This window comes from Lactuca serriola, chromosome 2 (genome assembly GCF_051521515.1).
Source record: "Lactuca serriola cultivar US96UC23 chromosome 2, Lser_US96UC23_V15, whole genome shotgun sequence".
NCBI classification, from domain to species: Eukaryota; Viridiplantae; Streptophyta; class Magnoliopsida; order Asterales; family Asteraceae; genus Lactuca; species Lactuca serriola.
Window position 1 is genome coordinate 5,658,753 of NC_136409.1, and position 72,089 is coordinate 5,730,841.

Below are 72,089 nucleotides of genomic sequence, written 5' to 3' on the forward strand. Positions count from 1 at the left end.
GATGAGAGAGAAAGGACAGGTTTTTGTAAAATTAAATATAAATTTCATTTGATATGTCGATTTCATCAATGATGATCTAAAACGCATCCTATATGGGCAGTTTTTTAACTATAAATTATATGACACGTGACACGTCGGTAGTTGTGTAACATGTGGCACATCATCGTAATTGTAATCTGATTGCTGTGATGGGTATGTAAAGTGAAATTCTCTGATGAGGAATAATCAGTGTTGTAATGAGAAAAAATTGGAAAGTGTATTGTTATGTCTTGTATATCTTAAATAACTGTAGGGATCAAATTTTTTTTTTAATCTTTATTTAATTTTCGTTTAGGGAGCACCGGGTGGAAAGCACCCGAACGACTACGGAATGAAAGACAAAGGCGTTCTGGGGATTTATTCAGTCTTGGGTGTCTGTTTTCCTTCTGTATCACTGGTGGTAAACACCCGTATGGTGATGCAATTGAGCGTGATATAAATATTTTGAACGGAAAGAGATATCTATCATCCGTAGAAAAGATTCCGGAAGCCTTTGATCTTATCTCTCGTCTCCTAGATCCTGATGCAGAATCCAGGTATGATTTTGTATTGAATTCTTTCCAACAAACATGATAAAGTATGGTGAACGTGGTTTAAATATCAAAAATACCATTTATTTTAATGATTGCATTAAAATAAACATGTTGACTGATTGCATGTTTTAATGATTTGAAATTGCATTTATTTTATTATTGGCAAAATACAGAAAAGTCATTTAAACTTTTTTATAACTATTTATTGTTGATAAACATGTTGACTGATTGCATGTTTTCTTTATCCTCGGTACTCTATTTTGATGTGGCAAAGCGCAAAATACTAAAACGTCACAACGTACTTTCATCATCTTATTGATTTAATCACTCAACTGAGTAAACTATTATATTATTTGAACGTTATAAAAACCATTTTTTTCTTGTTACTCTGTTTTTGATATGGCAAAGGCCAAAATTTGAAAAAACACCATGCAGGTTAACCATTTTTAGCTACTGATCTATTATTATAGTTATCGTAAAGAATAAACAGTTCAGCAGCTAAACTTAAAAAATGGTAAAAGTACTTTTTGTGTTTCTGTATTTTGCCTCTTTTGAAAACCGCTGACTGGGAAAAATGATTAAAAAGGTATAATTAATGGCTTATTTACTACAAAAAATTGTACGGCAGCTAAATCGATAAAATGGTGGCAGTACATTCGTTTTTTCTTCCTTTTGCCTTTTTACAATACCAGTAATCAAGAGAAATGTTTTTTTTAAATGGTCAAACTGTATAGTTTTTTAATTACCACAGAAACTAGTTAATTCACCAAATCGATTCAGCTTTTTCTGTATTTTCGCTTTTTCTAAAACCCGGTAAACACAAAAAATGAACTTTATGAAAGGTCAAAAAATGTACAGCGATTTGATTACTACATATGATTTATTAAAGGACCAAATCAATTAAATGGTGAAAATATGTTATGGTTTTCCTATATTTTGCCTTTCTTCAAGACCAGGTACCCTGAAAATGTGCTTTTTTGAATAGTCAGATGAAGTATAATGGTTTAATCACTAGAGAAACCTGTTAAGTAACTAAATTGATGAAATCGCTGAAGTCCATTGTGCTTTTCTGTATTTTACTCTTTCGTTTTCAAGAGATTACACATGTGCATTTTTTCTTATTCAGGCCAAAAGCCACAGAAGTATACAACCACCCTCTATTCTGGGACCCTGAAAAACGTATCTCCTTCCTTCGTGACTCAAGTGACCACGTAGAACCAAAAGACACTGATTCTAATCTCCGAAAATCACTCGAAGACATCAAGCATTACAAGGACTGGAACCAAAAATTAGACAAAACACTCATCACAGACATCGAGAGTTGGAGAGCGTACAACTATAACAGCGTGCGTTGTTTATTACGAGCCATAAGAAACATATATGGTCACTATGGTAAACTCTCAAAAGCGTCGCAAATGTTGTTTAAGAATGACCCCACAGAAGTCGAAGGATATTTTAGCCACCGGTTTTCAAAACTTCTTATGGATGTCTATGAAGTTTTGAAAAAGAATTGTGTGAAAGGTCAGATTCATGATAAGTATTATAAACAATATCAGTTTTAAGTTTTATATTTATGGAAAATGTCAATGTACTTTATTTCCTGCCCTTAGGCTAAATGTTGTAGATAGCAATGTATTTTTATTAATTTGTGTATTGTAACATTGTTTATGTTATTTTCATTTTTTTAGTAAGGCTTTGTTTTTGCCATAAAAGTCCTTAAGTTTGTTAGTTTTATGCGGTTTTTCCCAGTAAAGATTTTGTGTGGTACTGCCTAACATTTGGGTCGTTTCTCTCACGTTAGCCATTTAGCGGATCAAGGAACGGTCATTTGGCAACACTCCCTCTCATTAGAAATGAGACTATAAAAAGGGTCCCTTGTTGGGTTTTATTCAAAATTACTCTAATTATAGTGATATAATTAACAGCAAAAGCATTTTTATTTAAATAAATTAAAACCATTTTAACTTACCAATGATCTTTTGCAAGATTTAGAAAGATAAAGACAAAAAAAGAAAGAAAAGTGTTACAACCTTTGAAGACTTTGATTCTCATGGGAGATTGGAGTTGATGAAGTGTGGCATGAAACTTCAAGGTAAAGTTATCCATAAATATCCACCAACAATAAATCAACTTAATAAGATGCTAGTCTTCGTCTTGTAATAAAAGAATTTCTTAAGTTCTTAAGACAAAGAAACTATTTTTCCTTAAAAGAGAGTTTTCAAGTATCGTTTGTATCTTTATGTTTTTGACACTTTAAGAGACAAAAACTAGAGAGAATATAAAGATGGAAAGCACCAAATTTCATGGGTTTTAGCTAGTAAAAGAAGAGATACATGCATGCATTTTAATCATCTTAATCCAAGTCCTTACTCATTGAGTATTGATGCTTTAATACACCATACATCTAACAAGAAAAGGCTACAAGTGTAATGTTGTGATATTTCTTCGAGCTTCATGTTGTTTGTGGGTTGCGTCATCTGGTTAAACCTGAGAATCACAACAAAGAAAGAGCTGACGTTAGTCGTTGTCCGGGAGGGGGTCTCGTAACAAGACTCTGACGGTCTAGTTAGTAAGTGTATGGGGGAATTAGGGTTTTGTATTAGTTAGAGAGAGAGAGAGAGAGAGAGAGAGAGATCCCTTCTTCTGGAGAAGAAGGGTCCTTTATAACTATCGTCCAGGGAGCATGTCCTTGACAACACCTTTTGTCTTGTTTGGATTGTTAGGACGTGGAGGCGTCCTATTGGTGGGTCGTGCACCAGTAGTGGTTATCTACCATTAGTAGCAGAGTTATTGAGAAGCGGCACTTTGAGCGCTACTATAACGCTTTGTATCAAATAAATTCCTAATTCGAGGCTGTTTCCCGAGGATCAGTTATCCTAACGCTTAGGTCCTTTGCAAAAGGTGAGATCTAGACTCACTTGGGTGCGAGTAATGTAATTGAGGTGATCTGGGTGTTTGGTTTTTGTTTTGCAGCCTGGTGGTATTTCGGTAAAGTGTCAGTTCGGGCTTTTATGGAAATTGGATTTTTGTTCGGAAGGTCTTTAGGCCGGTATGAGTTGATAGAAGTGTAGAGCTTCTCGTTACCTTTTCGTAGATATAAGGATCGCCAGAACGGACCTATAATGAAGAAGTTATAGCATTCAGAAGATTGGTGAAATTAGGGTTTCACCAGGTACGCGGGGCGTACACAAGTGTACGTATATCATACTAGTGTTGAGGCTAGTACGCGTGGCGTACAATGATGTACGTTGGGCGTACTAAGCAATTTGATCTCGAGTGCTCTAAGGAGTACGTTGGGTGTAACGCCCGAGAGTTAGGATAAACGTTAAGGGGATAATAATAATAAATATTTATTTTATCAAATAATTAAAATCCTCAAATATGATAAATTTTTTTCGTATGCGTATGCGTTACAGGTTATATAAATACTTATTTATTATATACATGTTATGTGAACAAATATTAATTTATGGGTATATAATATTTGTATAAATCTTGTTATAAACTTATCGAAAAGTGGTAAAATAACGTTTTTAAATAGAAGATTATTTAGGATAAAAAATCTTAACGAAAATTATAACGATTGTAAAATCTCAAACTATATAAGACGTATTTGGTTTAAATACATTTAAGGGTGAACCCAAGTAGTGAAACGATAATTTTTCCGTTATACTTGTTTTTCGATAATAATTGACCGAGTACTTTTTACGACGTTAGTTATTGATTATAAATTTGGATAAGATTTTATTATAAAGGGTGTAATGATTTTATTAATAAATAGTTAAGGGATTATAGTGTAATTTGAATGATATATTGTGTTAATACAATAATAACTAAGGGGTCATAAATGTAACTATAATTGATTTGTGAATTGCAAACCAAAATACGATGTAAGAAATATAAGAAAGGTCGTACATGTTTTATTAATTAAAAATAACATGTGTTGTTTAAATATATGATCGTACAACTTATTTAATAAAAAGGTATATGTGTTTTGTTTTTCTATTGACTCTTGTAACCAGAGTTATACGTGTCAATAATTTTAAATGAGTAAGCATTTTAAACCGTACGAAAGACAAGAGATAGGCGGTTTGAATTCTAGTATAAATAGCAACATCTAGAATTGATTTCATATATCAACGAAAGTCTTTCAAGAAATTATTTTTGAATATCACTTCACATATTAGATATTTTAGGCAATATAATAAGTTGACAAGCAGTGTTGTGCTTGGACCCATAATAGGAGTTAGTTTTTACTAACTAGTTAGGTGAGTGCATAGTTACTTTCATCTTACACATAGATATGGAGTATTTAATATAAATTATGTGCTATGTGTGCATATTATCTGTGTTATTGATATCTATGTTGGATGAACAAAATATACATGTTTTATTCGATTTAAAATATATACATATTTTATACCTATAATTATGATGAGTAAAGATGGGTAGATTAGAGCTGAGATGAGAAATGAAATATGAGATGAATGATGACAGATGAGAGATGAAAGATGATATAGATCATGAGAGGTAAAAGATGATGAGAAGCGATGACCCAAGCTGTAACACTCTAAATTTTCAGACAATATTTTTCATTTTAAAAGTTTCACACAAAACATAGTTTAAAATTTCTCATGCCAAAACTGAATTTTCCCAAACACAAAACATCTGAAATTGTTTTTCAAAAATCCCAGAATCCACATAAACACAAATCATCAAGTTGGTGTGTACAATCATGCCGACGCCTTCCCGCGATCCTGAGATGTACCTAAAACACATTTTACACAAAAACTGTAAGCATGAAGCTTAGTGAGTTCCCCAAAATACCACATATACAAATAATTAGCCTCTCGTGGCTATGTATCGATAAGGACACTCTGGTCATAAGTCTCAAAGAGGACCCTCTGGTCTCATGTCTCGGTATGGACCCTTCGGTCATATGTCTCTGTGAAGACCCTCCGGTCTTAGGGCTCGGTATGGACCCTCCGGTCATGTGTGTCAGTGAAGACCCTACGGTCTCACGACTCGGTATGGACCCTCTGTTCATAACTCAATATATGTATATGATAATGTAATAGCACAAATCACAAGTACAGAAAGCACAATAACACATATCTCAGTATAAGCAAATAGGACCCTCGGGTTAATAACATGAATAAGAGCCTCCGGTTACACATAGATTACCACACATGTAAGTATAGTGAGAGGACTCACCTTGCAAGTAAATCAAGTAATCCTTATCCCGAACTGCCAGTCTAGTCTCCGCCTAACATATGTCACATATAACTCTAATTAATAAATGACATGAACAACCCTTAAAATGTTAGACCAAGTTTCTCTACTAAACCTCAGGAGGGTAACAAACCATTTATCCCCTCAAAAGTCCACATCTTGACCAAAACCCTAAAAGTCAAACAAAGTCAACATCCAGCGCGTATGTTGGGCATACATCCCTCTACGTTGGGCGTACAACTAGCCATGCATGCATCGGGGTGGCTTAGTGCTACATGGTGCATAGCTGAGAGTACGCACGACATACTCCCTAGACTTCCTCTTTTCATTCTGTTGATTTTTATCCGTTAAGATAGTTGCTACCACTACATATATGGGCTGAATAAGGTCCATTACTCCATAAAGTTGGTGACTTTAAGCCTTAGCAAGGCTGGACAAGTCAAAAAATTATAAACTCTAATCCTCTAATCACAAAGGTCCACATATCTCATGCATAGAGAGATCTTGATGACCAAGATCTCATTTTTATGAACCTAAACGTCTAAAAACACCTACAAGGACAGGAGCTATGCTCTGTAGTTCATCAAACTCATAAAGCTTCAGGCTTGGGACATAATGAAGGGTTTTGAGCATTCTAAAACTCCTAAGGTGTACATGCAACCCTAAATACCTTGGATCTATGTTTTCTCTATTATACATGCAAACTTTCATTTTCCAAGGTATTACCCTAGCGAGCATACAAAACTTTGATACTTGGGTAATAAAGCAAGTTAGATAACATACCTTTTGTTGTAGTTTGTTGCTTGGAGCTTTAAGAGCCTAGCACCAATAATGTGAATGCCTCAAGTGGAATCACAAATCACCACTAACACTTGGAAACTTGGAAGAGGACTCTCTAGCTCATAAAAGTCGGCCACACTCTTGTATATACTCTAAGTGGCAATTTCTTGAACCAAAGGGCTTCTTATATAGCGTGGTTACATTAGGGTTACACCATGTAAACCCTAATGTGCATGACTTTCGACATTCCTCATGATCCTTGGGTTTTAACCTTCATGGAGTATCCATGGGTCACCACATGGGTTAAGCCCAATATAAGGAATCATGGATCATTAGCCCACATTATAAGAATGAATGATTTACACAATCAATCCCAATATATTTAATTAGTTTTTTTTATCACAAAATTAATTCCAAATTAATTCTTGATCAATACTAATTAAATAATATGATTTCATATTAATATATTATAACTTATAATATATTAATAGATCATAAATATCCTCTTCACAAAAATCCAAATTGTTCTGGTGAAGTGCAACCCAAATGGACCATGCTAACCAGGTCAAGTACATACCAAATATAGTTATGGACTTAGACACCTTATACAACAATCTCCCACTTGGATAAGTCTAATAACTATAGTTGCAAGTATAACTTCAAGAACCGACCAGTAATCGTAGCTCTTAAAACCTTGTTGAACTAAGATGCGTCATTTTAGACAAGTGATCAAATAATCCTCTGTTCTCAAGATATCAACAAGACAAATACATGGAACAACGTCATGCTTATTATCCCACAGTTTGTTTCCCGATTTCCGATTTGTTTGACATAGAACTTAATCGAACACATCACTTGAGTTTTGAATGGTCCGGACACATAAGTGAAAACAAAATCATCGAGGGGCCCAAGATATCGATTTTAATCTTCTAAGGACTAAATGTAATACATAAACTTCGACTCATATGCCTGTACTAACTATTCGTTAAATCATACACAACAGCACGTTTTATAACATCAAGTTACTGATGCGTGTTCGTATTATCAATGCAAAACCAACTCATAGTCAAAAACTCATATCTCTTGGTTTGAAGACTTACATGATATTATCGTCTCACGATCACTCGAGATAAATTCCATGAAGTGATACAAGTGAGCATGAGTCTAATCCAATACTCATAACTTATGAGCACTCATGAATGTCATAGAAATGTTTAAACATTTCAGACAATCTACAAGCCAAATTCATGAAAATCTTAATTCAATACCTACTTCCAAAGTATGATCGACTGTAGACAATTCGAATAATCTTATTATTTTGGAAGTCAAAATATGCCAAAATTGAAACGATAGTAAATAAGTGGCACAAGATAGTAGCTTTACTCATAAATAAACGATTTTTATTTATTCATCAAATGTCAATTACATTTTATCTATTACAAGTTTCAGAAATAACTATCTAATCATTAAAACTAATATCCTCTTTCAACCTGATGTGCCTCGCATGCTGCAAATGCTTAACCCTATTCAGTCCCTTCGTGGGGGGATCTGTTGGGTTCTCTTCTGATGATACACTCTTTTCCACAAGGAGTCCTTCTATATCGTGACTTATGAAGTGATATTTTCTGTCAATGTGTCTGGATCTGCCATGATGTGAAAACCCGAAGTTTGCTCCATCGCCGTAACCCGTTTCCGTCCATAATATTCATCTTTTTCGAATTGTTTCCGTTTAAGTTTTAAATTAAGTCATTATTGCTGAGACTTCTATTATGACTTAATGGGTGCCAAAATACGTTAGAAACTCAAGAAAACACCCAAATTTTGTAATTGGAAAATTTTAGTTTTGACCATATCGGGTTACAACAACTTTTATCGGGTGCGACCAAAAGCCCCGTTTAACATCAGTATCGGGTAAAATTCTACCCTGTATCAAACTTTAACCATATATAAAGTTGAGAGAGCCTCATTTGAAGCCTTTTCCACTCTCTTTCTACTCTCTCTCCTCAATCCAAGTTATAGGTCCAAAAATCATCAAATTCAAGCTCCAAATCTTCAAGGTAACTATCCTAGTTCATAGTATAACATCTTTAGCCTTAAAATCATGGAATAGGACAATAAACATGTGTTTATGACCCTGGAATAGCCTTAGGCCGTGAACACATGCAAATGGGGTTTTTGAGCCTTAAAACCCTTCCAAACCACCTTTAGAGCTTAGATATGACTTAGGGGCTTACCATATTGGACTTAGAACACCTTGAACTCATCATTTAGGGAGTAAACACGAGCTTACGGTCCAAGCACATGCTTGGACCGTAAACACCATTTCTTGGGCAGTAAACTCCTTTTTAGGTGTTAAGATGCCACTTAAACACCTCCTAAGCCTTGGAATAAAGTCTAGAAGCAACCACAAACGAGTTAGAGGCCTTAAACTTGATGAAAACCACCCTCATAGGAGCTTACGGCCGTAAACCCCCCAAGGATGGGTTCCTGGGCCGTAAACTCCTATAACTTAGTCAAATGATGCCCTAAATTCATCCCAAGGCTTGTATATTGGGCTAGAAACTCTTGTGATTGACCTAGGACCACCAAAACACATTAAGTCATGGAACATAAGAGTTTACGGCCGTAAACTCCTAGTTTACTACCGTAAACTCCTCAAATGGTCCTTAGGATGTTCAAAACCCATTCCAATGCCTTAAAAGCAAGCCTAGCATTAACCCTCAAATGTTATAAGGCCATTTAGCACCCTAGAGCACCCCACCATGATTTTACGACCATAAACTCATGGGGAGTGGGTCATTAGGGCCGTAAAATGTCTTATGAGTTTACTATTGAAGAGTAAACTCCATATCCAAGTCACATACGTCCATAGATGTCACCCGGGTCACTCCAAACACTTGAAATGAAGTGTTTTCGCAACTAGAAGTGTATATCCTCAACTAATTAGTAGTTCAAAGCCTAATTAGATACAAATGTGTATCTTTTCATATTACATAGGAACCTCGCACGTGTTCATGCCCCGAACTGACGTTTAGCATCCAAACCGACACATTCCGCGACTGGTGAGTTCATACCCCTACTCTTTTTCCGTGTTTTTCAAATGTTTTCAGGGGGGGGGGGGGAATACAAGCAAAAGTACAAGGAAATCTTGTACTTCAACTTATTATTATAAGTTCAAATGTTTCATATTTTGTATGTTTTTAATATCGAAAACCGTATTAACCAATAGTTCGAATTGCAGAGTTAACTTTATGACTAAATGTAGATTCCTTTATAAAGTGTTATAATTTATGTTACATTTTATAGTTTGCAAAAGGAATCATACTAATCATAAACTAGGACTAATACTAATAGGATACGCCCTCGGATAGTAACAGAACGAATACGAAAGTACAGTTAAGAACAGAGTGAATACGAAAGTACAGTTAGGAATGGAAAGAATACGAATACGAAAGAACGTCTTTGGATGGCACTAAGACTTTGGAAATACAGTTAGTGTACGCCTTGAGTGTCACCATAGTTTCGGAAATAATTCGAAAGTACGCCTCTGGACATCGGTTGAGTTTCGAACATACGCCTTTGGATGTCGACAGAGCTTCGGAAATACGTCTAAAGTACGCTTTTGGAAGTCACCAGAGCATCAAATATATAGTCAATGTACGTTTCTGAGTGTATCTAAATATTCGAAAATACGGCTAAGTATGATAGATATTTGACATTCGTGTATAGGATAACTAAGATATCAGAATACCTAACTAATACTACAAGTATGGTAAATATTAGTACATTGTGTAATGAATGGATAACTAAACTATTAGGAAAATAAGGGAATTTCCTAGGATAACATACCGGCATCGTAATCGAATTATGTAACGAATAGATAACTAAACTATTAGGAAAATAAGGGATTTTCCTGGGATAACATAACTACTCATAATCAAATTGTGTAACGAATGATAACTAAAGGGTTTTTATAAGAAAATATGGGATTTTCTTGGATAACAACTTTTTCAGAAAACCAAAGGAAACTCATTCTTTTTCAAAAATGAACCGCTTATGAACTCACCAACTTTATGCTGATTTTCAAACTGCTTGTATTCTCAGGTCCACATTAGACAGGTACCTAGCGATCCTTTTGGCGAAGACGGAGTACGTAGAAGACTCGTCTTATCTTTTGTTCATATATACATATGTATAACACTTGTAATACTTTACTTTCAAACAAATGTAATAAACCTATGTAATGTAATGTTTTGTGTTTACTTCGCTTACTATGTACATTGGTTGCGATACTTAACATGAAGTCACCTCCGCCCCGAAACATTTCCGCCTTCGGTTTCGGGGTGTGACAGATTGGTATCAGAGCCCTTGTTTATAGTGAACTAAGTATACCAAACCTTACATGATATAAGACTATAAACACTAAGGGGCCTAAGTGTGCTGAACCAAAAGTATACTTCAAAATATAAGTATTTTAAAAAACATACAAGTATACCTAACCGTTGAAATCCCTAACTACAAGTAGAACAAAACATAAGTAAATGGGTGTTGGACGCTACGGTTAAACCTGGGCAGTTATGTAGTCGTGTCTACGGTTAATATAGCTTGATCAACTATATTCATTCGAGACACGGCTAACATGTGCTTGGGAGTGATTGTGATGTTCAGCATGCCTAAAACTTACCCAATACCCAAACAACGAACCATCATCGTAACAAAGTGTGAAATACTATGGGAGTGTTTCTAGATCCAACTTTGTTATAGAAATCCTCATTCCAACATTGCTCCTCGATCATTCCTTTAGCGATAGTTTATTTGCTTTGATAACTCTTTCCTACTTATCACTTAATAGAACTTTATATTTGTCATAAAAAGATATCTCTCGTTCCATATCTCTTGATTCAAATTAGAGGACTTATGATCCTCTCTTTCATGGCTATTATAGATCAAGATGCCTCCAAGAAAGAGACCCAACTCAAAGAACAACAATCCTCCTCTGTCGCCACCTCCTCCTCAATTTGATCCCATCATGTTTCAAGCAGCTATCAATGTTGTTGTGGCTGCTACCCTATCGCATATGAACCTTGTTGGTTCAGGTGGGCGAGGAGGTGGTACTCAACCCCAAAACCAGGAAGGTGGCCAGTGACACCGGAAGGAGTGTTCCTACAAGGACTTTATGAATGCGAAACCCACATTCTTCGATGGCACAGGAGGTGTCATTGCCCTAACTAGGTGGTTAGAGAAAATTGAATCTATCTTCGATATCTGTGCCTGTTCGGAATCCGACAAGGTAAAATTCGTTGGCTGCACGTTCACCGATAAAGCTCTGACTTGGTGGAACTGCCAAGTCAAATCCTTAACCCTACCTGTGGCCAATGCTATGGGTTGGGAAGTCATGAAGGAACTTCTGCGCACAGAGTACTTCCCTCAGGGAGAAATACAGAAGCTGGAGCATGAACTCTGGAACCTGAAGATGAAAGGTTCTGATATCGCCGCTTACACATCAAGGTTTGACGACTTGTCGCTTCTTTGTCAGGGGATGGTTACCCCGGAAAGCAAAAAGGTTGAGAGGTTCATTTGGGGGTTGACCCAGCCAACCAAAGGGAACGTTTTAGCTGCGAAGCCAGATACATACGATAACGCCAAATGCCTAGCGCAAATCCTGATCGACCATAGTGAGGACATAGAGGAAGCAGCCACCACTCCTGAGCCGATAGAGAAAAGTTGTGAGAAAAGAAAGTTTTGGAAGACGAAGAAGAAAAGTCAGCCTTCACAGGAGTCCTCGAAGAAACAACAGATAATGGCAGCCCACACTGCCACTACCTTGTTGGAATAGTATCTAAGGCTGTAACTATATTTGGTAAGTACTTGACCCGATTGAGCATGGTCCTTTTGGGTTGCCTTCACCATAGCAACTTGACAGGATATGAGAGAAGAAATATTATTAATATATTATGAGGATAATATAAGGAATAATAATATTGTTATTTGATTAATATAAATCATAAATTAATTAGGAATTAATTTGGTGACTTAAAGAGATTAATTGAATAAAGGGGCATAAACTGTCAATTGTATGATAGTTGTACTTTGGGCTATAATCCCTTATGGATAAGGGGTGGACGATTTTAGGGTTAGGATAGACCTAGAAATCGTCCAAGGCTTATCATTAGGGATATTGGATTGCTTAGGGCCTAAGTTATCCAATTAGGGTTTAAGGGTGAAACCCTAGGAGGCTCACTAGTAAAAATAGACCATGGGGTCAAGGAAATCGTGACTCTTGCCTTTGAGGAAACCCTATCCGATTTCTTGCTCTCCTCTCTCTCTCTCTCTAATCATCCTCTTGCTAAGTTGGTGTTTGTAAGCCATTAGAGGAGTGACATTTGTGACTCTAAGCTCCAAGGACAAGAAGATTCAAGCAAGCAATTCAAGGTAATCTTTTGGATCTGATTTCATGTGCTATTATATGAATGTTTTCATTAGATCTATCAATCAAAGACTTGGATACATTGCATGTTCAATTAGAGAAACCTATATCCAAGCATTAGGGTTTGTATGTGCACATAGGAATGTTCTTATGGCTCAAACCCATTAGTGGTATCAGAGCCTTGATTGGTTTCTATTGAATTGATGCATTGGTTGTTTGTTTGATAATTGCAAAATTCAATTTTTGTCCATCTGCATGATGAACTCGGCGAGTAGGCCTCAACTCGGCGAGTCCATTGTGGTACTCGGCGAGTTCGAGCATCAGGAAGAGCTAATTTCGGGATTTCTTGTTGTTTATCTTATGGAAACTTGCCATTATCTTAATGGGTCAATATAAATCCGATTTTATCATATATATGAGTATATCCTTGACCTAATTCAAGATAATTACCAATTAATTGAATAATAATTTCCTTATGTGATAATTGATTAATTATTTTAATTAAATTGGTAAGTTGTTTTGCAAGAAACATCAAATATGGATAATTATGAAATTAAATGGTTAATTTAAATTATTTGTTATTTGATCCCTTATGTTTTAAAAGATTTAAAACTAATCCTCAAGTTTTGAAATTTAGTTTTGTGATTAAAAGTTTAATTTGGACAATTTAAATTTCAAATCCTAGAATTTTACAAGTTTAAAATTCTACCCTATACTCTATATGATTACAAGATTAATATATATATATATATATATATATATATATATATATATATATATGTATGTATAATTAAAATGCTAGTATTACCGTTAGTAGGCCTCATTCACGAAGTCAGCCTATAAGGTGAGTATAAGGTTGCTGCCTATAAAATGACGCTTAATGGGTGTACACTCACACCCACCGCTTGCTTGATCGGTGGAGGGTCGTTAGCCGAACGGGTAGGATAGAGCAACTCTATCTCCTCATTAATAAGTATAATGAACCTATAAAGTAACTACATGTTTTTCAAATTCCCAATCCTAGTTACCTTAGGAAAAGTGAATTGATGCAATCCCATGAAATTACACTTTGCACCCTTGCTAAGAAGTTAGTGGAGCATGTGTGGTTTACCAGCACACTAATTGGTTCTAAGAAAAGGTGGAAAATGGTGATTCATTGTTTATCATAGTTCGGTGGAGCGTGTGTGGTTTACCGGCACATCGAATAGGTGATCGTTACAATGAAGGCACCGTGTAGATTTGCATGGTTATTCACACCCACTTTGTGATCCTCGGCATCCCAGTCACAAACGAGAGGGGCATATCGAGATTTAAACATGTCATTGAAAAGTTCAATGAATCTCATCGAAATCTAGGACTTCTCAATGCGTTTAAAACTTATAGGTAATGTTATCATGGTGGAGAATTAGTGAATCGTCATTCACTTACTTTCAAATTGTTTGCATGTTGGATTACGACATCCCTTTTCTAATATGTAAATAATGTTGTTGGATCCTAGCCCTAATTTTTCTTATTGGGTGATAATTAGGGATTCAAAGCAACTCGAGAGAGAAGAACTTGGGAGGTGTAGGAAGAGAATGAGCCATTGGAGACTATTTATAGGCGATTTTTGGGGTGCTCTTGGGGTGCACATTATGCATTTTAAGGCGACGTCTCCCCAGCCGCTTTGTATCACGTGTCGGCCTCTCTGTGGTCTGCGTTTTCACTTTCAAGAGACGTACATCGTGCACCCAGCGTGCACCGCGCGCAACACAAAATGCATAATTTGTAAATTCCATAAATTCTTCATACAAACTCCGTTTTTGATGTTCTTTATATCCTCAGAAAGCTCTCAACGAGATCTACAACTTTCCTTTAGATTCCATTGGCTAATCTGACTTTATTTTTGTCCCTATTTGTATATGATTAAATGATTTTGCTAAAATCATAATATTTGCGTATGGACTCCGTTTTTGGCATTCTTTTTTCTCAAAATTCCTATCTTAAAGAGTACTACGATTTTCCTTTTGGTGACTTTAGCTAAAAGTCAACCATTTTTTTTAGCTTTTTATGTCACATATTCCTTATGCACGACTGACTTTTATATCTTATAAAAATCATATCTAATTCATACAGAGTCAGATTTCTATGAGATTTATATTTTCGAAATCGGAACGACGTGTACTTTCTAAATATATATAAGGGAAAAGTGAATATACCTAACAACCTTATATAAGCTTAGGTACCTAACCACATTATACTACATTGTTTTGCATTGTATTTCCATTGCAATCGTCTAAGGTTCTTAAACTTCAAAACTCTTAACTTGATTTACTTCCAAGATTTTCAGACATTCACCATTATATTCTTCCTATACCATTTGATTTCTAACGCAGTATATGAAGCCCACCAGGGGGTCTCCGATAAAAAGACGTCATTTGAAGGAAGATAATGGTGAAAGTCCAAAGATTTTGGAAGCAATCAAGTTATGAGGTTAAATTTTAAGAACTTTGGGTGGTTACAATGCAAATATGATACAAAATTATGTAGTATGATGTGGTTAGGTACCTAAGCTTATATAAAGTTGTTAGGTATATTCACTTTACCCTATATATATATATATATATATATATATATATATATATATATGTTTTGGTGCACTTATTTTTTACGATTTACAGACGATTCAACTTATTTTTTCATAATTTTCTTAATATGAAACTTATATTATATAGTGTATAGCGCGCACGACTACAGATTATCCTATTCAAGGATTTAGTTTTAATAATTATTACTTATTATGTGTAACCCGAATTTGTGGTTATTACAATAGTCTCACAAAGATGCAAATGTGCATAAACCAAATCAATAAACTAGTGATAATTTTCATGAGTCATCACAAGAATTATCAAGTCCATTCATAAACTTTTAAAGTTACTTTAAAAAACACGTATGGGCATTTTCTTACCAAAACAAAAGGCATCAATGTTTTTCAAAAACCAATATTATCTAAATAATATAATAATTAAAACATGCAAGCAAAATGGCTCTAATACCATTTGTTGGGTTTTATTTAAAATTTTAGTTCTAAAAAACGAAAAAATTAGCAATGAAAGCATTATAAAAATTAAATAACATACAACTATTTTATAATCACCAAATATCATTCTGAATTAACATGAAATACCAATCATACCCATAGGAGGTTCAAGAATAACAATATTTGAAGACTTTAAATCCTATTAGGAGGAGGTTCCAAGTTGATGGAGATGGTAATAATACAAATATTAAGAGCTCATCTAGAGGTATTGACCAACAAGTAATTAAGACATTGTATGTTCGTTTATAACTTGCAATATGAAAACTCTTAATCTTTTAAGCACAAAACCAATTTTGTCTTAAAAGAGAGTGTATGTATCAAACTTATTCTTTATGTTATACCACTTTAGAGAGTAAAAGAGAAGAAAAGAGAGGTTGGAGGTTTCACTAGTAAAGAAAAGCCGCACGAAAGCCTTTATTAATCGACTATTGTCCTTTGTGTCTTAACACTTTAAGACATACTGTACCTTCAATTCCACATGCTTAATGATTATAATAAAGCATGTATTGCTTAATAAAATAAGAAAAGGTGATAAAAGTGTGTCCTCTTAGAAGGATATTGGTTTTGGCAAGTAAAAGGGGAGGGAAAGATACTAATTTTTTTTAGTATGTTATGTATATTTTTAATACCACGACCATTTAAGTTAAAAAATATATACATGACATCATAAATCACACGTTATGATATTATTTTGATACTAACATTCAAAATTATTTTTTTCCATAAAATATTAATTTCTAATCAAATTTACTCTTGTTAATGTTTATCAAAAATCAAATTCTTATAAATATTTAATTTATGTCTACTTGTTATTGGTAACTATATAAAATCATATGTTATTGAAAATATTATTTGAAAATGATTCTTAAGCATTTAATTCCTTCAAATAATCTGACTAAAATCCAAGCCTTATTTTTTTCAGGTTCTGTGTGGCCGCCTACCCTATAACGGTAAAAGTTTATTGTGAGAATGAATCAACTATAAATGTTGCTTTAAATTTTGCTTTCCATGATAAAAAAACCATTTTGAATTTGATGTACATTTTATATTGAAAATGTTTCAAAAGAGATTTTAAAAATAGTTAAAATTGTTTCATAAAACAAATTTTTTACAAAGTTGTTGACCTCTAATCAAAATAATTTTTTAAGTACTAAACTGGGTCTTATATATCTATTTAAAAAAAGTTATTTCAAAACGGTCTCTTTTCTTGATGTTGATCATGAGATGGGTTTTGAGAATAATGACTTAATCACAAGAGTAACATTTAGCTTAATGGAATATTAACTTAAAAAGTTTTATGCTGGTTATTGAAGATAAGGGTATAATATGTAAAAACTGTGAAAATATGAAGAATGAAAGAGTTTCAGCTTAGAGGAAGTAAAGTGTAGATTTGCAGAAGACGAGGGACTGCGGCTCGTTTCTCTTGAGGTTGGAAAACACGCGGACCCAACTCGGGTCGAACCTCACCGGGTTTTAACTGTACTTGAACGGCTTCATGACCCGGAGCTTAAATACAGAGACATACAGAGGATTCGTCATCTGTTCTTTTGTTTATGTTTAGGGTTTTGTTCTAGGGTTTGTTACTGTTATTTACGGACTTCTGTAATTGTTGAGTGTAATCTGTACTGAGCTTTGGTTGAGGAGAAGTAGGCATGCGATTTTTGTTGATGATTTTATTATATTTCTCTGACCACTGATTCACTTGTGACTATTTCATTGTAAAAACAGAGCCCGGACATAATCTGCTGGCCTTCCGTTTTGGTTTGAAACCCTAAATTTCTTCTTGATCTTTGTCTGATAATGAATAATTCAGCAGCTCCCGTGCCTGTAACTATGGAGCCTGTTGATCCGGTTCATTGGTATGGTTGTGGGCATGGACGTCCTAAGGCAGGGCACACAATTGATGTCAAGAGAAATACCGTGAAGATCAAGTGCGACCCAATAGACAAGGAGAAACACTTTTTGACGTTCACTTATGATGCCCAGGTTGCTGGCTGGTAAAAGTTTATATTTTTGCGTATATAATTATTTATAACCATTTTGTCAACATCGTTCCATTCAAGCATCTTGTAGATATATATATCAAGTTATGATAATCGGTTATATATTCTTCTCCTGGCAGTATAACCGTTCTTATCTATCAATCGGTGGGTCAAGAAAAAAAAGAGGTGTTTAAAATCTCCAAGGATGTCGAAAAGGGGACAGGCCAGATATTCGTACATGAAGGAGATGGAGTCAAATTTCCCTTACTTAAGAAAGGTTTAAAAGAGGCATATAAATTAGAAATACTGGCACAGGTAACTGAAGATGGAAGTAAGAATTGTATTTTGGAAAAAACTGAAGCAGTGATTCAGAGCAAGTGTGGTATAACCAAGGTTAAGGTTAAAAACCAGATTTTATTGGCGAATGGATGGAGCTCTGTGTTTGTTGAATTGAATGGACGTAGTTATTCCACGCGAACGGATGCAGATGATCCTTATCATGGTTGTTGCATCTGTTTTAATAAAGAGAATCCTGGTATAGTTTTTCCAATTGGGGGGTTACAACTTATTGAGAAACCAATTGTAGAGGAGAGTAATGGGAATCGTGTATACAAGGGAACTTATGATAAATCATCGGTTACTGTGGAAAGGATTCCCAAGGTGCATGGTCATGTTACAAACCAAGTGATTCAAATTCTCAAGGAATCTGTACAGCATCCTAATATTGTAGGGTTTGTTGCTAAGGTGGAGACTGAAAATTTTGTTTTTTATGTTTATGAGAGGTGTGAATGCAGCTTACATGATTTGATATCATCAGTTTTTCATGATAAAAAATCGAATGAATACAAAGTGGGAATTCCAAGTTTCATGCATCTGAAACTGTGGAAGCCCGATAATAATTCTCCTTCAGAGTGCTTGTTGAAACTTTTGAGGTTAGACCATGTTATTATTATTATTATTATTATCATCTTTTTTCTTCGTTAAGTGTCATGTGGATAGAAGGCAATTAAATGATATTTGAGAAAATATTGACAAAAGTGGTAAAATTGGAAATGCACCTTTATGTATTTGTTTATTTTGTTCTAAAATTAGTAATCCAGTTTTCTTCATTTTTTTGGGTGAGACTAAAATCTAAAAATATAGTCCAATTTGATCAAGTCTTTGTCCCGTCTTGTTCAGTTCTGTTTTGTTCCCATGTATTATCACCTTATTTCTATCTCGAGTTCTTCTTCATATGTTTTTTTTTTCATAACTTTATTTTTTGAAACTCATAATATCTATTGGCAAATATAAATCACAGGGGCATAGTTGAAGGAATTGTCCATTTCGACAAACATGGAATTATTCCGAACTTAAACCCTCGAAGGATCTTTATATGCAAAGCTCCTTCCGGTATCACTGCAAAAGTCTTGGGAATGGGCATTAGTGCAACAGGCAAATCTTCTTTTATAATTTCATGTAACATATGATAGATTACTTCACTCATATTTGAATGGGCAAAATGCAGGAAAAAGAAAAATAGTTTCTAATTGTTCCTTATTATAGCATTGTACTTTTTTTTTTCCTAAACAAAGCATTGTTCTTCAGAAAGCTTACCCACCTTAGCAACGAGATTGAAATTATGACGGAATGACACAAGTTAACATGTTTTTATCCAATGTCATCGTCCATACACATGTGATGTTATGCTGACGTGGCTTAAAAGTTTTAATCTTATTGCTATAATTGATGATGCTGTGATGAGGAGTAATCTAAGACTAGTTTAATGCTTTAATATGGAAAGGAAAAGGAAAATGTACTATGCTGTAATAAGGAAAAAATTAGAAACTACTTAATATCCTGTATGTTTTTAGTTTTTAATTTTCATGGCATCTGTGTAGGACAAACGACTGTTGGGGATTCATTCAATTTAGGGCATCTGTTTTGTTTTTGTATCACTGCTGGTTACCTCCCGTTTGATGACGAGACAGTGCAAGAACAATTAAAATGGATCCCTGAAGCCTCTCATCTTATCTCTCGCCTCCAGAATACCAATCCGGATTCCAGGTATAATTCTATAAACTTATCTGAAATTCTTTCCATTATGATAAATTGTGGTGAAATCAACTAGTTAAAACTACCATGGGGCTGTATAAATTACACTTGCTTGAGTTGATAAGCATATTGATTGATTTCATGTTTTAATAATTTGAATCTGCATTTATTTTTCTACGGGAAAACATACAGGACAACATTTGTATCTTTACCATTTCATCTATATTGCCCACTTAATTATCTCCTATATCAACTAAAACATTATACCGTTATTATTATTATTATTATTATTATTATTATTTTCTTCTAAATGCCAGTATCTGCAGTTACTCTATCATGATATGGCAAAGGGGAAAATACAAAAAAGCTTTCATCTTTTTATCCACTCAACTATTTCCTATAGTTGTGAATAAACCATTCTATTTTTAGACCGTTATATATGAAAACCATTTTTCCTTGTTACCCAGTTTTTCTTTCATATGACAAAGGGCAAGTTTTGACGAAAGCAAAATGTTGTTTAATCCTTTTTTTTAGGTATTGAATTACTATCATGGTTATCATAAAGAAATAATAGTTCAGTGGCTAAATCTACAAAATGGTAAACATACTTTTTGTTTTTTTTATACTTAGCTTTTTCAAGACCCATAACTGGGAGAAATGGTTTTTTATGAATGATTGAAAAAAGTATAATGTCATAATATGTATTTTTATGACCAGCCTGCCATGGGATTTCAACTTGGAGTGTTTTATAGCAAGTGATTAATTACCACAGAAAATAGTTCTGTGGCTAAATCTGTAAAATGGTGATAGTACATTCTGCTTTTCTGTCTTTTGCCTATTTACAAAACCGGTAATTGAGATAAATGTTTTCTTTAATGTTCAAAAACTGTATAATTTTTTAACTAGTACAGAAAATTGTTAATCCACCAAATTGGCTCAGCTTTACTTTGTTTCCCCCTTTCCTATAACCAGGTAAACATGAAATCTGGACTTTTTAAACAGTCAAAAAAAAAAAAAAAAAGTACTGTATAATGATTTGATTAGTGTATGATTTATTAAATGGCCAAATCAGTTAGATGGTGAAAGTATGTTATGCTTTTCTGTATTTAAAGTCCACATACCCACAAAAACTACTCTTTTGAATTGTTAGATGAAGTATTAATGGTTTAATTATTACAGAAAACAACCTAACCAATAAAATAGCGGAACTCCATATTGTGTATTTTTTTGTATATTATAACCTATACATTTGATACGTCTACATTTGTTCTTGTCCAGACCAACAGCCAAAGAAGTATGCGACGACATTTTTTTCTGGGACGCCAAGAAACATCTTTCCTTCATCAAAGATGTGAGTGACTGTGTGGATCCAGACGTCATCAATGCCAAAACCAACATCCGAAACTTACTCAATAACAGGAACCAAAAAGCCTTCGGTGGAGAATGGGTCAAATATCGAAAGTTACACAATGTAACCAATTCCAAAATCCTAAAATCACTCGAACGCCTCAAGGGTTATAGAAATTGGTACCAAAAAGTAGACATCAAACTCAGAGACGACTTAGAGCAATACAGATATTACGATTACGACAGCGTATGTGATTTATTACGTTTCATAAGAAACTGTTCAAATCACTATAAAACACTCTGGGACGATTCAAAACATTTGTTGGGGGGAGTGGAGGGACTCTCGACATATTTTAGCAGCAAGTTTCCTAAACTGGTAATGGACGTATATGAAGCTTTGGAAAATCATTTTGTGAATGAAGAGCTTCTTAATAAGTATTGTTAGAATGAGCAGTTTTAAGTTATCAAGTCTTTTCGACACTTCCCATTTTCTTATAGATTTTGGGGACTTGTCTCGAGCATGCCTAGTTTTGCAGTCTACTCTAGCAAAAAATGGCATTCTTTCACTGTGTGCAAGAAACGGGGATGATGAGGTTGGCTTTGCAGCGTTTTGTCAGAAATTACAGATGAAGAGGCACATAAAGACAAACAAATCTCAGTTGGATGTTGCGACTCCTGGTTAATGGGGAAAGGGCTATGGGCTATCTTCTCTGCAGGACTCACTCTCTCATAATCATGATCAGAAGGTTCCGATTAGTTGCTACATATTTAGTATGGCCTGGTATCATTCTGAAAGTAAGATTGTCATTCTGGTCTATTTGTTTTTTGCAAGGCTTTAGTTCCCAGGTGACCCTTAATTTCAAGTGCTTGAGCTTTCGTGGGAAACAGACCCATTATTACTCTTCTCACTTGGACTTGGTTGGTGCTGCTCGTTGGTTGTCCCTTTCAATAGCTGCTGCTGCTGCTGTACTATGCTTCTTCAAGTGTTGGTGTGGTGTCATCTCCCATTTTGGTTGTGTTTAGTTTGTACTTCAGTATTTTCTTTTTTCCTTGTGCTGTATTCTGTATTTTCCAGCTTCTTGCTGGTTTTCACATATTTATATTATTTTAGCGGTTGAAAAAGAGTCTTTTTATTCAGTTTTGATGATTTTTTTTTTTTTTTTTTGGGAAATGTGACATGCTGTATGTAGTTTGTGGGATGGAAGAAAAGTTGAATAGATGATATTCAACTACTAAAAAGATAGTAGTTTGTGCATTTTACCCAAAACATACGATGAAAATGGTTTTGTACTTTATTTCCTACCATTAAGCAAAATGCAGTTATGAGGCTAGTCCATAAAATTTTGAAAGTACGCTTTTGGTTTTCTATATTTTGCGTCTTTCGAGTACCCTTGAAACAAAAATGGTTTTTAGTTTAATTACTAAAATATAGTTAATTCATTTAATCGGTTAAATGTTAAAAGTATGTTCTTTTTGTATTCTCTCTTTTTAAAAGTAGGTAACTATTGACCATTTAAAGACATTATTTTAATTCATACAGAAATCTATATATGAAATGTTCTAATTAGGGATGTTATTCGGTCCGGACCGATCCGAACCCGAATAAACCGAAAATCGAATAAGGATATTTGTATGAACCAAAAACCGAACCAAATAAGCAATACGGGTTCGGTTCGGTTTCGGCCCGAATAACCCAAATAACATATACAATATGATTAAAGAGCCGAATAACCCAAATAATATTTGCAATGTGAGTATAAATATTATATTTTATATGACTTTTTTAGCTTATGATAAACACGAATAACACGGACAACATGGATTAACTGTTCTTGATATATAAAATGTAAAATCTAACCACCACAATCTTAAGATATAGTTATTAAGCAACATATTAAACACTAAACATTAAACATCCAAAACACCAAAAAATCTATCTATAAGGATATAAGTTAAACATTAAACATTACATATGTATTTTGGGTAATGATTGATAGAACACAAGACTGAATAAGCAATCGTGCAAGGAGAAAAAAATGTGACTTTTCATATTTGGTTTGGTCATTTTGGACTTAATAAGCCCTTATTCGAATAACCCGGACCGAATAAGCCTTATATAGATACTCGAAACCAAATCAAATTGCTTATTCGGATCTAATTCGGTTCGGTTTGAGTTTTCGGACCAAATTCTCATCCATAATTCTAATGCCATAAAATTATATTTTATAAACATCTTTGTGAAAAAGCACAATTTCTTAGACATCTTGTTAAAAAAAAACTTTATATTTTTCATGTTTGGTCCTATCTTTTGTATTGTATTCGGACCCATCTTAACTTTTGACTATAATGCCCTTATTATTTTTCATGTTTGTTACGTTGCAAGTCCATGTCTAATAAAAAATTGACTATAATGCCCTTATTATTTTCTTTTTCATTTTCTTATTATTTTTAAAAAAAATAATGAATTAATTGATTTGTTAACAATTGGAACCCACTCCCACCTCCGGTCACCTGCCACCCTCAGCCACCGGTTACTACCACCACACACACGCAACCACCAACAACCACTACCGGTCATGATAACCACCGCTAAACACCGAAACCCACCACCAGACACTACCTTTCCTACCCTCTCTGCATATATTTCGCTCTGAAGCATCCTCTTATACTCTGATCTGAAATAAATGTTGGTGAGAACTTAACTCTCTCCCTGAAGACGAGATCTAGGTTACCAGAGATAATGATAGTAGTTTCAACGATGACGGCTTTCGGCGAGACCTGCAGCTAGAACCAAGTTTCAGCTTGAATCTTGGTTTTGGTTTTAGTGGGGATTTAGCATGGATTAATGTTGAAATGTACAAAAAATAAATAATTTCCTGGAATTAAAGTTCAAAATCAGCCAATTTAACATCCAGATCAGACAACAAGCATAGGCACACAAATTGATTGAGATGTCCGTCATGGAATTGAAGTTAAAAAAAAAAAAACTTCCTGGAACTTTGCTTTGAATCACCAAGCCTGCTTTCTGCACTCCCAATCGAATAAATCCTATGAATTTCTAGGTTAAACCCGATGTAAAAAATCATATGCTTTCTCTCAAAGCCCACTACCACCGACTACAAACATAAATGAAACCCAGATGCACAAAGCGTAAACTACCCAAGTCAAATGAACCCAGATGCAAAAAGCGAGCCTCTTTAGGGGTCGACTTCTAAGGTTGATGCAATCCCATTCAAACCTATGGCTGAGTTGCAGCGACATTTAGGTCACAAATGGGCAAGTCTGAGTCGGGGTTTCATCAGCGATGATGCAAGTGGGTGGTGGAGAGGGAAACAAAAAGAGATGCGGGTCAATGGTGAATAAGGAGGGATGAGATGCAATTGTCGGTCAAGAGGGAGTATGGAAGAGATGCCGTCGAAATCGTGACTTTGAACGAGAGGATATAACGGGATTGAGAAAGGAACATGAGGTAGCGGGTTTGGGCCTTTGGTTGATATATTTTTTTTATTAACTTTTTTTAATAAGATAATAATAGAAAAATGTAAAAAGAGTATAAATGTCATTTCAAGACTGATAGAGACTATACATGAAACAAAACAAAAGATAGAGACTAAACATAAAATTTTGGTAAAACATAGGACTGACGATTTCAGTAATTTCATAATTTGTTCTAATATATAAGTTAAAAAGAGATTTTATATAAAATTAAATCTAAACTGAAAAAGGAAAAATGAAAGTTTACACCCATTTGTGGTCATGCATCTACTTTATTCCACCAGCCAATCAAAAGCCCACCTAATCTTCCATCAAGATATCCACTCTACAACACATTTACTAGCCTTGGGAGCAGTGTACACGTTGTGATGTATGCCACTTAGGCTTCGACTCCTAAGAACATCCCCATACCCCTTAATCATATGTACATCCAACACATAAACACATTTCTTACAACTACCACAAAAAAATAAAAAACCTAGCAACACATCTTCAAAATGTTATACTTTTACCCCCTTGTTTATAAACCAAGACATATATATACTACCACATAACTTCGATATAACTTTCAATATTGACTTTAAAAATATATATATACAACTTATACTCATTAGCAATTTAGCATTCTAAATTTCAATTAATTTCATAAAATTTATTTACACGTTCAAAAAATACCCATAAATCGCGTATTTGAATCAGTTTATCTTCGTTCCGAATCCTGCCCAATCTCACAATCTCTACTCTCATTCGATATCGACCTCTCAACTTTCTGCCTCTTCTTATCTCTCGGATCTTTCTTTTCATCAATAAGCGATAACAATGTCTGAAGCCGCCTCGACCCAGCCCCACCGGAATCCGGTGCCGCCCGGGCAATGTTACGAAACCGCCGGAAAACTTGACAAAAGTAAATAAAAAGGGCAACGAAACACGCGATACCACAGATAAGAAAGAGACCCCAGAAACTTTTAAGGTGTAATCTGTCTGATTCAAGCTCTGAATTATCGGTGCTACATCCGCTTCTTATTAGCCATTTGTCATGGATCCGTTGAAGGTCTCCGTTTTCTGATAGCGTGAGGATTGCGGTTGATAAGTCGACTGCTAATGGAGAGTCACGGGGGAATGCCTGTAATGTGATTTGACCGTATTAGCCTCGGTTATTATTCTCAATTTGTAAACTAATTCGAGTTTTGTGGTTAAATGAAATGCAAAGATATAACGTGTTTTATTGGTTTGTTAATCAAAGCATCCTACTTTTGTTTTCTCGCGTTACATAGATTGTACTTTGAAAAATCTACACTTGAAAGTATAATCTTGTAATAAGAAGAAATGAAAGCATAAATATAGGATAAGCTAATAAATGAATGCATATTGATATTTTATGCATTTAGCCTTTTGATGAAGTCAAATTCAAGAGATAGGTTAAATACAAGAACTAGCAATGTATTTTCACTGATTTGTTTATTTTAAAACATCTTACTTTCATTTCTGCATGTTACAACAATGTACTTTGAAAAACCTACCCAATTATAGCAATATCATCGAAATACAAAGCTAATTGGATAGATTTTTTAAGGTATAATCACCTAATAAGAAAAACAATAAAATTACGACACTAAAATTGGGTTGATGTTTCGACTTACACAACCTTAAAAGACATGAAAGTATAATGTTTAATCAAAAGAAATGAAAGCAGGATGCTATTATAAACAAATATGTGAACATACAATGTTGTTTCTTGCATTCAGCCCTAGAAATAAATAATGTCCTATTATTTCTTGAATCTGGATTCACCACGGGTTAAATGCATAAAATACCAACACACTTTTATTTATTTGTTTATTATAGCATGTATTTCCATTTTTTATTACAGCATTGTATTCTTTTAAAGGCACTGGACTTTAAATAATGAACCTAATTACAGCATTGTACTTTCAACATTTTTAATAGAAAAGTATACTCCAAAAAATCTATCCAATTATAGGTTAATATAATGAGGTAGATTATGAAAAGTAGAATGATGTAATAGGAAGAATTGAAAGTATGAACCTATAAAAACATATCACTGAATATACTTTGCCATTTCTTGCAGTTAATACGTCTATGATTTAAAGTTTTAAACATATGTTTTATATTTAGAAGTACTTCTATGAGATAACAAAGTACCCACATATCAATCAATTAGAAATTTCAAATCTTGAAAATAAACACGAAAAACAAAGAAATTAAATAAGGAACTTACAAATCCCCATCCGCTCTTGGTGAACTCGCGCCCAACAACCCTAAATTTGCACTGATTCGATAAGAAAAGCTCAACGTATGGTCGTTCATCAACAATGGCCGCCACCCCACCCTTGTCGGAGCCTTTTAGGAGTGCATCAGCGTAAGCATCAGGCGTTCCAAGAGGAACAAGTCTGGATTCAGAAATTCCGATCTCATCAACCAAATATCGTTCTGCAAAAGACCCCACTTGGTATCCAATTCGATCGTTAGTTTTTTTCAAGGTATCGATGCCTTTGATTGGAGAAGATAACTGTTGGACTGTGAGAATCGAAGTCAAACTTGCGGTGTAACTCGAATTGATTATTAGAACTACGAACAGCCATATGAGTAAAACTATACGTCCGAGAGTACTTGCGGTGTTCTCCCCTGCATAAAAGAAAACGCATCACTCAATTGGAAAGAATTGCAATTCGATAGAGAGAGACTAGAGCCGTTTGTGAAATTCTAGGGTTAAAAAGGGTATTTTAGTACTTTTTTGGGAATTCCAAGTTTCAAATTCATTTGCAACCAAAGGCTTGACTGGATCACTGGAATGGAATCGAATTCCAATTCCAGCCAACCATTGCACTTTGACTTTTAAAGTCAAACGTTTCTCTCAAACTTCAATATGGGTATTGTAACTGATTTGGTACCAAATTTATGAAATTTCTCAAAAATTAATACGAATTTCAAAATTCAAGCATTGTTCAGTTTGACTTCAAAAATCAAAAAGAGAGGGGTATCAAGCACCACTCACTACAGTTTGACTTTTGAGGTCAAACATGTTGCTGTTGAAAAATAAGCAATCTCACTTACTATGTGCAAAAAAGAGAGTAGAAAGGCTAAACCTGCAAGGAAAGAAACCAAGACTTAAATAAGAAACAAGATTGTAGCAAGAAAACAAGATATCATATCATTAAGCTATGCCAAACTACGCTTAGGTGGTGTTTCTTTTTGACATTAACTGAATTAAAAGATAACAAGACTTAAAACCCAAATATGCATATGTGTACATGAAAGAAGAAGAAAACTAACCATAGAATTGTTATGATCTGTCTTTTAGGAGTCCCTCTAAACTCATCGTTTATCCGATGCTCTAAAATCCAAACCACTGTGCCAACCACAAGAAAGAAAAAAGCAGTGACAGCCCACAATGTCGGAGAAAACGGGCGCAAAAATGCCCAAGCACCCGTGTTCATTTTCTTGAATGGAGCCACTACAACAAGCCCTGATGCAGCATATGGTTGTGTGAAATCCACAATTCTTGTTCGGTTTGTGACTATTGCAATATCACCAACCGCACCATCAAATACCTACAACAAAAGTTTGATTTTTAAAGCTTCTGTGTGCTATGAATTATTTAGGCATTGTTTACGCCACTTTAGTTATGCATGATATGTTGTCACTGTACTGTGTTTGACATGCATTGGACTTAGACTGTGATTGATGTCAATGGGACAAAAACTGTAATTTTTTGTCACACCAAAAAAGTGGGACAAAGATTCGCTCTCGATGCCCTCCTCATCCTCATCTCGAAAACAGCCCTAGAAAGCCTGTCTAGCTCCATATACTTGTTTATTATAACATCCTACTTTCATTTCCTTCTGATTGCACCATTGTACCATCATTTTTTTCTCTTATTAAGGCATTGTACTTTCAAAACGCTACCTAATTATAGCATTGTACTTTGAAAAATCTATCAAATTATATCGGTAAAAAATGCTTTGTATTTGGATGACATTGCTATAATTACGTAAATCTTTCAGAGCACAACGTTTTAATATGAAGAAATGGAAGTAAGATGCTCTAATAAAGGAAAAAAAACAAAAGTATGTTTCTATTTCTTGCATTTAAACCAATTAAAAACATTAATATTTAAAGTCAAACTCACCCCTGCTGCGATCAATCTCACAAGCTCGGTATAACTTGGATTTTCTTTCCCATTCCCAAATGGCACAAATTGATATGGAACTGCATACGGTAACAAATTAACCGCAGAAACAAACACGTCGATACAAAAACCTTTCGAAGAATTACTCCCCGGCAATTGTGAAACAAATTCCTTATAACTAACCCTAATCGGAACTGCAATTTTCAACAACTTTCCATTATTCGGGAAAACCCAACCCCGTGGTTTTGTCACTATCTCCCCAGGCCAAATCACACTATGAAGTTCTTGATTATGTGATCCGTTGACTTTTTTCGAGTCAAGATTCTCGGGAGTCAAAGTTGACAAACCAGAACTATTTGACCAATATCCAACCGTTCTAAATCCGGTTCCGATTATGTTAAGAATATCGTACGCGGGATTGACAAGACTTCGATCCGAATCAAACTTTATATGCCCGGTTAAACCAATAAAATCACTATTCAATATATTATCCAATAGTAATTTTCCTCCATTAAAGATACTCATCGCATCAAGATGAAGATCCGCAATACCTGCGTTACTTAATCTTGAATCATTTGAAAACGAAATAACACCGCCTTGATCAAAGAACGCATCAAGAGCATGAGCTATAATCCAAACGGAATCATACGCGTATAAACCATAAGAATTTAGCCCAAAAGAACCACCCGATAATTTTTTAAAATTTTCCGTAAAAGATTTAGAACCGGGGGTGTGTTGGCGTAGTGCAAGAACCCCTTGCATATCGTCCATTTTATCTGATAAATTTGGAAAATTTGAATCTAAAGCAGACGAAAGCCAATCGGTAGCAATCCAAACGTACCCATCTTCCATCATTCCAAGATAACGCGCAACCGAAAAAATCAAGAATCCGATATCCGGATACACGTGAAGAACAATGACTCGCGATTCCATTAATGCGATTTTCACAAGAATATCCATGATTTCACTCCGCCCGTATCCCAATTCCGATTCCGACCCCGGTGGGATTCCGGCTTTGTATGATATTCTACAACGTCTTGCAGCTAAGGCATCATCTAATGCTAACACTCCGTTCCTTCCATAATCATCGTCTATGTAAATTGCAATGACTTCTCTCCAAGTGTAGTAGTCTATGATTTCGGATACAGCTGTCATTTGGTGTAAGTCACTTTGTGTTGATCTTATGAAATATGGGAATTGGAGGTTGGATAGTGTGGGGTCCGTGGCGGCGAATGATAAAAGAGGGACTTGTAGTTCATTTGCTACATGTGATATAATGTGGGCTACTACGGATGATTGTGGCCCCACGATTGCAACCGTGTCGCTTTCCATAAATTGCAAAGCTGTAAATGGTAAAAAGATAATTTTTATTACAAATTTCTATAAGACATAGCAACATACTTTGAAAGACTTCAAAATATAGTGTCCTAATAAGAAAAAAACTGAAAGTATAATGCTATAAGTGGGTAGATTAACAAAGTAAAATGTTTTAATAAGATTAAAAAAATTACAAGTCTGTTATAGAAAGAAATGAAAGTAGTTACTCTATTTAGCCCCAGAGATAAAATAAAGGTATATAAATGCACATTAATCTACCTTCTGATAATCAGTTTTGTTACAACTAGTATAAAAATTAATTATTTGACATAAGTAAACACACACGAGCAGAAACTAGAAACAATCAGATAATCACTTTCAAAAAGCACCTCCAAACACCACATGAATCAAATTACCTATTTGCCCCTATAGATAATATGCAACATTAGCTAGGATTCATCAAGGTCCACAAGATCTACTCTTATTCTGCTATAAGAGGTAAAAGAGAAAGCATCTTTTGAACACCCATAAGTATTGCAACATTTCACTTTTCTGGATGTCCCACAAAAAACTTTTTATTTCAAGTTACCTCTTAAAACATTAAAGTGTGAGAGGGATTGATAGAGTAATATATGGTCTTTTTGAAGGAAATGAGATCATAATTTTCTTAAAGAACATAAATAAATCTAAATTATTTGATATAAATTCATGATTTACCTCCAACCATGCCAAGAAACCCACTACAATTTGAACTCCGCATTTCAATTCTAAGTTCTGATCCACGAAGAACAGTTGAATTGGCATTAACATCTTTAACAGCTTCTTCAATTGCAACTTTAGCAACTCTTCCAATTGTTGAATCAAAAGTGAAAATTGCTCCAATATTCACAACAGCTGGTCTTGTAGATGCATTATGTGATGTCAAACCATTTGTAAGGAAAACCCCCAAATTTAGTAACAGTGTAACAACAAGATTCCAAACAAGAACACTCATCATATCATATCAAATTTGATCCACCTGAAATCATGGGTTTCTGGGAATTTTAATTTGACTGTGGATTTAGGGATTTGGAAACTGAATTCTTCACAAAATCAAAAAAAAATAACAATCGAATGTGAACAGAGTGGTTACTTACCAAGATCATGTCAGAGCTTTAAAACCCTAATCTTGAAGAAATTAATCAAGAAAAATAAAACAAAGTGGAATTATGAAGGAACATCAAAAGGTAACCCACGAGAAAGGGTTCTTTCGTACACCCCACAAAGAAAAAGTTGAAAACAGAAACAGGGAATCAGATGCAATGCCCTAAACACAATTTTTTAAGAAAAACCCATGTCATAAAGATTCTTAAAAGCTTAACTGATTGATCAAAAACCCCAAAATAGAGGGACAGACAGAAAGCAAACTCAACTACAAATTTACTATTTTAAGAAAGAAAAGGTAGAAAACTAAAAAACCCTTCAGTTTTATATTCTGATCAGCTAACGTAATACATTTGGTGAAATTAAGTTTTAAAAACAGTAGAAATACCTGGGGTGGGTGTCTAATGTCGAATTAAAAGTCTAGAAACATCGTAAAACAGTCGACTTCAAATCTTCAATGGAGTTAGCTTCATAAAATAACACAGCAGGGTCAAAGTTGGGAATCGAAAAAGGCTCTGATAAACATGGAAACCTGAATGTGGAAATCAAGACACAATGAGAATCTATCTGCGGGCAAGTTGAAGGGTCAATTTCTAAAAAAAAAAATCATTCATTTTTATAATAATACTAATTACATGAACAAGGGAGTTTCTTTTCGTTTTGGCTGAAGGGTTTTTCTGGATGGGGGTAAATGAGGTAGGTGTGTATATAAGTACAACAACAAGATGACGAAGGTTGAGATAAAATGGGGATAAGACTTCTTGGAAAAGAAAGAGATGCATGGATTTTATGTGGAAGAAAAGAATAAAAGTAGATTAGGATATAGAACGTGACAACATGTAACACACCCTATGTTTTGTTTAAAGTTAGATGAATATAATATTACATGCATAATTAAATATGAGATTAATCTAGCATTTAAGATACCCTTTGATGATTAAAAGTAAAAAAATATCGAGCCTCGGAAATCTTTGGTAGTGTTTTTATGAAGTGCGATTTCACATATGAGTCACAACACCTGGAGTCCTCTTTTATTTTTTTTCTATTAAAAAAAAAAAAGAAAGATAGAGGCAGACTGCTAGCAAATGTAAATTGAATTAGTTTTGTTGGCATTTTCTATCCAATATACGAAAGAGTCCACATGTTCATCACTTGTATGGTTTTAATCAATTTCATGAACGGATTCACAAAATAAAATAAATAAATAAATAAATAAATAAATAATAAAATATATTGAAGGGTTGTCCAATTATTTTTTAGAAAATTTGAATAATCTAACTTTTATAAACGTACAATTTTTTTTTGGTAAAAAATAACCACATTTTCCGGAATATATTGTTCCGTAGATATCTTCGGAATTTCGGAGTATGATTCCGTATCATGGGTCCGGAATAGATTTGACTTTTTTTTTGTATATAAGTTTTGCTTTTATAAAATTTATAAGTTTTTCTTTTATAAAATGAATAATTTTTTGTTTTTATTAAATATAAAAAGCAATTAAAATGAACAAGCAACTAATAAATACATAAACTAAATAAATGATGTGTATGTAGGTCATATTATAAATACGATGTTCAAATTATCTTTGTTTTTGTACCCCAAAATATATCCTCTAGTCGTTTTATATAACTCATGGCCCATGGACCGATGGTTTTACCCTTTATAGAAATCGATTTCTTGATGATCAACATCTCTAGGAATCAATACAAAAACACCCCACAATCCCCTCTACTGTTAGTATGTTGTAGTATGTCTGGGGGGTTGAATGTCTTCAAATCCAAAGAACCCAAAAACCAATGAGATTGTGGTATGTTGATTGGGATGTAAAGCTACAAAAAAAAAAGGTTAAAAATAATTAATTAGTATATAAGTACTCAAGTTATGTAATCCAAACAAAATTATATCGTATCACACTCTGCCCAAGCTGGGTAAACGGATTTGTCAGCCATGTCACTCCAATCATATGTATCAGTGTCGAAAGCTGACGGCACAACCGACCACCGAGCATCATCCGCTCTACGCTCTAAGAGCAATGAGATCCACATCATGATGTGTTGCCATTTTTTTTTGCAGTAAAGTAAATATTAATATTAGAAGCGTAGTATGTAATAAGCAAAGAATTATATTACTTACATCACATGACAACCATCCTTCATGACTATCTGCATATAACTGTGTCCAAAATTCAAGTGTAACAAAACTGGTCAAATAATTGTGAGCAAACAACAGCAAACCATCTCGTTCTTTATATACAATGTGTACAGTAGGATCTACAAGATTGTCCAATGGTGTTGGTTGTTGTCGTGTAACACTTTTCCTCTTCATGTGTATCCATGATGACTTATACCATATGTACATAACTTTTTGGCATTTAGAAGGCCTAATAGGTGTTTACGTCGATGTTTTGTAATCATCCCGCAAAATCTCTATTACACCCGACGAGGGGATGACCAAAGACGGCTGCTTAGGGCCGACATTCAGTGGCTGTTCAGGGCCGACATTCAACGACTTTTCAGGGTTGATTACGACATAATCATCCTCCCATAACTCATTGTCATTGTAGTGTCCATGTACAGTTCGATAATGTATACTTGTAAACGATGCAAGAACATAATGACCATAAACAATGAAATAATTAAAAATGTACTTCCATCCCCTTTGAGGTATAAATATCGTCTCCGGGAGTCTTATTGATAAGTTTTAGAACCATGGCTAAAGTAGCCTCATGCTCTACTAAATGCTCCTCATGAGACCGCAACTGCTCGCGACATTCACGAACCTCATTTTTCAATTGACCGATCTCGTTCTGCAAGTCACTAATATATTTGGTCCTTGTCAATTGATGGGTCAGCAGCCGGTGGTGGTGGTAGTGGTGGGTGAGATGGATCATCTATCTGTGCCTTTTTTCTCGATGCTCATGGGCAGGAGACTTTTTGGGTGATGATGTTAGTGATGGGTTTTGTGCACTATTACAACCCTATGGTGCACATACAACCCTAATGCTTTTGATCTAAGTTTTCTCTAGTTATATATGCAATTTTCATTTTTTCAAAGCATGAAGCCTAACTAGCATACAATTTGATATTTGAACCATAAAAACTAGTTAGAAGATTACCTCTTGTTGTAGTTTGTTGAGTTTGGCCTTTCAAGAGCTTAGCACCCCAAGTGTGATGCCTCAAATGGTTCACAAAACACCAAGAGCAAATGGAGGAACTTGAGAGAGAAGTTAGAGAGCACAAATTCGGTTATATGCTACTTATAACACTTGTGTCAATCGATTTTGGCTAACGGGTTACATATATATAGTGTAGAATTCATCCAATGACTCATATAGACTAACTCTTCATGGACTCTCACATAAGCTTAGCCCACCATAATTCAATCAAGGATCATTAGCCCAAACTATATGTATCACTGATTTACATAATCAGTCCCCGTATATTTAATTAGTCTCTTTTGATTACTAAATTAATTCCAAATTAATTTTTGATCAATACCAATTAAATAATATGATTTCTCAATTAATATATTATACTTATAATATATTAATAAATCACAAATAACATCTTTCTCAAAATCCATCCTATCAAATTACTTTGGAGAATGCAACCCATAATGGACCATGCTACTATCGGGTCAAGTGCATACAAATTATAGTTATGGGCTTAGACACCTAATCCAACAGGCTCCCACTTGGATAAGTCTAATAACTATAATTGCAAGCACGACTTCAAAATCAGATTAGCAATCGTGAAACATCCCAAAAATCATGACCAAAAATTTCATTTAAAAATCATTAATGAACCATAGTTATCAAAACCCTTTCAACTAAAACACAAGTCATTGTATTAAATCAGAGTATCATTTAAAAACACATGTTCATTAGATCAGAGCAAAACATCCCAGGCTAAAATTTATTGGTGTGTGCAATGCAGTCGTCCCGAGCTCTTCCCTCTGCTACCGGAAGTACCTGAAACCAAAACTAAAAAGCGTATGCACGAAGCTTAGTGAGTTCCCCAACCGAACACATACCATACGCATAACCACATACTGGGCCCCCGCTCCTACCTCGGGACATGCCCGACATCAGACTTGCTCCGGTATCGGGCCTCGCTCGACATTAGGCCCCGCCTGGCATCGAGCCCCGCTCGGTATACATATTTGTTTCTCTTAGGCACCGCCTGTCTCTGGGCCCCGCCTACAATACACATACAATCATATAACATGCTAGTACATAAAGAAAACATACTCTAGTATATTCCTGTTCTAAGGCCTCGTCTAACTTGGGCCCCGCCCCTGTCCTGCTACTGATGAGTCATGGAACCCCGTCCATGCTCCTGCTGATAGTGAGATACGGGCCCCCGCCCACACTCACTTTTCTCCTATCCTGGGCCCCGCCCCTACTCTGCTATTGATGATGTAACACTATAACATACACGTTTTGAAATCGTGTTTTAAGTAAATATTATTATGAAATATTAAGTGAATTTGAATGTTGAGTTCTAACAGATAGTTTTTACTAGAAATGAAGTAAAACTATGTTTAAAATCACTCATAAAATGTTGGAAGTCTTATGAGATTCCAATAAAAAAAAACCAAATAGTAAAATATAGCGAAAATATAAAATTTGGAGTAAGTAAAATTTTATTATTGAAAGTTGTAGATAATCTCGTTAGAAACATTTCGGCGAAAACCTCATCGAAATCCAAATTATAACGAAGAAGTTATGACCAAACGAAGATCCGTGATAAATCCGGAAAATACCTTGTCGCGTAAAAATTTAGTTTTCGATAAACTAATTTATAGCCTTAATCATGCAAATGAAAGTTGTAGAGCTCGTGAAAACAATCAACTTTCATATAAAGACCGTTTGAATCTGACTTCGTATGAGGAAGTTATAATTTTTCGAAGTTTCAGCTTAGCAGTAGACAGCTAAAAACTCGAATTTTAGATCGAGTGATTTTTAGCCGACATAACCTAAACGAGAATTGAAGGTCTCGTCATTAATAGTGCAACGGTAAAAAGTTTGACGAAAATGGACGTCGGATGAAAAGTTATGAATTTTTAACGGATTTTCGTGTCCCGGTCTGTTAAAAATAATAATATTAAAATTAAAGTCAAAATTAGCCGACAAAGTCTAAACGAAAGTTGTAGAGCATAATTTTAGCTTCGCGTGCATATAAAGAACGTCAAAAACGGAGCTTGTATGCAAAAGTTATGGATTTTACAAGATTTGGCACATTTTTCATTTAATTTTCGTATGAATAGTGAAATGCCACGTCACCCTCGCTCGGAGTTGGCCACGTGTCCGAAGCTGTTGCGTGGCAATGCCCGAGAAGTGACGCGTGTCACACAGATGTCCGGAAGGCCACGTGATCCTCGCATGCCACACGTGATCCGACCCTCGTGTCATCCTCCCATTGGACCGAAGTTGGGTCCAATCCGAGGCTACCATTTGCGAGCCAGTTGTTCCGACCCTCGCACCCGAAGCCTCACGCTGCTGCCATCTGGTTCGAGCCTCGCAGCCACCTGCCTCCCTCGCATGCGCAACCCACGTGCGAGCCACCTGCGCACCGTCAGCGTCTGAGCCGAAGACCCAGCCGATGACGCGCCTGAAGCTGATGACTCCTCGCATCCGAGCCTTGCCGAAGCTGCCATCTGGTCCGAGCCTTGCAGCCACCTGTCTCCTTCCCTTCGCTTCGGATCCGAAGCTCGACCCTATATAAGGGGTGCGAGCCCTCTCGGCTAGTTTTAGAAAATTTCCATTTTCACCCCCTCTTTCAATATTTTTACTATCCCGACATCCCCCGAAGCCCCGGTACTGATTTTAAAGCCCGAAACACGCCCCGAGACTCCCGAGACTCCCGAGAAGCCCGGAAAATTTATCTTTTCGGTTTCAAAGCTCTACTTTCGCAGAGCCCGGTTTTCAAGAAAACTCTCGGTTTTCAACGACGAAAGTCATATTTAGAACCGAAGTACTGCCCAAATTAATATTTTAGCCCCCGGTTATTTCACGGTGAGTTTAATATATAGAAATAATTGTATGTTATGTGTTATATGTGCTACATGCTTTTCAGTGTTATTATTCCGGGTTATTTTATTTGCTATTTTTATATAGCAAAGAAATACCTTTGACCATGTGATTAGTGAAAGGACTTAGATTCACGTTGATACTGGTATGTAGCCTCTGGCCATGTGGAACATGTCTCTGTAAGAGAATGAATTCTATTCTATGGTAGTGGCAGAAGGTTAGATAGGGCTACAAGCCTGAAATCTACCGAAATGCTAATCCGAAGTTGTATATCTTCTGTGCCGTTTGGGCCAAAGCTTTATTGATGTATATCAAGCATGGAAATTGTTATGTCTCATTGATTGTACATCTTTAAATCAAATCAATGATTGATATGGAATGTTTGTCACATGATTCACATATTCCCTTGTTGTTCCTTGTTCCTCTTTGCTTCTGCCCTATTAAAGTATATATATGGCATAACGTTATGTTGTATCTATTATTGAACTCACTAAGCGTCACCGCTTACCCTCTCGATGTTTAACAAATTGCAGGAGATAGACATCCAATATAGTTATATACTGGTAGAAGATTTTTGAATAGTTTGAAACTATTGTATCGATAGAAGCTTAAGAATAGTATGAAACTATTGTATTTTGCACTCCCATATGTATAAAACTATAGAATCCTGGGAAGTTATGTAATATATAACACTTTAAAATAGTCGGTTTGTATCCAGCAGTTTGTAATCTCTTTATCAATGTAAAATATTGTTTTTATGAATATGCAATTCGAGTAACTATATTGTCGAGTATGAAAGTTTGGGTCTTTCATAAATACGAAAGTTAGGGTCTTTCAATCATGGTATCAGAGCAGTAGTTTGAGTGAACTAAATTCCACGGATTGGTATTTAGACTTAAACTATTGGAAGTTCAATATATGAACTTAATCATTGTAAGTATAGGGATACAAACCATAGGAAATATATAAGTAAAAGTATTAGGTAATAATAAACCCTAATATTCTAAAATACAATGTTACTCCGTATTGCAGAGCAATGGCTGAACAGGTTAGTAGCCATACCCCTGAGGTTGGTGGAGGTCCTCAACCCGAGGAAGTGAATACTCCAGTATCTCCTCGCGAGGAGCGACTATTGGGTAAACTTACCGGTGTTATTTGACAGACTCTCGAAGAACACAAAAAGAATGATGATAAGGGAAAAGAGAAAGCCACTGGAGAATTTTCAAAAGGAGAGGTGACGCGTCCCTCGTTCAAAGATTTCAAGAGTAGTGGTGCTACAGAGTTTTTCGGTGTTCTCAATCCCATTATGTTCTTACTTGGATCCAGAACACAGAGAAAGTGTTTCGTATTTCTCATGTGGATAATGAAGACAAGGCTAACTATGCTTCCGCAATGCTCATCGGAGAAGCCTTAGTCTGGTGGGAAGCAACATATGAAGCTCTCAACGAGTTTGACCAGGAGAATTTAGCCTGGGAAATGTTTAAAACTCGTTTGCTAGAGAAGTATTGTCCTCTAGACATGAGGAAGAGATTGGAGAAGGAATTCCTCGAGCTTAAACAAGGAGGAATGACTGTGAATGAGTATGAAACTCAGTTTAATCAAAGATCAAGGTTTGCTACAAAGTATATTCCAACTGAAGACGAGAAAATTCAGTTATTCATGGAGGGACTACGACATGAGATCCACGATTTCGTTGCCAATCGAGAAGTTCTGTCATTCGATAAAGCCGTTGAATATGCTCGAAGACGTGAGCATGACTTAGAAATACGTGGTGCCACTGTTACTACTCCGAAGCATCCACGTACTGAAAGAACTGTTCCTTCTTTTCTACCAGCTCGATCCGTTCGGACTGAGCCTGGTAATCAAGTTCAAGCTCAAAGTGTCTCTCGTGGACGCGGTAGATCACAATATTTTTCTATGCAATCGCCTTCATGTCGTATTTGTGGAAGGAATCATCCTGGCCAATGCAAAATAGACAAGGAATCCATTGTCTGTTATGGATGCGGAGAAAAGGGTCATATAAAGCCAGCTTACCCAAGAAAGGATGTTACTTGCTATGCATGTGGTATTACTGGCCACAAGAAGCGTTTTTGCCCTACTCTTACTAGTCAGATGACGGGAAGTCAAGCTTCTGTTCAACAACCGGCGAGAAGCCAAGTCCCTGTTCAACAATCAAAGGGTACTCCAACTAAAAAGGAGGAGGTGCCGAAAGCTAGGGGTCGTGCATTCCAGATTACCTCAGAGGAGGCACGCGAGGACCCGAATGTTGTGACGGGTACATTTCTTGTTAACTCTAGACCTGCTCACATCTTATTTGATTCTGGTGCCTCAGATTCTTTTGTGTCTTACGAATTTGCGCATTCCTTTCAAATTGCTTGCTTTGTACTTGCGCAACCATTTCACATAGATACTGCGCGAAGTATATCATTACTTGCTGATAAAGTCTATAGAGACTGTGTTATAGAAATTGAAGACTATACTTTTCTCGCTAACCTGATCCCTATCTCCTTGCCCAACTTTGATATTATTCTCGGCATGGATTGGTTATCAAAGAACCACGCAGAACTCTTGTGCTATGAAAAGATAGTACGCATTCCTATTGAAGGGGAGAATCCTATCTATGTCTACGGTGAACAAAGACTCTTAAAAATAATCTCTTTCCTTAATGCTCGTAAATTCATATCGAAAGGATGTTCTATCTATCTGGCCTAGCCACACAGTTGATGTCTGAAAAGAGGAGAAGAAAACTGTAAATGATGTTCTCGTTGTTAACGAATATCCTGATATTTTCCCCGATGACTTGCCTGGCCTTCCTCCGGATAGGCAAGTGGAATTCCGAATTGACCTTGTGCCTGGTGCTGCTCCAATTGCAAAGACTCCTTATCGTCTTGCGCCAGCTGAGATGAAAGAAATGATGATCCAACTGCAAGAACTACTTGACAAGGGTTTCATTCGACCGAGTACCTCTCCCTGGGGTGCTCCGGTACTATTTGTCAAGAATAAAGATGGATCGATGCGGATGTGCATTGATTATCGTGAGCTGAATAAGGTGACTATCAAGAACAAGTACCCACTACCTCGCATCGATGATTTGTTCGATCAACTTCAGGGTGTTCGCTATTTCTCAAAAATTGATTTAAGATCTGGTTATCATCAATTGAAAGTTCACGAGCAAGATGTACCGAAGACTGCTTTTCGTAATCGATATGGGCATTATGAATTCCTTGTTATGCCGTTTGGTTTAACAAACGCTCCGGCTGTATTCATGGATATGATGAATCGGGTATGTCGCCCAATGCTCGATAAATCAGTCATCGTATTCATTGATGATATTCTAATCTATTCCAAGTCTGAAGCTAATCATGTCATTCATATTCGTGCGGTATTGGAACTTCTTCGAAAGGAGAAACTATATGCTAAATTATCGAAATGTGAATTTTGACTTCGCCAAGTTCAATTTCTCGGCCATGTTATTTCTAGTGATGGTGTATCCGTAGATCCTATCAAAATCGAAGCCATTCAAAATTGGGAAGTGACCCGTAATGCTTCCGAAATTCGTAGTTTCTTAGGTCTCGCGGGATATTACCGGAGATTCATTAAAGACTTTTCTCATATAGCCGTACCTCTCACGAGTCTTACACGGAAAGAAGTGAAGTTCGAATGGGGTGAAACCCAAGAATTGAAAGAGCTTTCTCAACTCTAAAAGATCTTTTGACTCATGCTTCAATCTTATCACTCCCAGAAGGTGATGATGACTTCTCCGTATATAGCGATGCTTCAAGATTGGGACTCGGTTGTGTGTTGATGCAACGTGGCAAAGTGATAGCCTATGCCTCAAGACAACTGAAAGATTATGAAAAGAATTATCCCACTCATGATCTCGAACTCGTTGCACTGGTATTTGCCCTAAAACTTTGGAGGCATTATCTTTTTGGTACAAAGTGCCAATTATTTACCGACCACAAAAGTCTCAAGTACATATTCAGTCAGCAAACTTTGAATATGAGACAACAACGAGCTATGGAGCTGATCAAAGATTATGATTGTGAAATCTTATATCATCCTGGAAAAGCTAATGTGGTTGCTGATGCACTTAGCAGAAAAGTTTATCGCAATAGTATGTGTTATGCCATTACTCATACTACAGTAAAATTCACTATTTTAGATGAATTAGAGAAATGGCAAGAAGAGGCCCTAAAGCCAGAAAATGTGAAGAAAGAAGGGATGATACATTATAATGATGCTCTACTTGATGATCCGCGAGGATTAAAAGTATTCAAGAATCGGTTGTGGATTCCAAAGATCAGTGGATTGAGACAAAAGATTTTAGATGAAGCCCATAAATCTAAACTGTCAATCCATCCTGGTACAAGTAAAATGTACTATGATGTAAGAGCTGATTATTGGTGTCCTGGATTAAAGAGAGACATTGGAAGATATGTACAAGAATGCTTAGTATGCTTACAAGTCAAAGCAGGGCACCAAAAGCCTTATGGAACCCCAGAAAGTCTTAGTGTTCCTGTATGGAAATGGGAGGAATTGTCCATGGATTTCATTACCAAATTGCCAAAGACTGCTAGACAACATGATAGCATTTGGGTAATCATCGACCGCCTGACTAAAAGCGCTCATTTTCTTGGCATGCGTGAAACGGCACCAATGGAGAAATACGCACAAGTATACTTGGATGAAATTGTGGCAAGACATGGTGTGCCACTAAAGATCATCTCCGATCGTGATACTCGCTTCACTTCTCACTTTTGGGCGAGTATGCAACATGAATTAGGATCTCGAGTTGCTCTCAGCACAACATATCATCCCCAGACAGATGGTCAAACAGAGAGAACAATCCAAACAGTAGAAGATATGCTTCGTGCATGTGTCTTGGAGTTCGGTGGTAACTGGGATAAATACTTACCTCTTGTCGAATTCTCGTATAATAATAATTACCACGCTTCAATCAAAATGCCACCATACGAAGCATTATATGGTCGCAAGTGTCGTACTCCATTATGTTGGCGAGACATAGGACAGAAGATCCTTGGAGGCCCTGAAATGATTCAAGACACCACCGACAAAATTCAAATCGTACGAGAAAGAATGAAAGCGGCCCATGATCGATAGAAGTCCTATACAGAAAAGAGAAGACGACCCATAGAATTCCAAGTGGTTGATTTCGTGATGCTGAAGGTATCTCCATGGAAAGGCCTTATGAGATTTGGGAAGAAAGGAAAGTTAAGTCCTAGATTTGTTGGTCCTTTTAAAATCATCCAGAGAATTGGAAAGCAAGCATACCGTTTAGAATTACCTGAAGATTTGGCAGGTATTCATGATGTGTTTCATGTGAGCTATCTGAGCAAATGCTTGAGCATCAATGATGAGACAGTTCCATTATCCGAAGTGAAATTGGATGATAAGTTAAGATATGTAGAAGAACCGGAAGAGATCGTGAATGAGAGAACAACTAATCTACGTAATAAAGAAGTGGAGTTGGTGCTTGTCAAGTGGAAACACTATCGAGGCCTAAATTATACTTGGTAAAATAAGAATAAGATAAGAGCCAGATATCCCCATTTATTTTAATCGATGTAATTTCGGGGACGAAATCCTCAAATGGAGGAGGTATTTATAACATACACGTTTTGAAATCGTGTTTTAAGTAAATATTATTATGAAATATTAAGTGAATTTGAATGTTGAGTTCTAACAGATAGTTTTTACTAGAAATGAAGTAAAACTATGTTTAAAATCACTCATAAAATGTTGGAAGTCTTATGAGATTCCAATTAAAAAAAACCAAATAGTAAAATATAGCGAAAATATAAAATTTGGAATAAGTAAAATTTTATTATTGAAAGTTGTAGATAATCTCGTTAGAAACATTTCGGCGAAAACCTCATCGAAATCCGAATTATAACGAAGAAGTTATGACCAAACGAAGATCCGTGATAAATCCGGAAAATACCTTGTCGCGTAAAAATTTAGTTTTCGATAAACTAATTTATAGCCTTAATCATGTAAATGAAAGTTGTAGAGCTCGTGAAAACAATCCACTTTCATATAAAGACCGTTTGAATCTGACTTCGTATGAGGAAGTTATAATTTTTCGAAGTTTCAGCTTAGCAGTAGACAGCTAAAAACTCGAATTTTAGATCGAGTGATTTTTAGCCGACATAACCTAAACTAGAATTGAAGGTCTCGTCATTAATAGTGCAACGGTAAAAAGTCTGACGAAAACGGACGTCGGATGAAGAAGTTATGAATTTTTAACGGATTTTCGTGTCCCGGTCTGTTAAAAATAATAATATTAAAATTAAAGTCAAAATTAGCCGACAAAGTCTAAACGAAAGTTGTAGAGCATAATTTTAGCTTCGCGTGCATATAAAGAACGTCAAAAACGGAGCTCGTATGCAAAAGTTATGGATTTTACAAGATTAGGCACATTTTTCATTTAATTTTCGTATGAATAGTGAAATGCCACGTCACCCTTGCTCGGAGTTGGCCACGTGTCCGAAGCTGCTGCGTGGCAATGCCCGAGAAGTGACGCGTGTCGCACAGATGTCCGGAAGGCCACGTGATCCTCGCATGCCACACACCGGGACAGGCCACTGATTTTCCGAGAAGTGACGCGTGTCGCACGGACGTCCGGAAGGCCTAAGAGAAACAGATATGTATCCAAGTGGGGCTCGAAGCTAGGCGGGGCATGGAGTGGCGGGGCCGTTGTAGCGGGCGAGGCCCGAGGTAGTGGGCGAGGCCCATAGTAGCGGGCGTGACCCAGTATGTGCAGTATGTGTTTATGTAGGGTATGTGGTAGGTTGGGAACTCACTAAGCTTCGTGCTTACAGTTTTCAGTTTTGGTTTCAGGTACTTCCGGTAGCGGAGGGAAGATCTCGGGATGAGCGCATGACACACACACCATTGATTAGATAGCCTGGGATGTGTTACTCTGATAATAAGAATATGTTTTTAAGTAGTACTCTGAATTTATGTTATGACTTGTGATATGGCTTTTATAAATATGGTTTTAGTAATGTTAAAGAAAATTTTTAGTCGTTATTTTTAGGTCGTTACAAGTTTGTATCAGAGCCTTGGTTTGAGGGATTTGGACATACTTTTGGGTGTGTCTGGACTCAAACTAAGGAATTGGTATCGAAATTCTCAAAATGAAAAGACGGTTTTGTGAAAAGAGTATTGTGAAAGGAAAACAGTTTTAGAAAAGCAAAAAGAATTCAGAAAGAAAAGAACTTTGATAGAAGAAAAGGGTGTGGTGCATGCAATCAGCCGAGTTCAAGTAAGTACCCCAAAATACCCATACAAGTTTATGTTATGATTGTCAGTTAGTAGAACAGCATGCTAGATTAGGACTAAGGATCTAAGGAGGATGCCTTATGTGCCTGTTATATGTGTTTTTGAGCTGAATGATAGTACTGGTTAGACAGTAGTAGGGTAGCATGTTTAGGTTATGCCTGAGTATATGAGATTATGTCGCATGCTAGTACAGATTCTTGATATGGGATCATGATTACTTGAGTATATTAAGGTTAGATTTTCCCTTGTTTGAATGTTGGTTGCTTTGTGCATTGTGGGATTTTGAGTGATGGGAGTTAGCCATTAGGTGAATACGTCACGTCACATGTGATCAGGATTGAATAATCTCAGAGTGCTGGATTTGGCCCTATTGCACAGCTCTTGTCTGAGTCTAACCGTTGTAGGGCCGAGTCTTTTACTCGAAGGATTATCTGAGCCTCGTCACATGTGATGGTATTCAGGTGATGACTAATTGGCATTACAAGGAGGCCTTCAGCAGCTGAGGACTGGTTTGGGTGGAGTCAGAGAGTTTCCCTAGGGTAAGCCTAGGATGAGATAGTGCTGAGAATAGTAGTAGTAGAAAAAGGGACCTGGTGGAGTCTAAGCAGTTCTTGAGGAAAGTACGGATAGATGTGGAGGGTAGTATTGGCCCGTACTACTGAAAGCAGAGGATCCGTACTCGATTCGGGAAAGGTTGAGATGAGACCAGGAAACTTGTAGTGTGTGTATGTGATCCCTCAGTAGTGATGAGTATTCTGATAGTTATTGTGTTATGTTTTCAGCATGGTGACATTGCGTGAGAGACCAGTGGCCGGGTCAGGCGCCAGAGAGGGATCAGGCTCAGGTTCAGTGACCGAGCAGCTCAAGGAGCGTATGAGAGAGTTTTGTATCAACGGAGATTACGCACAACATACTAGATCAGATTCCTGTGATCTTTGGCACGGTCAAGGAGGGTATACTGGAGATCTTGGATGAAAGGCTGGGAGCCTCCCGTACCGAGATGATGGCCTTGATGGGAGCACGTACTTTGACATTCCGAGATTTTAGAGCTTGCAGAGCACCAGATTATCATGGGGCTAGGGACCTCATCGCTAGCAGCAGGTGGTTGGCTGATGTCGCCAATGTATTCTGTATGAGCTGGTGTCCCGAGGGGGACAAGGTCAGACTCGCCTCCTGTCTTCTAAAGGACAGCGTGAGGGATTGGTGGGAGGAGGTTGGACATTCCATTGGTGATGATGCCGCGTTGGACGCGATGACATGGAGTGATTTCTCGGCTAGGTTCAGGGCTGAGTTTTCACCGATTATTGAGGTGCAGCAATTGGCACAGGAGTTTCAGGATTTGACACAGACTACTGAGACTATGGCGGAGATTACTATGACAACCCGAAATTTCCATTCTGTACGAACTTTATCAGGTCAATAGAAGTTATAACAGTCATAGTAAATTTTCAGACTTTTCTGTATAAGTTTGAGTATTTCGGGATTTACACTTAAGGAGATATCAGGAGAGTGGATGCACTAGGGTTTTGTGCAACACTGCTATTCCAAATCTCTATTACATTAGAGTTCATTACGGTAATAAAATATTTTCTGCCAAAAATCTCAGGACTATATATAGAATTTTGAGCCATATTCATTCATTATTGACAATTCCAACTAGAGAAAAGCCATTTCTCTCTCACGGATCTTCGGGTTTTCATCCCAAATCGTGTGTACCTTTCTCTAGTTGTATTATATGGCTTATAACATGTTTAATAACATAGATTACATAGCAAAACTGCAAGATTCGGGAGTTTACCGCCCAAGAACATCTTGGGGAGTAAACTCTTATATAAGGCTTATATGATGCCTAGTCCCTTCCACTTGTTAAACAACGAACTTAGGCTTGTATGTAAGTGTATTTAAGACAAGAAAAAATCAAAGAAACACCAAAGTTTAGGTGTTCACGGCCCAAGAAGTTCTTGGACCGTGAACTCCAAAAACAAGGACCAAAGAGTGTTTTTAACACTCCTAAAGCTTTGGACAATTACCTAGATTTACTCCTAGTTATTTGAGGGACCTTAAAACATCATAAGCCCCTCCCAAAGAGAGATTACAACCGTAATCTCTAAGGGAAAAGGCTCTTGGGCCGTAAACATGAAAGAAGGGCACAAATGTGTGCCTAAGGCCTTCGTTAGCCTTAGATAAATGTATAGAACTTATCCTACATGAGTTTGGGACTTGAAAGCACAAAAATATCCACTGCCATATGAGTTTACGACAGTAAACTCAAAAGGAAATGGCCTTTGGGCCGAAAACTCCTAAAAAGAGTGTTTTGATGCCCTAAACCCTTCCAAGGATTAAACCACCAAGTCAAATTGCTTCTAGAAATCATTTAGGACTTCAAAACACAAAATGACACTAAGTCTAGGAGTTCACGGCCGTAAACATAAGGGTTTACGACCGTAAACTCCGTGTGTGGGGTTATATGGAGAGTAAACTCAAGTATGAGGTCCCTTGGAACCCTAAACTCACTAGCCTTGTCCCACAACAACTTAGATGCAATCCTTAGGGCTTATAACACTTATATAAAGTGTTTATTATGTTCTAGGATGTCTTAACATTATCAATTAGTAGTTTAAGGCTAATTGGATACATATATGTGGTATTATATGTTAACTAGGGTTATAAAGTGTGTTCAAGACTTCACTTGTCACCTAGCGAACCTACATATTCAGTTCATCCGTACCACTCACTACAGGTGAGTTCATACCCCTTAATCAATGATTTAAATGTTTATAAATGCTTTATGGGGGGGATACAAGTTAAATACTTATAGTTATTACATCAATCACATGTGATTAATAACTACAAAACCAGTGATTTCTTACCGTTCAAACTGTTTACCAAACCGTATTGTTTCAAACTGTTTTACAAATTCTTTTACTTATCAAATACTTTTACTTAAACTCCTTTATAATTATTATCAATTGCATGTCTATGTATGTATAGTTATATAAGAAATGTTTAAAAGGATTAGGAAGGCCTGCCCGCCCAATTTCCTTTTTGCGCTTGAGATGTGGTCTGGTGGGATATCGGGTATCCGTCCGAATGTCACAACTAGAAATTTTGTGTCTTGTAATCACTAAACTCAAGTAAAGGTTGAATCAAAAACTTAAGAGCATGTGTGATACCTATTATTATGACATCAAAAAAAAAAAACTTCAAACAAATACATCGTACGAGTACTACAAATGGTCATCAAGAAATTGGAAACCCTAGAAGTTCTCGTTTAAGTCCATTTTGGACTGGGACTTCCTTATTGGACCCAAATGGACCAATAAGCCTCCAATTTGACTATCATGGGCTTAGAACCCTTATATGGGCTCTAATTTGGACCCACATTTATTTATTTCAATATTTTGGGCCATGTTGGGCCTAGAATGAAATGAATTAAAAGCTTTGATCCATGATTAACCTAAACTAGCCCAACAAAGTATAAAAATCATATTATATTTTTTTTAGGTTAAAAACTCATCTAACTCAACCTTTACATGGGCTTGAGGGCACTGAAGCCTAAATTTTCTTTTTCCTTTCACATTCTCGGCCCAAGGCCCAAGTCCAAGAAGAAATGGAGAAGTGTTGACTATTTGCATGCCACCTCACAATTAACCAAAGGATCTCTATGCAAAATGTTCCATGTTTCCATGCATATCACCTCAAGGGTCTATTTCTCTCCTCTCTCACTCACTCTCGGCCGAAACACACTCACACATACACAAATATCTCACAAATTCTCTCTAGAATACTCAAGAACACATCCTTCCTCTCTACTCAAAAATCTCGAAAACTAGGAGGCTTTCAAGAGGATATTTCCACAAACTCTTCATCTAAGGTAAGTTAATGCTTGGATCCATGCTTTGGACTCTTCCTTATTTTCAAAAATCTCTTCTTAACTCTCATGAAATCATAAACTTGTGTCTTAGAACTCCATAAACTCGAATTCATCATCAAAGGGTGCTAGGGTAAAAAATCACCAAGCTTTCTTCCATCCTTTCTTCAAAAACCGAATCAACATCCAAAGGTGAGCTTCATACCCCCTTATTTTCGGTTTTTATAAGTTTTTGTGGGGGAGAGTACAAGCAAAGGTGTAGATCTATCATTATGTGTATGCTTTGTATGATTTCTATGCTTATATGTGTGTTTGGTATGATTATGATGTTGGATCTAGTCATAAATCACTAAAAACCGAGATATACTTTATGTTAAATGATACTAACATAAAACATACTACTACATACAAAGTATACCAAGAAAAATAGCTAAGTGGCTTAACAATACATACTTTGGGCTAAAAACTCATTTTTTTGACATAAATGTTAAAAATACAAAGTTGAAGGGCCCAAAATGAAATATTTCGAAATCTGATGGGTGAGATGAGTCAAAACAGTTTCCATAATGTATTTTCTGAAAATATACTCTTTTGAAGGATTAAAAACATAAATTTCAAGCTTAATGGGCTAAAAATGACAATTTCGGCCCAATAGGGCCCATTATGCGAAAATTTCTGTTTTGGAGGGCCAAAACTGTGTTTTTCTGTAAAACAGTGGACTACTAGTGTTACAAGTACTTTTCAAAGGTTTAAAATGCTTTTCAAATTTAAAAAGGACCAAATTTGCAAAAATTTTCCAATTGGGGCCAAAATTGTAAAAAAACTGCGAAAAAGAGGGGTTATAACCGAGAAAACTGCAATTTCAGGGACTTAAACTGTTTTCAATGAAAAATATGCTGAAAAATATTAATTTCAATAATTTTTGGGTGTTAAAATGTCAAGAAAATGATTTAAGGACCAAACCGGAAAGTTACTTAATTAGAGGGTTGAAAAAGTAAATTTTACAAACAATGAGGGGCTGAAAACAGAAAACTTTCAAGGCTAATTCAATACACGCAACTTGATCGAATATTGGCACCGCGACTACCGACACAATACACAACAATACCAAAAATCGTTGTTAAACGAATTGATTCGGTCTCGAATCAATAACAAATCCAAAACTACTAACACTACAATGCTCAATACACATATGGAACTCTCGGAACTCTATACTCTCGTGGAATTACTCAATACGTCGACGTACATTCCTTAGGCCCAAAAGTTGCAAATCATGCTTGTTGAGCCTAGCTAGCCCGATGACATGATCTTTAGGCCCAAAGGATACTTGCTTACATGTAGTTGGGTCTAATACGACTTAACCGCGTGTAAAAGGACTTTCAATGGCAAACGTGCTGCTGGTCCCCAAGGGTCCTTCGGTGCTGCTAGTAAAGTCGGGAACTCACGATTACGGGTTGGGCTTCGGGCCCTTCGCAATTGCAATGGTCTTGAACGACGTAGGGAAATACCGAGGGTTTCGCACCTTCCCTTTTTCTCTTCGGTCGTGGGACTACACAAGTCCGGGAGGATTGAGTTGTGTGAATAAGTGCGAGTGACGCCTAAGGGATCGCTAGTACGGTTGTCGACTGGACGTTTTCATTAACGGACATTACAACAATTCACCACTCACTGTATACTCAATGCCTCCGGAGCTCAACGAATATCTCTAACGTAACGAAACAATAACACATAAACTAACTAAAGCAAAGTGATAGGAAAACGTCGGGTTTTCCTAGGGTTTTCAACTAGTACACTTACGAACTACATGCCGAATTTCACAACTCGTACGCTTACATCTATAGAAAACAAACAAGCATACTCACGGATCTTCATGTATATTTTTTTTACGCTATACTATTTTCAGAAAATATCGGATTTTCTGGCGGTTTTCAAAACAATACAAACATTGGATTTCAAACATTACTTATGAACTCACCAACATTTCATATGTTGACGTTTTTCCAAAATACTTGTATTCTCAGGTAACAGATAAGTGAAGAAAGGTCTGTACTCTATGATTGTTTTGCGGTTGATTAAGTAACAATGAACAATTTATTTTGGGGATGTAATATTTTGAGACAATGTAATGGATGTAAACGTTACCAGTTGTATTATTCCAATGCTTGGTGATGTATGATGTTATGTTTCATGTATATTCAATGTAATGGTATTCAATTGAGTCACGACAGCCCCCGGACGTTTCCGCCGTCTGGTTCGGGGGTGTGACACCGAAGGTCATTTAAATATTAATTGTATGTCATGTGTACATATATAGTCATAAAGGTCCTTCCAGTTCATTCAGTTCCCTTGGGTAGCAAGGGTATACTTCCAGGTTCATACATACCAGTTACATCATTAGTAAGTTACCATAGGGGTAGCACAGGAGAATACTAATACTATAACTAGAACAATGAAACATACAATGAGTCAGTTCATTCATGAGTCAGTTCGAGTGGTACACACAATACATTACTATACATGCTAGATAGAGAGAACATACATTACAACTAGCACACATAGAACATTTCAGTACACACAGACTAGACAGAGAAATATTACACTTTCAGTTAGTACATTCATTACATATACATTTATGCAGTTATGTGAACCATTGAGCGGGTCATGGCACTTCCTGCCACGACCGTTCTTGTATCCCGAATCTCCTTAATTGGAGAGCGTATGAGTTTGCGTATAGATCTATACTGGATTGACTATCCTACACCTTGTTGCTTGCTACAGTGGGACTTGCAAGTCTACGGGTGCCAAATGTCATTTCTTGCGGCGTCTTACATCGTCGTTTTACTAGAGTCGGTAGCAGGATACAGGTCGATCACATGTTATTTGGAACACCTTTTTGTATTAAGGTAGTTAGTACCACGGTAGTCACTTATTACAATTACTACGGTACGATAATATTTTCCCATTACATTCACTTCGTGAATATTCACACGATGCACGGTAATGTAGTAACTATATTTTTGGTTAATGATAGTCAGAATTGGGAAACACACACTCTAACAAGAGACATACACACGAACACGAGATGCCTTGGTAGAAGGCTACAGTTAGTAGAAAACATAGGGTTTCCTAGGAGAGTTCAAACATTATACAAAACATTATACAAAACATCTTACAGAAACAACTTTCAAACGTTTTCATACAAACTCAGACATTAATATACTTATGATCTCACCAGCATTAAGCTGATACTCGCTTTCAAAATAACTTGTATTCTCAGGTCACCACTAGACAGGTACAGGTGCCAGGCTTTTGAGAAGATGGAGTTCGTTCAAGACTCATCTTTTATTTTTGATATGTATATTTTTGGTGTCTATAACTTTAACAGAACACACATGTATGAAATTATATTATTAATGCAATGGATGATGTTGTTGCTTGTTTACTACTATTCATTGTTGTGATACTGTACATGATGTCCTCCACCCCAGAATGTTTCCGCCATTCATGGTTTTGGGGTGTGACAATTACCGCCAAGTTCAGATAAAGGGCTCTTCTTGTTCCGCAGTATGTCGCGGATGAGGAGATGAAAAAGGCTGGATATCACGAAATGTTGAGGGCTGACATCAGGGAGTTCGTGAGCAGGTCCGACTATAAGATGCTGGAAGACATGATTTCTCGGGCTAGGGAAAGAGAGATCAATTTGGAGCAGATCCGGAAAAGGAAGCCGGATGAAGTTCAGATAGCTACAAGTTCGGGCAAAAGGCCTAAGGGGTCAGATTCGAGATTGAGGGATTTCCAGGGCCGCGACCGATGCGGGAGGTGCGGTAGGATGCACGAGGGTGCATGTAGGAGTGGTAGTGGTGGAGATTTGGGTTGCTTTACGTGCGGCTGGACTGGTCATTTTAGCAGAGATTGTACTACTACCACCACACAAGGGTCAGACCTGATATATTTCCGCTGCAATCAGCGGGGCCACAAGAAGGCCCAGTGTCCCAGTTTGCTTTCGGCACGACGGGTGATAGCACCTGCTCTTGCAACTTTGAGGATCATGGACGGCCGTCAGGTCCGAGCAGAGGCGCCTGCGGTAGGAGGCAGGGCTTTTCAGATGACTACCATGGAGACGCGAGCAGCGCTGGACGTTGCGGGTGTGTGTCTTTCGTTCCTCTGTTAACTTTCATTCATGATTATATTGTTATGGTTCTGCATCACTATTGGTATAAGTATTTCCGAATTGTGTGGCTTGCTTGTGAATTAGTTATATGCCATCTGCATGCCTTGGATATTAAAATAGTAGTTAGGGGTTGTGTTCTTTTGGAGCAGGTTTCTTAGGATTCAGTAACTATAACATGCTTAGGTGGAACTCAGTAGTGTTCCACTAGATTCATGGAGGCGTTATTGAGTGATGGATCGGTTAAATCTCTAGATGTGGCAAGCCTCGGTTTTTCAACGGATTGATTGCGGAATGGTAGAAAAGATTGGGAATTCCTCTTAAGCATTGAGCAGTGGGATATAAGCAGGATCAAAGTGGGGGAGAACCCTTCGAGTGTACAAGGGTAAGTGCACACAGATCTAGAATAAGACGCGAACTCCGAGAAGGAAAGGAAGTAGCACAACGATTGTTTGATTGAGGAGTTTAGGTTTGGGAGTTTGAGAAACTTCCCAACAATTAGTTCATGTAATCGAGATGGTTAGTAACTGGTTGGAAATTCAGGTTGGAGGATTGCCTGTAGGACTCGAGAATGAGGATCTTGAGAACGGTTAGCATGGGATGCTTTCGTGTTAGTAGTCAGTGGCAGAGGCAGAATGTAGAGTATGGTAGAACGGCGGGAGAGCCGCAACATTTTTCCATCAGCAAGCCAGTCGTGGAAGGTTTTGTAAGACTACGGGGTAGCCGTAGCATTCCCTAGCAGCTTAGTTAGCGGAGAGTGGGCGGAGGCCCGTATCTCCTAGTTAGCAGGGTTTAGGCGAGGCCCTTACCTCCTAGTGATCAAGGTAGGGATCAGGAATGGGTAGTTAATGAGAATAGTATGGAGCTAGCCTGCATAGCCCTAGATAGGTGAGACCTTGGGAGAGGCCGCTCCAGGATGTAGTTGGGTGAGACCCGTGGGTGAGGCCCATATGTGAGTAGCAGTATAGGTGAGACCTGATGTGACAACCTGAAATTTCTATTCTGAACAAACCATATCAAGCCAATAGAAGTTAGAATAGTTACAGTGAAATTCCAGACTTTGGGTATAAGTTTGAGTATTTCAGGTTTAGCACTTAAGGAGATATCAGAAGAGTGGATGCACTAGGGATTTGTGCAACACTTTATTCCAATACTCTATGATATTAGAGTTCATTCCGGGAATAAAATATTTTCTGCCAAAAATCTCAGGACTATATATAGAAATCTGAATCATATTCATTCATTAGTTGCATTTCCAACTAGAGAAAAAGCCGAATTCTCTCTCACGGATCTTCGGGTTTTTATCCCAAATCGTGACTACTTCTATCTAGTTATATTATATAGCTTAGATTTTAGTTTATAACATCAAAATCAGATCAAAACCCCAAGATTCGGGAGTTTACCGCCCAAGAACACTTGGAGAGTAAACTCTTTTTTAAGGGCCAAAAGAGTGACCAATGTCCCACAAATCCTTGGAACTCAACCTAGGAACTACCAGGACATGTTTAGACCACAAAATCATTAAAAATCAAAGGTTGAAAGTGAGTTCATGGCCAAGGAAGTTCTTGGGTCGTGAACTCCATTTTAGGTTGCCAAAATGCCCTAAATGCCTTCATTGAGCCAAGAGACTAGCATAGCACATTACCTTGACGTGTATAGGACCCAAAACAGTCAAAATACCAACACCTATGGGTGTTCACGGCCGCAAACTCATGACCAAATGGTTCATGGGCCGAAAACTCAAGTTAGGGGTGTTTTGATGCCACAAACACTTCCTAAGGCTTAGGCTTGAATTTAGACATGTACCCTAATGAGTTTAGGACTAGCAAACACCATTAGAACACCAAGAGTAAGGTGTTCACGGCCCAAGAAGTTCCAGGGCCGTGAACTCCAAATAATAGGGCCAAATGGTGCTATAAACTCTCCTAAAGCCTTGGACAATTTCCTTGCTTCATTCTTAGATAAATTAGGGACTTGAAAACACCACAACCACCCTCCCAAGGGAGATTACGGCCGTAATCTCCATGGGATATGGTCCATGGGCCGTGAACTCCTAAATGGAGTTAAAAAGAAGCCCAAACACTCGTTTAAGCCTAGAAGCACTTCACCACTTAAGTTGTAATAATTCTAAGCTTCATTTAGGGACCCTATTGAGAGTTTACGGCCAGGAGTTTACTCCCCTGGGCTGTAAACTCCAACACATATGGTCTTTTGACCATAAACTCCCATAAGAGGTCTTACACTCCTTTGTCGCAACCCATTAGCCTCCTAGCACTTGACCAAAAGTGTTTTCCTCGCATTAGGATGTTTTTACATGTTTAATTAGTGTTATAATCACTAATTGTTTATATACATATGTCTTCATATGTAATTAGGACCATTGCGTGTGTCTAAAGTCTTCACTTGACACCTAGCAGTCCTACCTCATCAGTTCATCCGTATCCCCCACAACAGGTGAGTTTATACCCCTTAATCAATGTTTTAACTATTTTGAAATGTTTTATGGGGGGATACAAGTAGAACTATGCTAATTATTATATCAATCACATGTGATTAATAAGCAGCATTCAACTGATTGGCTACTCATTAGCCGTGTAGGGTTTCAAAGCACTCCATGGATGATGGCAATGGGCCCCTTTGATGTATACTAGGTTAAAAGACCAAGACTTGTCTTTTCCCTATAAATTGTCATGTATTATTCATTATTAGGGTTGAGAGTGAGGCAAAATGTAGCCGCCACGTGAGGTTTCTTGTAGAGTTAGATTCTTATTTCTTAAGTGTAATTCGTTCCTCACATTTCAATAAATCGAGTGATCATTCGACATAATCTTCATTATTTGTGTTTGTTCTTTTTTTTCCGCATCTTGTTCATCAAATCACAATTAGGGTTTTAATCCCAACAAGTGGTATCAGAGCGGGTCTTTGAAAATCTATTGATTTTTGAAGTATCGGTTCTTGATTTGGTGATTTTCTGCACATATATTGAAGATTATTGGTGTTTTGGCGGTATGGAATCAAAGTTTCTGTTCAAGAAACTGTTCATGAAAACTTTTGTTTTCTGTCACTATTCATCTGGGTATTATTCTTAATCTGATTCGTTCTTCCATTCATATTGGATCCGGTCTTAAGTTTTATCCAAAAATCAATTCATGTTAGTCATTTGTTTTGATCCAATTAGACTTATTCGAATCTTACTTTCATTTGGTCCAAATTCTTGGCCGATTCACTGTTCCTGTGGCCCAAGTGTTTCAACTTTTGATTATCGCTTTGTTCATATATCGTTTATCGGCGTTTGAAATAACAAAATTCTGAATCTCGAATGTCAATATTCTTATTCGATTTAAGGGTTTATCTTCATGGCGATTGAGCATTTTTTTTGGATTTCACAATTCTCGATTTTCGTTTAATCCGCTAATGGTTTTGTTCTTGAGTTGAGATTTCTGAAAAATATATTCTCAAAATCGATTTTGATTTTGTTCTTTGATTATCTGCTTGAACTAAGTTAATCTATCATGTTCCATAATCAATCTGTTTAGCTTGGAAATTGAGTTGAGAAAAATTGATTGTGTTGTTTGGCGCTGACTGTTAAAACCGAAAATCAAGAATCAGATCAAAAGGCTTAATGTTGAAATCGGAACAGCAAAATCACTTCGTTGGAACAAATATCGGATCTTGAATCATGTGTGGTATTAATCAGAATAGTTGGAATCTATCGGAACCTGCACAGAATCATTCTTGATGCCATTGCCAAGTCAAACATGTAAGTCATAATCGAAGGAATGATGAGTTGCCTGTGAATGAATGAAATCAGAATCGCGACTACACCGGGAGTGTAATCTGGGTTGTTGTGTGATTATTCGCAATTGAAAGTCAAAGGGACATTCAGAAAAGTCAAAATCGCTGTGAAATTCTTACCTGTGAATGCTCGTTTACTGTTCTTCTCTTTGGGGTATAATCGTCAAAATTGAAGCGAATCTATTATTGGGGTCATTTGTTAGCACTTGGAACGAAAGGGGGGAGATTCGCTTTGGTAGCTATTGGAACGAACCTCGATCTTGAATCCGCGTGTTTAAGCTAGGTTCGGTTGTTAATGGTTGGAGCGATTGAAGGATGAACCGAAAGCGAAAGTAGTTTCGCCTGATAATGCTTGATTTGGAACGAACCGAACGTTCGGTTCGGGTGAATAAATGGCGTCTTGAAACGAACCTTGGTTCGGTTGGTTGTGCTTGAAACGATAGTGGCTCAAATTCCCGTTCGCTTGAAATCACCTTCCAGTCGTGTTCTTTAAATTGGGGAAGATGACTTAAAGTTTCTTTTTTTGTCCCTGCAACACCTACGATTTGTCAATTCCGGTCCCTATACTTTTCATGCCTTGGCAGTTTTGGACCATTTGCAGATTTTGTTACATATAAAAGGGTTTGTTGATGCTGAATTACCATTCCAGCCCCTGTCTTTCAGAAAGTGACAGTTTTGGGCCAATTTTCAGAAAAATTACTACATTGAGGGCCGGTGAACAGTTTTGGATTCTTTAACGCTCATATTTTTTTGTGAACAGCAAAATAATGATTCCATCAAGTCTTGGCGGTTCGGAAAGTCGTTTTTTTTAATGTCAAGTTTTCACGATTTTTTCCGGATTTTTTTTTATGTATATCTTTTTGTCGCGGGGGAGCATAGTAAATTTTTATCCATTCAAGATCATTCTCATGACCTTTTGAAGGCTTTATAATCATGTTTTTGATTATAAATTAGGGGAGAATTTGGTATGGCCATTCGAAATTGGATTTGTGACTTTTCAAAGTCGAAGATTTTTGATAAAGCTTGTGGGAGAATTATGAAGGTAGCTTTTTTACAGAAGTTCTTCATCGAGCTCTACTAAGGTTTTTACAGAGAAGTATCTTTTACAGCAAGAGTTCTTCATCGAGCTCTGCTAAGGACTTGTTATATCTCCGACTTCTTGTATTTTCTCGATCAAGTGGCGTTACGAATCTTAAAGTTTGGGTTGTTACATGATATTTTTTTTAATGGCTTATATCATTAGCTTATTTGAAGATCGTTGTGACTTGGAGGGGGAGCACTTCAAAGACAAGAAGTGATTCAGTTTCTTTGTTCTGAGATGGGTTTTATGGCGGGTTTGGTTTTCATGAAGATTCTTTGGGATTACATTCGAAAATGAAGTTTAAAGACATTACTTCAGTGCTTGATTTATATATCCTAGAGCCCGTGTTTGAAGACTATTGAAGAATCAAGATTCGTGGATTGCTTCATATATTCCTCGTTGCAGATCTTTTTATTTGCTAGATGCTTGTTTTGGAAGTTAAAGCATTGTCATCCATTCCATACTTTGAGGGGGAGATTGTAGGGTTTCAAAGCACTCCATGGATGATGGCAATGGGCCCCTTTGATGTATACTAGGTTAAAAGCCCAAGACTTGTCTTTTCCCTATAAATTGTCATGTATTATTCATTATTAGGGTTGAGAGTGAGGCAAAATGTAGCCGCCACGTGAGGTTTCTTGTAGAGTTAGATTCTTATTTCTTAAGTGTAATTCGTTCCTCACATTTCAATAAATCGAGTGATCATTCGACATAATCTTCATTATTTGTGTTTGTTCTTTTTTTCCGCATCTTGTTCATCAAATCACAATTAGGGTTTTAATCCCAACAAGCCGTTTTACCAAACAGTTTACTTCAAATGTTTTTCATAAACACTTTATGTGTTTAAAACTCCTTATTACACTGTACATTTTACTCTGTATGTTTCATTTCAAACTCATTTACAATTGTGTTTCAAACAAAGGTTTCTTTATACTAAACTGTTTTATCAAACCCATGCCTTCAAAATCACTTTATAGATTGACATCAAGTCGATCTTTTCTTAGATAATAATTATGTACAAAGGTTTTCCTTATACTTATATCTGTTCCTATATACTGCTTTCAAACCATTTTACAAACTGACATCAAGTCATCTTTCTTAGTAGTTTAAAACTCTTTAAAGATTTTACCAAAACTTATTTTATGCTTTTGTATTATCTATCGCATGCCTATATATGTATAGATATATATGAAATGTTTAAAAGACTTAGGAAGGCTATCCACCCTATTTCCTTTTCGCGCTTGAGATGTGGTCTGGTGGGATATCGGGTATCCGTCCGAAGGTCGTTTAAATATTAGTTATATACCATATGTACATATATAGTCATAAAGGCCCATTCAGTTCATCCAATGCCCTTGGGTAGCAAGGGTATACATCAATGTCCATACGTACTAGTTAGATTACTAGTAAACTACCATAGGGGTAGTTTACGAAGATACTAGAACTATTACTAGAACGCGATATCATACAATGAGTCAGTTCATTCATGAGTCAATACTTGCTAGATAGAGAGCACATACATTAAAACTAGAACATTACAATACATTACTATACTTGCTAGATAGAGAGCACGTACATTACAGCTAGAACAGTTCAGTACATTACATATACATGAATACGTTGACAAATTGTGATCCACTGTGTCGGAGCATGACTTCAATGTCATGACCCGAATTGTAGCCAGAGTCTCTTGAAGGGAGAGCGTGAGTTTGCGTATAGATCTATATTGGATTGACTATCCTACACCTTGCTGCTAGCTACAGCCGGACCTGCAGGTCTGCGGGTGCCAAACGTCATTTCTTTTTACGACCATACCTTTGTCGTTGTTACCAGTCGATAGTATGGTACAATTAATCACATGATGCCTTAATATAAATCCGGTTTAAGGTAGTTAGTATAGCAGTAGTTCTTATAGCACTACACTACAGTACTACATAAATTTTCCCTTTACATATATTTAGTGATCTTTCACTTAAACAATAAATGTAAAAACTATAGTTTGTTAATGATAGTTACACTTGGGAAAATTACACACTTTTACAAGAAACGAACATTCAGAGCAGTTAGGTCTTGGTAGAAGGCTACATTCAGAGCAGTTAGGTCTTGGTAGAAGACTCTCTTTTATAATAATAGAAATCATAGGGATTTCTAGGGTTTTTCAAATGTTACAGTTGTTTTACAAACATTTTCATACTTACAGTTCATTTACATTTTCAATACTTACAATTCGTATACATACAAATACTTACAATTCATTCGTACAAATACTTACATTTCAAATACATACAAGTATTTACACACAAAATAAGACACTAAAATACTTATGATCTCACCAGCTTTAAAGCTGATACTCTCTTTCAAAATTACTTGTATCCTCAGGTCATCCATAGACAGGTACCGATGCAAGATTTAGAAAAGATGGAGCTCGTTCAAGATTCATCTTTCATTTTGTTTATACTTTAGTGTCTATTATAATTTGACAGAACACACTTGTATAATAATTATATTATTAATGAAATGGATGATGTTGTTGCTTGTTTACTACCTTACATTGTTGTGATACTGTACATGACGTCCGCCACCCCAGAACATTTCCGTCGTTCTTGGTTTTGGGGTGTGACAGATTGGTATCAGAGCATTGTTTATAGTGAATTAAGTATGTCAACCCATAAAAGATATACTAACTATAAATACAATGGGATTAAAAATACTCTGACCAAGAGTTTATACTTTAAATAATAAAATATTTAATTAAGTATACATGGCTGCATTCATACTAAAATCAGTGTCACTAGGACAATACAAAAGAATTACGATTGTTGGGCAACACAGGTGGACTTAGAGACATATAGTCAAAACTGGGAAGATATAGCCGGATCACCTATATTATCCGAGGGTTGACTAGCATGTGCCTAAGTGTAGTTGTGTGGTTGCAACAAGTCTAAAATCTTACCAACCCTACCACAATGAGAACAGTAGAACATAACATTAAACTTAAAATACTATAGGAGTATTTGGTGTTACTATAAGTACTTTATACTTGAGAACTAAAACGGGATTCTTCATTACTAAGTTGATAGTTGCTAAGTGGATACACTAAGGCTATATGTAATTAGGATGCTATAGACTTAGAATCTGTGAAAATTTTTACTTTACCCTTATTCTGTGTGAATTTGGAGTTAATATCACTTATTCGAAGGCCTATCCTGTTTCGATTACATATAACTAGTATGCACTTCATAAATAGCAATGTAACTAATGAAGATTTTCTAAATAATTATCTAGATAGTTTCGTCTAATAATTATTTTAATACCCCAATTCTCGCGTAGATAACATGTCTGGACTCCATCCCCACGGCAACAGTACCTTCCAAACGAAGTCATTGCTGGATGGTTTGGAGAAGAACCAGAGAATGATCATCCGATTCCTTTGAATGATCACCATGATGAAGACCTTTCAGATGGTGCTAACTCCGAACCCGAGGTTGAGAACCTACCCCAGGCAGCTCCCGTTCCAATTCCTAACCCTCGTCCGGCTTTTCATGGCCCAACGCCTCCATGGGTTGAATGTTTGGAAGCATGGAGCAAAGATCAAGACCAACCTATGCCGTTTAATGGAGACCTAAGCTTCTACAACGTAAATGAAGGGAGCACAGGAGATAGAGTTCTACCAATCCTGATCCGTAGAGTTGCCCGAAATGAAATTCAGGGCATGACAGCTCTACGTCGGATCACGGAAGTTGACACCAATGGAGGGATGCATATCCTTCGCACCAACAACCTTGAACATGCTCGCGAGAGATCTGAGCGAAACCATGAAACCCTGCTACAAGCACTAGCTGAAACCCGAGCCAAAGTCATAGAGCTCTGAGTACGTCAGAGAGTATACAAAAGATACCTGCTTGATATGGAACGTCAACTGGCTGAGCTGAGAGTTCACCAGAGGGATGATCGTCGCCGGTAGTAGACGCTTTACTTTATTTTTCCTTGTTAAAAAGAAATCGTTTTTCTGTCTATGCCCGATGTGGCATTTTCTATGAAATTACCTTGTACTGTAAGTACTTTTGGTTAGGTCTTTATGCTGTCAAGAACTATCTTCTCTGGATATGATGTAAGACCTTTACAAGGTCATTTTCCCGAACTTTTACGTCATGAATATCAAAGATTTTGAAAGTCGGCTAACTTCCGTGTCGTTCTTCATTCAAGTACTTTTAACATACTTTCGTTAGAGTCTATCTGAATTCATGCTTTAGTCAAGTCATTGGACTATAGTAATTTAGCTCCGGAGACATCTCCAAGTCTCTTTTAATGGTTGGATCATGTTATTCACCAACCAAAAATATCTTGGCTTGAACGACAAACGTCTTGAGACCAATCTACAGATTCACTTCCATTCCATTACTAGGACTGCATCATAGGGATGTAGGTCAACCCTTCATGAACACACTTCCATTTCGTACTAGAACTACATCATAAGGATGTAGGTCAAACCTCCGCGAATATACTTCCATTCCGTGCTAGGACTGCATCATAAGGATGTAGGTCAAACTTTCGAGAAATATAGTCTTACTCTTTACTTAGACAATCGAAGTACATCTAGGGTCAACCAGAATCGCTCACAAAACCCTTATGTTTCATGTTACAGAATCATGTCGTCATCCGGAAACAATAAGTCGAACAACGAAACCCCTATCCTCCATATCGACGCCGCTACATTACAAGCTGTAGTAGCAGCTGCTGTGACAACTTTCCTTACGCACATCGACTCAGGCAACACAAGCAAGACTGACAAAGGAGTCGAGAGTCCTGATGGTAATACCAAACCGGGAAACCAACAAATGGCAACAATCATGGACTTGCGAAGCCATAAGACCGAAAGGAAGAGACGATATCGTAAAGCCCTGAAGGAGCGCAAGAGAGCCCAAAGACTTGCCATGCCACAACCACAAGTGGAAATTCCTGCAGAACGCTTTAAAAAGCAATTTCCATGATGGAGTAATGAGGAAGGAACTCGTGTCCACATAACACTGGCTAAACACCGCACTCTTGCCAACAATGCCAGTACTAGCCAGTCATGCCACCAATGCGGTGAGATAGGGCACTTCCAGAAGGATTGCCCTATAACAAAGAACTTTGACGTAGATGGGAAGATTCTTAGGATCACAGCTACAGGAGAACCTGCTCCAGAACCCACGTTAATGTAATTTAGGCGTTTTGTTGTAACAGACCTATAAACTATCCAGAACTAGTGCAACTAGAGGCTTACCTTTTGCGAGATCCTATCTGTATAGGAATGCTCGTGTTGCGTATACTTGTCTTTTGTAGTATACCATATTCACAGCAATAGTCTTGTAGTAAATCTAAAGTACTGTAACTCTGTTCATGGTTGCACGGTTGTTTTTGTCTGTAAACATCTTATGTTCAAATCTAATGTCTTTAAGTTTCCGTATGATTCTGATATTATCATACAACTAGATTCAATTTGATCCACACCATACTAGCTTCATATGTACATCTCTTTCTTTGAAATCACCTTTCCAGCGAAGCCGTCATATCAGAACACCGAAGTACTCATGCGTAGAGTACCTCATAGTTCTTTTCCTTTTCCGAAGAAATCCCCGAAGTACCACTCGTACAGTACGTCAAGTTCAATCCAAAGATTCATGCGGTTGATCTATCACTGGGGAATGTATACATAAGGGTAATATATAATAAAGGTTCTACAGGTATAGAATTGATGATTCCACTTTAACTTCTTTTTCCCTGATGGGATATGAGCATAAAGAAGAATCGGTTATTCGACTACCTTTTCAATCTTAATTATATACGAATCGTATACACGAGATAGTGATTGTGAAACCATGTATGAATCCTAAATATGAACTTCAGGACGGAGACTGCCCAAGACTACGAGTAATCACATCGGCTTGTGAACAAACTTAGAACCCAGTACGACTCCTGTAAACCGATCGCCCTACAGTCTAAACATCTACAGGGATACAAGAACAGCCCGGACAACTTAGCGAACTACACAAAAATAGAATTAGAAGACTAGGCTTCTCACCCTAGAGAACTCCGGTCTTATTCTTCCAGAGATCGACGGATTGCATCGTATGTAAGTCAGACATCGAGGACTCCGTCAAGATTTTTCCATTAGAAATCGTTATCTCTGCCTCGCATAAATGATTTGGTTGAGCAAACGCACGGAAAGAATTACATTCAGAAATGGATCTGATATCCGAATATCACCAGTTCAAGTGTTAGGGAAGGATGTCCGGAAGACTACCTTCCGAACTCGATGCGGACACTTCGAGTCTGTAGTGATACCCTTCGGATAGGACCAATATGACCATAGTTTTCATGAGCTAAATGAGTAGGGTACGTCTTTCTTACTTGGATCTGTTCATCATTTCTCCATGTAATGACCTACATATCTACCCTCGTAGTAAGAAGAAACCCATGGAAACATTACCTTCAGAGGTACTTTTCATGAAGTTCTCTAAGCACGAGTTTTGAAATTGAAGAGTCAAATTTCTATGACACCCTGTTAGTGATGTGATAAATTTTGAGTACTCTTACAATTTGTCAAAACCGTTGAGAATTTGTCGACACCAGAGACGCCGACAATCATTCGCCAAATTCTAGGTCTTACAGACCTACTATCATAGTTCATCCATAACCCCTCACAAATCACAGGAAACCGTATGACCTTCACCCAGCAAGGAGTGGCCCTTGAAAGGGAAGTTAAACAAGAAAAGGAAACCTTGGAGATTCCAAGTTAGAGACCAATTTATTTAGGAAGTCTCACTCTGGGAACGGCTTAATACGCTTCGTAAAGCGTGGAAAGCTAAATCCAAGATAGATAGGACCTCCGAGATTCTTACCAGAATCGGTCATGTATCTCACAGGCTAGATCTACTCCGCGAACTCAGTAACGTACTTTCTACTCTTCGCGTCTCGATCGTGAAACCATACCTTTCCGTTAGGACTCTTGTAAGTCCACTCGTCGAGATCCTCGCCTTTGTATTAGAACCGTAGTGACCGTCGACCGAGAGGTCAAGCACACGAAGCAACGTCGTTGCCAGTTAGTGAAGGTTCATTGGGATACCAACCGAGAACCCGATTTCACTTAGGAGCACTAGAACCAATCGCTTAGGAAGTTTCCTCCTCGTGACTCGATCATTCATACCTACTTCCTTATCTAAATTCTAATTTCAGGACGAAATTCCCTTTAACAGGGGTATGATGTGACAACCCGAAATTTCCATTCTAAACAAACCATATCAAGCCAATAGAAGTTAGAACAGTTACAGTGAAATTCCAGACTTTGGGTATAAGTTTCAGTATTTCAGGTTTAGCACTTAAGGAGATATCAGGAGAGTGGATGCACTAGGGATTTGTGCAACACTGTTATTCCAATACTCTATGATATTAGAGTTCATTTCGGGAATAAAATATTTTCTGCCAACAATCTCAGGACTATATATAGAAATCTAAATCATATTCATTCATTAGTTGCATTTCCAACTAGAGAAAAGCCGAATTCTCTCTCACGGATCTTCAGGTTTTTATCCCAAATCATGAGTACTTCTATCTAGTTATATTATATAGCTTAGATTGTAGTTTATAACATCAAAATCGGATCAAAACCACAAGATTCGGGAGTTTACCGCCCAAGAACACTTGGAGAGTAAACTCCATTTTAAGGGCCAAAAGAGTGACCAATGTCCCACAAAGCCTTGGAACTCAACCTAGGAACTACCAGGACATGTTTAGACCACAAAATCATTAAAAATCAAAGGTTGAAAGTGATTTCACGGCCAAGGAAGTTCTTGGGTCGTGAACTCCATTTTAGGTTGCCAAAATGCCTAGATGCCTTCATTGAGCCAAGAGACTAGCATAGCACATTACCTTGATGTGTCTAGGACCCAAAACAATCAAAATACCAACACCTATGCGTGTTCACGGCCGCAAACTCATGACCAAATAGTTCATGGGCCGAAAACTCAAGTTAGGGGTGTTTTGATGCCACAAACACTTCCTAAGGCTTAGGCATGAATTTAGACATGTACCCTAATGAGTTTAGGACTAGCAAACACCATTAGAACACCAAGAGTAAGGTGTTCACGGCCCAAGGAGTTCCAGGGCTGTGAACTCCAAATAATAGGGCCAAATGGTGCTATAAACTCTCCTAAAGCTTTGGACAATTTCCTTGCTTCATTCTTAGATAAATTAGGGACTTGAAAACACCACAACCACCCTCCCAAGGGAGATTACAGCTGTAATCTCCATGGGATATGGTCCATTGGCCGTGAACTCCTAAATGGAGTTAAAAAGAAGCCCAAACACTCGTTTAAGCCTAGAAGCACTTCACCGCTTAAGTTGTAATAATTCTAAGCTTCATTTAGGGACCCTATTGAAAGTTTACGGCCTGGAGTTTACTCCCCTGGGCCGTAAACTCCAACACATATGGTCTTTTGACCATAAACTCCCATAAGAGGTCTTACACTCCTTTGTCGCACCCCATTAGCCTCCTAGCAATGGCCATAAGAGGTCTTAAACTCCAACACATATGGTCTTTTGACCATAAACTTTATGTGTTTAAAACTCCTTATTACACTGTACATTTTACTCTGTATGTTTCATTTCAAACTCATTTACAATTGTGTTTCAAACAAAGGTTTCTTTATACTAAACTGTTTTGTCAAACCCATGCCTTCAAAAGCACTTTATAGATTGACATCAAGTCGATCTTTTCTTAGATAATAATTATGTACAAAGGTTTTCCTTATACTTATATATGTTCCTATATACTGCTTTCAAAACATTTTACAAACTGACATCAAGTCATCTTTCTTAGTAGTTTAAAACTCTTTAAAGATTTTACCAAAACTTATTTTATGCTTTTGTATTATCGATTGCATGCCTATATATGTATAGATATATATGAAATGTTTAAAAGACTTAGGAAGCCTATCCACCCTATTTCCTTTTCGCGCTTGAGATGTGGTCTGGTGGGATATCGGGTATCCGTCCGAAGGTCGTTTAAATATTAATTATATACCATATGTACATATATAGTCATAAAGGCCCATTCAGTTCATCCAATGTGTGACAACCCGATATTTCGAGACAATGTAATGTAAAACCAATCAAATTTAGGTCAAAATATAACTTTCCTAAAATCTTATTTGGGTTAAATAAAGTAGTAGGAATCGTATCAAGGTTTTCGTACATATAAAGAACCCTAAAATCCGAGTTATAACGAAGAAGTTATGACCAACCGAAGATTCTTGGCAAAACCGGCAACACCGATTAAACGAAAAACGCGAAGTTTCAATACAATAGTTTTTAGCCTTAAGTATCTAAATGAAATTTATAGATAACCTCAAACCGTGAGCGTACATAAAAAGAACGTCCAAATCTGACTTCGTATGAGAAAGTTATGATTTTTCCAAGATTCGGGTATAGCAGTAGACAACTAAAAACTCGAAATAGAACTCGAGATACTTTTGACCAAAACAACCTAAATGAGAATCTAAGGTCTCAGCATTATTAGCGCAACGGCGAAAAGTCTGACGAAAACGGACACCGGATGAAGAAGTTATGGATTTTTAACGAAATTTTCGTGTCCCGGCCCGTTAAAAATAAATAATTAAAAATAAAGTCAAAATTAGCCAATGAAGTCTAAACGAGAGTTGTAGATCATGTTTTTAGCTACGCGTGCATTTAAAGAATGTCAAAAACGGAGGTTGTACGCGAAAGTTATGGATTTTACAAGTTCGGGGTCCAAAATCCGAGGCTGTCAGGCCTCTCCACGACGTGGCACTGTTTTGCCGCGACCCGGAAAGTGACTGAGGGTGTCCAATCATTGGAAGAGGATAGACTTGCTCCCCACGACGTGGCAAACCCTAGCCACGATGTGGCACTCAAAAATACCCCCTATAAATAGGACTCTTGGGGTGCCGGGTTTAGGTGCTCCATTCTTCTCTTTCTCGCGCCGAAACTCTGCGTTTAAGCCCCCGAGACCCTCCCAAAGCCCCGGTTTTCACCTTCAAGTCCCGAAGGAAGGTTTTGTGTTCCCGAGACTCCCGAGATTCCCGATAATCCCGAGATTTCCTGCGTTTTCAACTCTTCCTGTCGAAGTTCTGCTCAATTCTTCTCTCGACTACTTCAAATCGACCACTTCAATCAAGTGAGTTCATACCCCTTAATTAATGTTTTAAACTACTTTTTTAATGGGGGGGGGGGAATACAAGTAGAATCATGCTAGTATTATATCAATCACATGCGATTAATAAGTAGAATTACGCTAGTTATTACATCAATCACATGTGATTAATATACAACATTCAAAAGATTTGGCTACTCATTAGCCGTTTTACCAAACAGTTTCCTTCAAATGACTTTTTATAAAAAATTTATATGTTTTAAACTCCTTTTTACACTGTACAGCTTACTCCGTACATTACCTTTCAAACTTATTTACAACTGTGTTTCAATCAAATGTTTCCTTATACTCAAAACAGTTTTATCATACTTATGCCTTCAAATTGTTTTATAAATCGACATCAAGTCGATATTTTCTTAAAATAATATTTATGTTTCAAATGTCTTACAAAATTTATTTATGCTTTTATATTATAAATTGCATGCCTCTATATGTATAGTTATATAAGAAATGTTTAAAAAACTTATGAAGGCTATCCACCCTATTTCATTTTCGCGCCTTGAGATGTGGTCTGGTGGGATATTGGGTATTCGCCCGAAAGTCGTTTAAATATTAGTTATATATCATGTGTACATATATAGTCATAAAAGGTCTTTCCAGTTCATCCCATGCCCTTAGTTAGTAAGGGTATACATCCATGACCATACGTACCAGTTAGACTGCTAGTAAACTACCATATGGGTAGTTTAGGAAGATACTAGAACCGTTACTAGAACGCGATATCATACAATGAGTCAGTTCATTCATGAGTCAATACTTTCTAGAACATTACATATACAACTATACTAGAACGAGAAACATTACCCTTACATTAATACGTTAACAATTATGATCCACTGTATCGGAGCATGCCTTAAATGTCATGGCCCGAGTTGTAGCCAGAATTCTCTTGGAGGGAGAGCGTTGAGTTTGCGTATAGATCTATACTGGATTGACAATCCTACACCTTGCTGCTAGCTACAGCCGGACCTGCAGGTCTGCGGGTGCCAAACGTCATTCCGTTATTACGACCGTTCTTTATGTCGTTGTTATCAGTCGATAGTATGGTGCAATTATCACATTATACCTTAATATAAATCCGGTTTAAGGTAGTTAGTACAACAGTAGTTCCTATAATACAAAACTACAGTACTACAATGATTTACCCATTACATTTTTAGCGATAACCTCACTTAAACTTTAAATGTACAAACTATATTTTTGGATGATGATAGTTACACTTGGGAAATTACACACTTTTACATCAAACGAGCATACAAAACAGTTAAGCCTTGGTAGAAGGCTACTTTAATAGAAAATATAGGTTTTTATGAGAGATTCAAACTTTTTCAAATTCTTACAATACATAGACTTACAAATTCTTACATACAAATTAAGACACTAAATACTTATGATCTCACCAGCTTCAAAGCTGATACTCGCTTTCAAAATTACTTGTATCCTCAGGTCATCATAGACAGGTACCGATGCAAGGAGAAAGGAAGATGGAGCTTGTTCAAGACTTATCTTTCATTTTGATTTAGGCTTTAGTGTTTATCAAAATTTGACAGAATACAATTGTATAATAATTATTTTATTAATGCAATGGATGATGTTGTTGCTTGTTTACTACTTTACATTGTTGTTGATATTATACATGACGTCCTCCGCCCCAGAATGTTTCCGCCGTTCTCGGTTTTGGGGTGTGACACAATGCCCTTGGGTAGCAAGGGTATACATCAATGTCCATACGTACCAGTTAGATTACTAGTAAACTACCATAGGGGTAGTTTAGGAAGATACTAGAACTATTACTAGAACGCGATATCATACAATGAGTCAGTTCATTCATGAGTCAATACTTGCTAGATAGAGAGCACATACATTACAACTAGAACATTACAGTACATTACTATACTTTCTAGATAGAGAGCACGTACATTACAGCTAGAACAGTTCAGTACATTACATATACATGAATACGTTGACAAATTGTGATCCACTGTGTCGGAGCATGACTTCAATGTCATGGCCCGAATTGTAGCCAGAGTCTCTTGAAGGGAGAGCGTGAGTTTGCATATATATCTATACTGGATTGACTATCCTACACCTCGCTGCTAGCTACAGCCGGACCTGCAGGTCTGCGGGTGCCAAACGTCATTTCTTTTTACGACCATACCTTTGTCGTTGTTACCAGTCGATAGTATGGTACAATTAATCACATGATGCCTTAATATAAATCCGGTTTAAGGTAGTTAGTATAGCAGTAGTTCTTATAGCACTACACTACAGTACTACATAAATTTTCCCTTTACATATATTTAGTGATCTTTCACTTAAACATTAAATGTAAAAACTATATTTTGTTAATGATAGTTACACTTGGGAAAATTACACACTTTTACAAGAAACGAACATTCAGAGCAGTTAGGTCTTGGTAGAAGGCTACATTCAGAGCAGTTAGGTCTTGGTAGAAGACTCTCTTTTATAATAGTAGAAATCATAGGGATTTCTAGGGTTTTTCAAACGTTTACAGTTATTTTACAAACATTTTCATACTTACAGTTCATTTACATTTTCAATACTTACAATTCGTATACATACAAATACTTACAGTTCATTCGTACAAATACTTACATTTCAAATACATACAAGTATTTACACACAAAATAAGACACTAAAATACTTATGATCTCACCAGCTTTAAAGCTGATACTCTCTTTCAAAATTACTTGTATCCTCAGGTCATCCATAGACAGGTACCGATGCAAGATTTAGAAAAGATGGAGCTCGTTCAAGACTCATCTTTCATTTTGTTTATACTTCAGTGTCTATTATAATTTGACAGAACACACTTGTATAATAATTATATTACTAATACAATGGATGATGTTGTTGCTTGTTTACTACTTTACATTGTTGTGATACTGTACATGACGTCCGCCACCCGAGAACATTTCCGCCGTTCTTGGTTTTGGGGTGTGACACCTGAGAGCAGGGTTGATCAGTAATATGGTTTTGGGTGAGACCCGTGGGCGGGGCCCATGAGTTTATAGTAGCACAGGTGGGACCTGGTAAGGACCTTAGGGTAAAGTTAGGGGATTGAGGATCCCAAGACTTGTAGCGCCAGGGTGGCAAGATAGATAGAGAAGTGTGGATAGTCGAGGTTCCTTCGAAAGTCGCTGGGAGGGACAAAGTGATTGTGCTAGTCGTAGTAGCTGGCGGGTATCCAGTGACCAAGTAATCGGAAGAGCCCGTTGAGAGCAGGGTGGTCTCGGTTCTTTTGGAAGGCAGATGAGAGACAACAAAACTTTGAGGCGGGGAAGTAATGATAGAGAGGTATGGTATAAGACAGTTGGATGACCAGAGAGTGCTATGCATCTCACAGCAGGGTCAAATAATCTCAGATGGAAGGGTTTGACCCTTCTTATGCATCTCTCGTTTGAGTCTAACCATTGTAGGGATGAATCTTTTACTCGAAGGATTATCTGAACCATTCGCTGGGATGGGTGCTCAGCACTAAGTTATAGTAGTAAGAAGTGTCTAGTGAGTACTGACAGTAATGACCCGTACTGGAAGTAGCGGGAGTAATGGATTCGGTGAAGGATAGGTCTGTGACATCCCCAAAATCTCGGCCAGAAAAGACCGGTTTCATTTATGCTTTTTAAACATTTTTAGAGTAAATCCTTTTAATTTTAAAAGATATGCGGAATTTGTTCCCAAAACCAAAACATGATAAAATAGATATTTATCAAAACATTTCATAAAGAAATATAATTTCATTTCATAATCAAAAGTCGGGATGTCATGTTCCGATACAGATCATAAAACATAAACGATAACATTACAAGTCATTCAACAAATATATACATATACAGACTTGTAAACAAAACAACTCGATGATTCATCCATCTTATGCCCTTGCGCCACTTCCTGTAATACAAATAAACTGAGTGGGTTAGGCTTGGGAGCCTGGTGAGCATATACGGTTTTCAACCCACAATAAATATTTAATTTAACAATCAACAATAAAACCGATTACCCATTCCCGTTATCCTCACTTTACGTCC

General features: G+C 36.9%; 3 protein-coding genes across 10 annotated transcripts in view; 2 read left to right on the forward strand and 1 right to left on the reverse strand.

Moving 5' to 3' along the window:
• Nucleotides 1-2,263, forward strand: part of LOC145085911 (serine/threonine-protein kinase/endoribonuclease IRE1b-like) — a 5,610-nt gene extending 3,347 nt beyond the window's left edge. For both annotated transcript variants that reach the window (XM_079023600.1, XM_079023601.1), the window contains exons 5-6: nucleotides 335-575; nucleotides 1,699-2,263. In XM_079023600.1, coding sequence (XP_078879726.1) covers nucleotides 335-575; nucleotides 1,699-2,134 — 677 coding nt within the window. In that variant the 3' untranslated portion in view covers nucleotides 2,135-2,263. The remainder of the gene's footprint in view (nucleotides 1-334; nucleotides 576-1,698) is intronic.
• A 15,375-nt stretch (nucleotides 2,264-17,638) lies between these two features.
• Nucleotides 17,639-22,590, forward strand: LOC145085912 (serine/threonine-protein kinase/endoribonuclease IRE1-like). 5 transcript variants are annotated; one of them, XR_013700216.1, is made up of 6 exons: nucleotides 17,639-18,087; nucleotides 18,213-19,004; nucleotides 19,373-19,506; nucleotides 19,953-20,118; nucleotides 21,385-22,199; nucleotides 22,286-22,590. XR_013700216.1 is itself a non-coding variant. In XM_079023602.1 (5 exons), exons 1-5 carry the CDS (start codon nucleotides 17,891-17,893, stop codon nucleotides 21,896-21,898), a joined length of 1,803 nt encoding a protein of 600 aa, XP_078879728.1. In that variant the 5' UTR covers nucleotides 17,639-17,890; the 3' UTR covers nucleotides 21,899-22,590. The 5 variants fall into 5 exon arrangements, 3 of the variants coding, with proteins under 3 accessions (XP_078879728.1, XP_078879729.1, XP_078879730.1); XR_013700217.1 differs by having other exon boundaries at nucleotides 22,293-22,590; XM_079023602.1 differs by having other exon boundaries at nucleotides 21,385-22,590.
• A 2,899-nt stretch (nucleotides 22,591-25,489) lies between these two features.
• GLR3.3 (glutamate receptor 3.3) lies at nucleotides 25,490-32,337 on the reverse strand. 3 transcript variants are annotated; one of them, XM_079023605.1, is made up of 8 exons: nucleotides 32,194-32,337; nucleotides 31,947-32,090; nucleotides 31,133-31,433; nucleotides 29,099-30,441; nucleotides 28,243-28,520; nucleotides 28,024-28,055; nucleotides 27,188-27,594; nucleotides 25,490-26,071 (listed from the first exon to the last, which is right to left on the reverse strand). In XM_079023605.1, the coding sequence occupies exons 3-8, from the start codon at nucleotides 31,410-31,412 to the stop codon at nucleotides 25,649-25,651; spliced, it is 2,763 nt and encodes a 920-aa protein (XP_078879731.1). In that variant the 5' UTR covers nucleotides 31,413-31,433; nucleotides 31,947-32,090; nucleotides 32,194-32,337; the 3' UTR covers nucleotides 25,490-25,648. The 3 variants fall into 3 exon arrangements, with proteins under 3 accessions (XP_078879731.1, XP_078879732.1, XP_078879733.1); XM_079023606.1 differs by lacking the exon at nucleotides 32,194-32,337 and having other exon boundaries at nucleotides 31,947-32,187; XM_079023607.1 differs by lacking the exons at nucleotides 31,947-32,090; nucleotides 32,194-32,337 and adding an exon at nucleotides 31,552-31,721.
• Nucleotides 32,338-72,089: the final 39,752 nt, after the last annotated feature.

Bases quoted from the DNA above. Each gene is read 5' to 3' on its own strand.
- LOC145085912 (XM_079023602.1), top strand. From the start codon at position 17,891: ATGAATAATTCAGCAGCTCCCGTGCCTGTAACTATGGAGCCTGTTGAT. The intron at 19,507-19,952 runs GCAAATCTTCTT...GCATCTGTGTAG, and splicing joins AATGGGCATTAGTGCAACAG to GACAAACGACTGTTGGGGAT. The intron at 20,119-21,384 runs GTATAATTCTAT...GTTCTTGTCCAG, and splicing joins AATACCAATCCGGATTCCAG to ACCAACAGCCAAAGAAGTAT.
- GLR3.3 (XM_079023605.1), bottom strand. From the start codon at position 31,412: ATGATGAGTGTTCTTGTTTGGAATCTTGTTGTTACACTGTTACTAAAT. The intron at 30,442-31,132 runs GTAAATCATGAA...TACCATTTACAG, and splicing joins GTTTCTTGGCATGGTTGGAG to CTTTGCAATTTATGGAAAGC. The intron at 28,056-28,242 runs GTTAGTTTTCTT...CTTTCCTTGCAG, and splicing joins CAGATCATAACAATTCTATG to GTTTAGCCTTTCTACTCTCT.